Source organism: Cricetulus griseus, chromosome 6 (genome assembly GCF_003668045.3).
Source record: "Cricetulus griseus strain 17A/GY chromosome 6, alternate assembly CriGri-PICRH-1.0, whole genome shotgun sequence".
In the NCBI taxonomy this organism is placed as follows: domain Eukaryota; kingdom Metazoa; phylum Chordata; class Mammalia; order Rodentia; family Cricetidae; genus Cricetulus; species Cricetulus griseus.
In genome coordinates this window covers 22,716,356-22,782,795 of record NC_048599.1, presented here as the reverse complement: position 1 = coordinate 22,782,795, position 66,440 = coordinate 22,716,356, and the positions used below count along the sequence as shown (strand labels likewise).

Below are 66,440 nucleotides of genomic sequence, written 5' to 3'. Positions count from 1 at the left end.
AGGAATCCAAAATCCAGTACTGTCTTCTGGCCCTTTAGGTACCAACATACCCATGGCATACAAACATACAAATACACATAAATAAAAACAAACTCAGCCCAGAATAGTGACACATACTTTTGACTCCAGCTCTGGAGGGGCAGAGGCAGGTGATTTTGTGAATTCAAGGCCAGCTCAGTCTATATAGTGAGACCCTCCATCAAAATAATAAATAAAATCTAGAAATATCAGAGAGGCACGCAACAGAGTTACAGGGAAACTCTTCAGCACAAAGTACCTTAAATGACCGTTTATTCAGATGCAAATCTGTAAGACATCTCTACCTGGGATGCTGAGAAAGCAGTCATTAGCCAGCAAGTCAAGAGTGACTAGTGTAAGCATAGGCTTGCCCTCTACCAAAAAAAAAACGACAGATGTCTGTGGTGCATCCTGCCATTCTATGCAAACAAACAAACAAACAAACAAACAAAAAAACCGGCTCTGCCGTCAAGGTGACTTACTACTAGGACCCAGTTTCCTGTGCTCTGTAAAACACAAAAGCAGGCACTGCAGGAAGCCATAAAATGCAACCAGTGAGGTTGTTCCCTGTCTGCCAATGTTCAATGTGGTATGACCTAGCATTCTTTTTCATTTATTTGTTTTTATTATTGTTGGCTGTTTGGTTTTGGTTTTTTGAGACAGGGTTTCTCTGTGTAGCTTTGGAGCCTGTCCTGGAACTCACTCTGTAGATCAGGCTGGCCTCAAACTCACGAAGATCTGCCTGCCTCTGCCTCCCAAGTGCTGGGATTAAAGGCGTGTGCCACAACTGACCAGTCTTTTATTATTATATATATTTTTTTATTCTACTGATGTGTTTCAAATAAGGTCTCATGGTTCCCAGGCTGGCCTTGAACTCACGTAGCTGGGAATGACATTGAACTTCTCATATTCCTGCCTCTATCTCCAAAGTGCTAAGATTACAAGCACGGGTCACTATACCTTGTTATTTGGTTCTGTGAATCAATCCCAGGACTTCATGTGTGCCAGGCAAGCACTCACACCAACTGCTCTGCTTCCTTAGCCCTGTCTTTTCTCCCTAGTACTGGGGATGGAACAATAGGCCTCTCATTCACGAGACAAATTATCTGTCAGGACAGCCTTAGGAGGAAACAGAATTGTTATTCCCACTTCCTGGATGGGAAGGGAAGGTCAAGCTAGCTCTTCAGGATCCACCAGAGTTTAGGTACAGCCTGGGGCAAGGATTTAGGATGGGGCTCTATTACTAACCGGCTGAAGCCTTCCCTGAGCCTGCTGGAAGACTCAATCAACACTCATGGGCTTTTTATTTCCTTCCGGACACCCTAACTTCAAATACTCTGCTTCCACAAATAATCCAGATGGTCAAGAAATGCTATTACTTCACCTAACCACAGCAGACAGGCAAAGAAACGCCTGCATGTGGGCTGTGGAGGAAGATAGCTTGAGCATACAAGTTCCAAACTGGCTTTCTGAAAACTAATAAAAACACAAACATGAAAACAAAAACAAACAAAAAAAACCACACACAAAAAACCCACATGGATAGCCAGAGGGTTCTTTCTCAACCTGCTGCCACCATCATCTGGCTTAAGTTATTCCCCAGGCCCTCCTTAAATTACCAAGGATTTGGCCAAAGAGGACACTAGAGCCTGAACCTCAAAGGAATAGAAAATAGTGAAAGACTCTGTGGGGGACAGACAGCAACTTTGCTCCAGGGAAGCAGGACCAGGTGAAGGAGGAGGTGCAGAGCCAAGTGCAGGTGACAGCATGCTAAGGACCTTCAGACCAAGACAATCCCCCAAAAGGTGGGGCACCAGGAAGCCCAGCCTGGGGCGGAGAAGGTAGAGGGGGGGAAGGCCTCCTAGTTCCTGCAGAACACAAATTTCTCTCTCTCCCAAGACCAGTGCTAGCAAAGTGTGGTAAGGATAGGACCTGAGGGGACACTGAGAGCAAGCAGCCCACAAATGACAAGAGAATGGGTCTCCTGAACAGGAGAGGGGTGGCCCAGAGTACAGAACTGAATTTTAGGATCCAGGTCAGGAGGGTACCTGTTAGGAAGGTAGGGGGGGTCTATTATGGCTAAGAGTGAAGGGGTTGGGGTTACCTAAGGACACACCCCAGAGGCTGGGCTGGCAGAGTGAACAGGAGCTTGGCCCTGAAAGCCAGTCTCGGTTTATTCCATTTATTTGTGTTTTGTGTGTGCATGTGTTGGGGTCATGAGGCACCTGTGAAGGTCAGAGAACAATTTAAGAAAGTCAGTTCTTGGGGTTGGAGAGATGGGTCAGCAGTTAAGAGTACTGGCTGCTCTTCAAAGGTCTTGAGTTCAATTCCCAGCAACCACTTGGTGGCTCAGAACCATCTGTAATGAGATCTGGCGCCCCCTTCCTGCCTGCAGGCATACATGCAGGCAGAACACTATACATAGGAAGGAAGGAGGAGAGGGAGGGAGGGAGGGAGGGAGGGAGGGAGGAAGGAGGGAAGGAAAGAGGAGGTAAGTTCTTTCCACCATGTGGGTCCTAGGATCAAGTTGTCAGGCTTGCTCAAAGTCATCCTCACCCACTCAGCTGTCTCACTGACCCCCAGTCTACCATCTTTGACACTATTTAGAGACATCACGACGAAAGGGTCAATACCTCAAGAAGAAAATAGAAGTTTAAAAATTGTGTGATGGCACATGTATTTAATACCAGTACTTAGGAGGTAGAAGTAGGTGGATGTCTGAGTTCCAGGCCAGACAGGCTACATAGTGAGATCTTGTTTCACAAAACGAGCAATTTACACTGCGCTATAGTGTGTTCCAGGCCAGTTTGAGCAATTTAGTAAGACCCTGTCTGAAAATTCAAAAAAGCTGGGGTTGGAGCTGAGTTGTTTGTCAAGAATGCAAGAAGGCCTGTATTCAATCTCTAGTACCTCATAAATAAAGCCAGGCATGGCGGCAAACATTTATAATCCTAGCTCTTGGGAGGTGGAAACAAGGAGGATCAGAAATTCAAAGTCATCCCCAACTACAGAGTGAGTTCTAGGCTAGCATAGGAATAGCTATGGTAGCTCATACCTGTAATCCCAAGACTTGGAGGCAGAGGCGAGAGGAATGCCTCAAGTTCGAGGCCAGCAGGGCCTAAATGGCAAGTTCCAGGTCAGCCAGGTCCACACAGTATAATTTTGGCTGAAAAAAAAAATCAAATAATGATAATAAATAGAACCATCTTTAAAGTAAATAAATATAGGAACAGGACTGTGTTGCATAGGTGTAATCCCAGCACTCAAAGGAGACACAACTTTAAGCTAGCCTACTTTGCATAGTGAGCTCCAGCCATGGCTACACAGCGAAATCCTGTTTGAAGAAAACAATTAAATTGGGGTGTTTTTCTCTTGTTCTTTTGAAGCAGGGCTTCATGCAGCCAGACTGCCCTTGTGCTGTCTTGCTGTGGGGGGTGAGGATGACCTTGAACATCTGATCCTCCTGCTTCCCAAGGCTTGAACCTCTATGCCAGAGTTTCTGGGTTTTGTTGTTGTCTGAGGCCTGTGTGTGTGAGGTGCCCTCAGCCCCAAAATTTAATTAAAGACAGGGAATCTAGTACAAATGTGACTACTCAGATCCTATGTATATATTCAGTAATGGTATATGCTTTTAATCCCTGCACTCAGGAGGTTGATGCAGAAGAACCCTGAGTGGATGCCAACCAGGGTTACAGGAAAGGTACTGTCTAAAAAACAAAGGAAACAGGCTGACAGACATCTACCGCAAAATCTAGTAAAACAAGTATCATCATTGTTCCTGAGACAGTATCTTTTACAGCTTTGCTGGCCTCCAAAGTCCCAGCCTCCTGAGTCTGCCTCTGGGAGCTGAGATTACAGGTGCACACCATACCCAGCTCATTGTACCATCGAAACACATCTATACATCCCCCCCCCCTTTAAAAAGATTTATTATGTATGCAGTGTTCTGCCTGCATGATAGAAGAGGGGGCCAGATCTCATTACAGATGACTGTGAGCAACCATGTGGTTGCTGGGAATTGAACTCAGGAACTCTGGAAGAGCAGCCAGTGCTTTTAATCTTTTAACCTCTGACCCATGTCTCTAGCCACTTCTTTTCCCTTCTTTTGGGGGGCATATATTTCCATATTCTCATTCTCTCTCTGCCCTCCTTTTCCCTCCCCCCTTTCGCTGACAATGCTAGAGACCAAACCAAAAGCCTCGGCCGGGCGTTGGTGGCACACACCTTCAATCCCAGCACTCGAGAGGCAGAGGCAGGTGGATCTCTGTGAGTTCGAGGCCGGCCTGGTCTCTCCAGAGCGAGTGCCAGGATAGGCTCCAAAGCTACACAGAGAAACCCTGTCTCGATAAACCAAAAAACAAAACAAAACAAAGGCCTCATGCACTAGACACACATTCTATAGACCAGGCTGCCCTCAATGATGTGTCACCATGTTGATCAAGGGACTGGAAGGCCTGGGCTGAAGCACTACCTCCTGAGTAGCTTGGATGACAGACACACACAGACATGATGCCCAACTGGACATACTTTTAATGACATCTTATGATGATGATTTTATAAGATCTTGTTATATTCAGACATTGAAGATAATTCCATCTTTCTTCTACCATTTGTAACCAATGTTCCTAGCAGAAGAAAACTTTTGCTTATTAGAAATTATCATGTAAAAACTGAAGTCCTAGGGCTTGGGAAAATGGCTCAGTAGAAGAGAGAGCACTGGCTGCTTTTGCTGAGGACCAGGGTTTGATTCCCAGCACCTACAAGAAAGCTCATACAGAACTAATTTGTTTTTGGTTGGGTCCTAGCTCTGGCTGTCCTGGAAATCACTCTATCTTTAATCCCAGCACTCGGGAGGCAGAGGCAGGTGGATCTCTGTGAGTTCGAGGCCAGCCTGGTCTCCAGAGCGAGTGCCAGGATAGGCTCCAAAGCTACACAGAGAAACCCTGCCTCAAAAAAAAAAAAAAAAAAAAAAAAAAAAAAAAAAAAACTCCCAATAAGCACACAAAGCAAAACAAACAAACAAAAAAACCTACCAAGATTCTTACTGCACACTGTAACCCAGATTAAATGGGGGAGGGAACAAAGGATCAGTTGCTACAATAAGTCATTAAGACACACAATGAAAGCTGGGTGGTGGTGACTTACTCCTTCAATCCTAGCACAGACAGAGGCAGGCAGATCTTTGTGAATTTAAGGCCAGTTTGGTCTTTGTAGCAAGTACCAGAACAGGCTCCAAAGCTACAGAGAAACCTGGTCTTGAAAAACAGAACAAAACAAAGTGTCTGGGGGTGGGGTTAATGGTACAGCAAATGTTTTCTTTTTTTTTAAAAGATTTTATTTATTTATTATGTATACAGTCTTCTGCCTGCATGCCAGCAGAGGGCACCGGATCTCATTCAAGGTGGTTGTGAGCCACCATGTGGTTGCTGGGAATTGAACTCAGGACCTCTGGAAGAACAGTCAGTGCTCTTAACCGCTGAGCCATCTCTCCAGCCCCAGAAAATGTTTTATAGTGTGCAAGGCCCTACCTTCTATCACCAGCACCACCAAAAAAAGAGAATAAATAAGAAATAAGAAAATCAGGAGCTATGACATGGTCTGCAATAGCAGCACGTGGGAGGTATATAGGCAGGAGGATCAGGAGTTTAAAGGTCATCCTTCACTACATGGCAAGTTCAAGGCCAGCCTGGACTGTGCTAGACACTGTCTCAAAAACAACACCCACTTACCCCCAAAAAGAGAAAAGAAAACTTAATGCCACAGGGCTAGAGCCATAGCCCAGCAGTTGAGGAGAACATGCTGGTCTCTCAAAGGACCTGAGTTCCATTTCCAGCACCTACACCCGGCTGGCTGCCTGTAACTCCAGCTCTGGGGAAATCAGAATGCCTTTTCTGGCCTCTATGGTCATTGCACTTACATGCACTGTCAGGGTCAGCTGACCTGTCGAATGTGCCTGAAAAGGGGAGTGAAGATTAAGACAGACAAAAAACAGAAGATAGAGTCGGGAGGGCTCTCAGTGAGCCTTGCAGCAGTCCCAATTTTATTTCTCACAGCCCTTTTATATCCAAAGCACAAAGGGGAGGACAGAAGACTCCATTACTGTATACAATGAACAAGCAAGTGTAATTACCTCCTACATTTTCAAAACATCTAGTAACCACTCCCTAAGTCAAACATCCTGCTATTTGGTATCAATTAGCCATGCCTTTGGCCAAGAATCCTTTGATTTGGCCTTGAGGAGCAAGAATAAGTTTGAACTCCTGACCATAAGTCAAGATGGGATAGAGTCACTGTGGGGTCCCACAAATTCTCCCTTTTTAATGCCCTATTAATCTCCCTGCTTCCGCCCCAGGAAGATGACTGTGCCTGTCTTAGGTTGTCTTTTTCAACCTTCCAGACTTACCCGTCATTGGTACACACATTCCATCATGGGTGCCCTGTCTTAGGTTGACCGGAGGCAAAAAGATCTTACCCGTCTCTGACTACCAGCCTCTGTTTACAAAGGGTTAAGGGAGAGTGCATAGCTTGATGCTATGTACATCGGAGCCAACTTTCCATCAAGAGCTCACAAGCAATCTTGACAATCATAGGCAAGCAAAGAATGCCTAGAAATACACATGTTCCCATGGCTGCAATACCTCCTAATAAAGGAGTAAAGGATGGCCAAGAAAAAATGACCTTTTAAAATTGGTCCAGGATGTCTTCAGCAGTTTTAACGGCACTAAAACCCAAATTTGCTTTTTCAATCACATCAAATCTAAGAACACATTAGCATGACAAATTCTTCTCAGATGGACTCTAACCTTTCCCCATCCAGTAACAAGTTCACTGTGAACAGAAGAGGTTATAAGCATTGACAGGTTAATACCATAATCCCAGTATGATTATTAATGATGGACACACAATTGGTTAAATTACAGTTCTCATAACTTCGATCAAAGGACAACAAAATGTTTTTGTGGTGGGTGAGGTATGAGTAACTCTGTAATTCTGAATCTTTTCTTTCCCTCTCCTAAAATCCAATGCATTGCTGCTACCAACTTCCAAAACCGTATTAGAGCTTCTCCAGTCCCAAGAACTGAATGCCAGCAGCAAAACCTTCCTTCCACTCTTCCTCATCAGTTTGGGGGCCTCTCCAGTGCCTCCAGTTTGGTTTCCCGAACAGTCTAGCGCATATTTCTGAATTCCAGTGATACTACACTGCAAAGGGGCTTTAGCCACACATCGCCTCCATAAATAGTGTTCGATTGCTCCAAGTCTCTTTCCCACAGAGGGGAAATTTCAGAGGCACCTGCTCTCCAGGCATTCATTTCAACAGGAGATGAACACCATACTGGCAAAGGTGACTTCCATGTCCCAAGGTATAGTGTGGATAAAACGGCAAAACACTCAGTCACAGATTCATTTTTGGAAAAACAGATAGGTGTTCCTCGGCTGGGTCCAGAATAATTCAAACTCACAAAGGTCTGGGAAATTTGTGCAGGTCTATCAAGAAGCCGGGAATCATAACCCATCACTATAATCTCCTCCCCTCCCAGGCTACAGGATGTGATGTCAGAGGATCAGGATGGATCACAGGGTCAGGAAATCTTGCTCCAACTCCTCTGGGGGAGGACCAGCAGCCACAGCACCATCAGGATTGGCTCTGCTCTGCTCCACACACCGCACCAAGCACTCAGGCAGCCACTGCACTTCATTTTCTTCCTGTGAAATGAACAAACAAACATGCCCTCGACCCCATATCAAAACAGGGTCTGGATCCTTCTGTAATCCAGTGCAATGATCTTTCCATTTCACTTGAGCAAAAGTTGCCTGAATGCCAGAATCTATCTGCAGCAGATTGCTCATGGGCATCCACATTCAAAAGATTTAAAATAAAGAGGGCATGATCAGGAAGAATGCTTCGAGGATTTACCCCTAAGGGAGCCACAGGCAAATACTGTGGGCAAACATCACATTGCTTAACAACCTGACAAGTAATTTCCCAGGTAAGGCCAAATCGTTTTCTTAAATTTCTGTTATTCTGGTGACTGTTGGAGACAGTTCTACCTGTGTTAACTTATCAGCTGACGCATTACTGTCAGCTAGAGAGGCAGGAAGAATGGATGAGCCCTAATATGACCCACAAAGCATGGTCACTTTTTTTATTTTTTGATAAATGGCTTCTTGAACTTCCTGAAACAGCATCCTAAGCGAACATTACTAGTTCCCATACGGGGAACAATCTCTATAATTTGAAGGGCTCTAAGAATATGACTATCAGTATACAAATTAAATGAACTGTTTATAAAAAGCTAGAAAAGCACAGCCACAGCTTGTAATTCTACTATCTGAGCTGAAGCTGGAGCTGTTTGTACTACATAACCTTTTCATAATAACATTAAGTAGCTCTTCCATTGGAGGAACCATTGGTAAAAACCAGCAGAGCATCTTTTATGGGATCTTTCATCACAAATTTAGGAAATATAAAGGAATGCACTTGGACAAATTGCAGCAATCAATCAGCTAGAAAATGATTATCAATTTGGCCCCCAAACTGAGCAAAATCAATTGCCCAAGAATCATATTTTGAAATACTAATCAACTTGTTGTTTAGTATAAGGAACATTGAAAACACTTGGTTCTTTAACAAAATATCGCCTAGATTTTATCCGGCTTTTCTGTACTAAACAAGCCAGTGCTTCATAATAAAGGTGTAACACTCGGGCTGGTTAACAGGTAGATGCAATCCAATAATGGCCCATTTAGCCATAACGCAGCTGTTGGAATATGTCATTTAGGAAGCACATAGGTTTCCCATGGTTTCATATAGTCAATGTAGCATCTGTAAGATACCTAGGGGAACTAGGATCACTATTCCCCTTAAGAATGTCACTTAGGGGCTCAGGATCTCCTGTAGACTTCAAACAGTGCTGTAGCCACTGAATATCCCCTAGTAGTTTCTGAAAATCATTTAAAGTTTGTAAGCCATCTTTCCTAAATTCCCAGTCCCAAATACTGGGACTTTCTTTGTACTTTCTCTGGGCAAGGCCCTGTGGAAGCTGTTTAGATGCTGCACCCAAAATTTCTTCATTTTCATGGACAAGCAAAATATTATCCATAGAATGAACAATACAAACCTGCAAAACTGGTCTCTAATATTTTGCATAGCTTGAGCCACAGATTTCTGGCACAATGTAGCACTAGGGGCCATACCCTGAGGCAAAACCTTCCAATGGTATCTCTTCATGGGCTCTTTGAAATTAACTGATGGAAAGCTAAATACAAATCTTTGAAAATCTTGGGGAGCTAAATGAATGGTATGAAAAGAATCCTTTAAATCTAAAATAAATAAATAAATAAATAAATAAATAAATGCATCCTTTAGTAGGGCTGCAGAAGGCAATCCATGCTGGAAAGCTCCCATTAGCTGCATGGTCCCATTAATTTTTCTCAAATCTTGTAATAATCTCCACTTCCCATATTTCTTTTTAATCAGGAATAGGAGAATTCCAGGGTACAACATGGCCACCATCCAGTTGTTCCCGTACTAACTGCTGGGCAGCTTGTATCTTTTTTTCTGTTGGGGGCCATTAATTCATCCACACAGGATCATCAGTTATAGGATCTGCATGAAGCACAGGCTACTCAATGGCCACTCTTAAAAATACCCTAATCCAGCTCTATTAGACCTTTCTTAAGGAAGCAAAGGTGATACTCAGCCATCATTGTTTCTTCCTAACCCCTGATCAGATAACAGTCCTCGTTGAAACATTTGTTTAGTAACAACTGCAATGGGGCTATACAAACACACTCCAATTTGGTTCATAACATTTGGACCCACAAATTTACAGGCAAGTGGGCAACAATGTATGGCCAAAACATTTCTTCATGGTCATCTTTTTAGGAAAGTTCATTACTACTTTGCTTAGGACTCTGAGTTTGACCAATCCCTTGCATCTCTGGCCACACTGAAAGCCACTGACTGGCAGTAATAACAGACACATTTGCACCAGTGTTCAGGAGGCCAGAAAAGCTCTTTCCATTTACAAACAAAGTGGGTTCGTGTGTGGTGGACCTATAACCAATAGGAATCAGATGAACCACTTTTGATTTCTCTTTTTCTTTTCTTTCTTTCTTTCTTTTTTTTTTTTCTTTTTTGAGACAGGGTTTCTCTGTGTAGCTTTGGAGCCTATCCTGGAACTTGCTCTATAGACCAGGCTGGCCTCAAACCCACAGAGATCTACCTGCCTCTGCATGAGCCACCAACACCCAGCCTCTTTTGATTTTTTTGTTTACACTTGGGGAAGTAAAATTAATCGTGCAAGTCTCTGGCCTGTCTTTACCACAGAAATTCCATTAGGTGAATGAGTCATAACCTTGATTTCTTTTATAATCATGTCAATCATTTGGGGAGTAACAGAGACGCCCTGCATGGTGGTTCTAGTCCCCAGCAATAAGCCTACAATACCTTCTGGCAAAGGCCCATACACATCAGTAGGGAGACCTTGCACCCCTATTTTAGGAGTTAAAACTGTGCAGATGGAAGAACTGAGGTACAATCCTAAACGGCCTGGGGTTGCTCTGCAGGTCCTAAATGGATTTCCTTGTGGAGGGAAGTACCCCACATCACTGTCTTGGGGACTGGGGTGGGCCCCTCTGCCTACTCCCCTGCAGTGGATTCCCCTGGGCACCCTTCTTTGATTTGCATTCATTAGCCCAATGCTTCCCTCTCTTGCATCTCGGGCACAATCCTGTCCCTTTTTGCCCCTATGCCTATTCCCTTACCAGGACACCACTTGACCTTGTGCCCCATCTTACCACACCCAAAGCAGCTTCCAGGAGGTCTAATACTTTTCCCTGGTGTCGGGCCTTGATTTCTTTGTTGGAAGAGAAAATCCTTAACTGTTTTTCCCTGTAATGCAGCAGCTATAGTTAACCCCTGAATATATGAGGGGGCAATTTCCCAGCAATGTTGAATATAATCAGAGATGCTGCCCTTCTTTCTAAAAGGTCTCAAAGCATCCTGACAGACAGTATTAGCATTCTCATAGGCTAGGTGCTTAACAAGCAAAAGCCTAGATTGTGTATCCCCAATTAACCTGCTTGCTGTCTGCATTAGCCTAGAGACAAAGTCTTGAAATAGCTCATCAGGTCCTTGCCTTATTTTTGATAAGTCCTCAGTGTGACTTCCAGAAGATGGAAGCTTGTACCAGGCCTTCTTGGCAGCTGCATTAACCTGAGCATACACTGCCACATCAAAATTTAACTGCTGATCAGTCTCCCAATAAATGCCTTCTCCAGCAAGCATATCAAAGTAATGGGGATTTGTTGGGCCCGATTTATTTCAGCTGTGGCTTGACATTGTCCCTCAAATTCAGTTTTCCACAACAGGTAATCCCATCCTGACAGGCACGCTTTGGCCATCTGTTTCCAATCCCCAGGGGGCAAGACTTCTACAGCCATGTCTTCTAGCAGAGCTTGTGTAAAGGGTGCAGTGGGCCCATACTGAGAGCATGCCATTTTTAATTACCTGAGCTGTTTAAATGGAATTGGCGAATGCACCCATACAATATTGCCCTGGGCATCTTGCTGCTCATTCATTGGGAATATTCGAAATCCTTGGACATCTTCCCCTCTGCTAGCTGCTTCTCTAATACTAGCTTGCAGGGGAGACAGATGACTAACCGTGAGTATTTGCCTTGCTCCTGGAGGCCTCTGCACCATAGGCCGGAGGGGGGGGGGGCGTCGAATCTAATCCAGCCACTACAGTAGGAAGAGGAGTGCCCTTCTGAGAAGAGGAGACTTGCAGAGTGTCCAATTTTTGTGAAAGGGAAACTACTGCATCTCTCAAGCCCTTCAGCTCCTCCTTAATCTCATCACAAGGTTTGTGCCTCTCAACATTCCTGGGCAGAAGCGGGGGAGGGGAGAACTCCTCATTATGGTACTCAGCAGCTTCTTCCTTGAGCTCAGCTTCATCAGCAGGATGGAACTGAGAACTGATCAACATCAGAGAGTAAACCCAAACCCTCCTGATAAACGCCCACAGACCAAGAGCATCCACTGGGACCTTCAACATGCTCGTCATGCTGTTGGATTTCCACTCCAATTCTACCCCATGTGTCTACATCCCAGGTCCCATGCCTGGAAAACCAAGGACACACCTGCTTTACAAACTGAAAATTTCTGTAGTTGTTCCTGCTCTATTTGAGCCCCTCTAGCTTTTAAAATATCTTCAAGCAAATGTATAAACAGCTGTCTACTATGGCTGCCCCATATTTACAACTTTACTCCAGAGCTACTCACTGCACTTCCACTGTGATAATGTCTGAGCGTTCCACCTGCGGCATCCTTCACGGACCTCCCTTTTTCAGGTTCCAAGTTCAGGCCCCCACCTGTCAGGATCGGCCGACCTGTCAGATAGTACCTGAAAAGGTGAGTGAGGATTAAGAGACAAAAAAACAGTAGAGTCAGAGCTCTCAGTGAATACTGCAGCAGCCCCAAATTTATTTCTTATAGCCCTTTTATACTCAAAGCAAAAGTGGAGGCAAGAGACTTCCTTGCCATGCATGGTTCAAGGAACAAACAAGTGTAACCACCCCCCTTAATTCTCAAAACATCCAGCAACCACGCCTTTGGCCAAATATCCTGTTATTTGGCCTTGACGAGCAATAACATGCTTAAACTCTCTGACCTTAAGTCAAGATGGAATGGAGTCACTGCATGCTCCCACAAAAACATACCACCCACTTCTCTTCTGGTCTCTTTGGCCTGCTTGGCAGAAGCAAGATGAGGAAAAGAACACCATCCTCTGGAAGGTGTCACAATAAGACACACATGTGCCACCACTGCCATGTGCAAGGGAAAGTATAACCGGAGCACCCAGCCTACGAGGTGACATGCTATCCAGATTGAGGTACCTAAAAACTGTCTCACTTAAACCCAAGAAGGCAGCTGTTGCAGCATCCAGTTCATCTGGAGGATTTCAACAGTCAGTCATAAAATGAATGCTCTGATTTCAAAACAAAAACCCATACCACCCTTTCCCAAATCCTTTAAAGACACTTGGGTCAGCAGTGTCCTTACAATGAAAAGGTCACTGGGTTCGTGGGGTCAATCTGTCACCACTATTGACATTCAATTACTTTCCAACCCTCTAGTGTCTATGTTCATGTCCTTTGGATAAGGACACTCCTTGGGTTATCCCATGAAATGTGGTTTAAGATAAAGAAGGCCAGACAATGGTGGTGCATGTTTTTAATCCAAAAACATGGGAGGCAGAGACAGGTGGCTCTGAGTTCAAAGCAGCCTGGTCTACAGAGCCAGTTCCAGGACAGGCTCCGAAGCTTGAAAAACAAAACAAACAAAAACAGATAAAGGAGGGGAGGATAATTAAAGACAAACTAATAGCCAGGTTTGGTGATGCACAACTTTAAACCCAGCACTTGTGAGGCAGAGGCAGGCAGACTCTGGGTTTTGAGGCCAGCCTGGTGGTTCTAGGACAGCCAGAGCTGTGTAGAGAAATCCTGTCTAAAAACAAACAACAAACCCTCATAAACAAAAAGAAAAAAACCTATCAAGATTCTTACTGCACACTGTACCCAGATTAAATGCCAAGGGCAATAAAGGACTAGTTGCTATAATAAGCCATTAAGAAAGACAATGAGGGCTGGAGAGATGGCTCAGAGGTTAAGAGCACTGGATGCTCCTCCAGAGGTCCTGAGTTCAATTCCCAGCACCCACATGCTGGCTCACAACCATCTATAATGAAATTTGGTGCCCTTTTCTGGAGTGCAGGCATACATGCAGACAGAACACTGTATACATTAAACACTCTCTCTCTCTCTCTCTCTCTGTATGTGGGGGTAGGGCTAATGGTCCAGCAAATGTTTTACAGTGTGCAAGGCCCTCCCTTCTATCACCAGTACCACCAAAAAAGAGTATAAGTAAGAAATAACAACAAAATCAGGAGCTGTGACATGGTCTACAATAGCAGCACGTGGGAGGTATATAGGCAGGAGGATCAGGAGTTTAAGATCATCCTTCGCTACATGGCAAGTTCAAGGCCAGCCTGGACTGTGCTAGACACTGTCTCAAAAACAACACCCACTTATCCCCAAAAAAGAGAAAAGAAAACTTAATTAATTGTCCCTGACTCAAGAGCCTATTCCTACTTGTTGACTTCTATATCATGCTGGAGGTGTTGGACCCCAGGTGTTGACAGATACAAAAGTAGAATGCCACAGGGCTAGAGCCATAGCCCAGCAGTTGAGGAGAACATGCTGCTCTCTCAAAGGACCCGAGTTCCATTTCCAGCACCCACATCCGGTTGGCTGCCTGTAACTCCAGCTCTGGGGAAATCAGAATGCCATTTCTGGCCTCCATGGTCATTGCACTCATTTGTTGTACAAACCCACACTCCAACACACACATATACAAATATTTTAAATAACAAATAAATATTATCATGATGGCAGACATCTTTAATCCCAGCACTTGGAAGGCAGAGGTAGGTGTATCTTGAGAGGTGGAGGCCAGCCTGGTCTACACAGTGTATTTTAGACAGTCAAGAGATAAATAGTGAGACCCTGTCTCAAAATAAAGAAATACAACTGTTTTCTCTAAATCCTCTGTTAAGGTTTATTTATTTTTGTGTGCATACGTATTTTGTCTGCATGTGTATCTGTTACCATGTGCCTGCAGTGCCCTCGGAGGCCAGAAGTAGGTACCTCTGTCCTCTAAGCCATCACAACATCCCCTTAGTCCCCTTCAATGCTCACTCTACCAGAGCTACACCTTGACCAGGAAAACTGTTTCACCCTAAATTAAATGCACACTATTCTACTACAGTACTTAATCTGCTTCTGAGAGCCAGAGGACATCAAGCGAGGAGGCTGCAGTACAGCACCCCCACCAGTTACCCACACTCCTGCAACACTTCCAAGTTAACATAGAATAATACAAGCCCACTGAAATATGCTTTGAGGTAAACTGTCTGCACATAAAGAAATCTTTTTATAAAGTCTAAGTTGACCAAGGAATAGCTGACTCTAGGAAGTCATTCCAGACACCTTTTTAGTAATATTCCTTGCCTGCTAAACCAGACTAAATGAACCCCCAATTTTGCCTAGATAGGGGATTAATGGGCACTCGCGCGCACACACACACACACACTCTCTTTCAGAAATACATAAGCCTTAGATGGCAGAATGCCAAGGAAGGAATTGACCTCTAGGCTTACCATGCACAGACATTTTCTTTTTGTATAATTGTGTGTGTGTGTAAACATATGTCGGTAAGAGGACAGCGTGCAAGAACTGTCCTTTCCTTGTACCACGTGGATCAACGGCCTTGGAAGCAAGTGCCTTTACCCACCGAGACCTCTCATCAGTATTTACTCTCTCCTTATTTTTGGAGACGGGGTCTTACTGTGTAGTCCTGGCTGGCCTTGAGTTCACAGAGACCAGCCTGTCTCTGCATCCTAAGTGCTGGGAGCTTTTTAAACAGATGAACAACATGGAAGTTACAGAATGACACTCACCATGGAGGCCCATCTGTGACACCATGATAACCACCCCAGCTCTCCTATGAGGACAGACATTCACAACAGGCTTTAACGCTGGATAGTTTTGACTCATCATTGTATTGGGGTAGCCATTGATTAATGGCTCTCCAGGATGAAGCATTCAGCCTGACAAAGCAGGCTCAAAAATTAAATGGGGGCTAGGTGTATCAGTTCATAATTTTAATCCCAGCAGTCAGGAAGAGCAGAGACACATGGATCTTTGTGCATTAAAAGCCATTTTAGGACAGACGGTGGTGGCACACGCCTTTAATCCTAGCACTTGGGAGGCAGAGGCAGAAGCAGGTGGATCTCTGTGAGTTTGAAGCCAGCCTGGTCTACAGATTGAGTGCCAGAACAGGCTCCAAAACTACACAGAGAAACCTTGTCTCGAAAAACAATAAACAAAACAAAAACCAACCAACCAAACAAACAAACAGAAAAGAAGGAGAAGGAGGAGGAGGAGAAGAAGAGAAGGAAGGATGGATGGATAGATAGATAGATAGATAGATAGATAGATAGATAGATTAAGCAGGGGTAAGATGGCTCAGTGGGTAAGGGCCTTGCCACTGAGCCTGACAAAGTTGAGTTCGATCTCCAGAGCCCTGGGGATTATCTTCTGACCTCCTCATGCATAGACCCATATTAAACACATGCAAAAAAAAAAATTTTTTTTTTTTTAAATTAAATAAGGGCTTGCATGTGGCTTGATGGGAGAAGACTGGCTTACATGCAGGACCTGGATTCTATCTCCCAGCACCAGAGGCAGAAGCAGGGAAAATAGGTAAATAGGTAAAGATCCCACAACTAAGTGAAAGCTAACCCACATGTGCCTTTAAGAAGCAGTGGAACTCCACATGAGATGAAGACAAGAACCTTGGCGCCTGAGCCACAAATCTCAATCCTGAACACAGGCCTGCTGTGGCTGCTCCTCCATCCACACACCTGGCCACCCACCTCTTCCTAAGCCTCCAGAAATGGCCAGGATCCTGCCTCCTTCACGTGAAGCCTGATTGCCTGCCTGTCCTGGTCCCTTTCCTTCTCCCATAACAAGGGCAGCAGCCAGTGACTCCCTACTTTCCAATCAAACAGATTCCTATGGCAGTTACTTGCACCTGTGACCACCAAGCACCCTTGACAGGAGCAGGATGAGAGCAGAGTCCTCCGTCCCCGTCGTCATCCTCCCCCCCCCCCCCAGCTTCTCTGCCCTGCATTTCTCTAGTACGGAGCAAGGAATACCACAGGATGAAGCAGCTCCCACTTCCCGTCTCAGGTCTCACTCCAGATTCCTCCCCAGAGGTCAGGACCCCAAGATCATTGTCAAGAACATCTCTCCTTCCAGGGTGCAGCTTCTTTGTTTTTGTTCTGGAGACAGGATCTCACACTCTAAGCAGTGGTTCTCAAGCTGTGGGTCTCGACCCCTTTGGGGTTGCATATCAGATATTTATATTGAAAGACCCCTGCCCCTTAGCCCTTTCTTTCTCAAGTTTGTCTCCTCTTCCTCCTGTCGGCGGCTTCCCCGATCCCCACCCCCGGCGGCCTTCCCCCGCCACCCGCGGCATGCCGCATGCCCTGCCCGGCCCGGCCCGAGAACAAGCACCAGGTGGGCCGGCACGAGGGCGAGCACGAGAACAAACACCAAGTGAGCCGGCCTGGAGTCCTGCCCCTGAGCCCCCGCCCGAAGAGAAACACTCCATCCCAAGGTCTCCGCCCCCAAGGTCAGCCATCAGGAAGCAGAGGGGGGGAATTGAGTCTGCTGAACCAGACACCAGACACCAGACCTTGAGAATATGCTGATCTGGAATGGCTCTGTGTCTCATTTGAACCATCCAATAGAAATGATTCTGTATTTCGCCTCATTTGAAAGACTCTATGTTTCACCTCATTTGAATAACTCTGTACTTTGCCTCATTTGAATAACCCTGTATAGCGCCTCATATACATTGACCAATGGGAATAGCTCTGTACAATGCCTCATTAGAATTATCCAATAGAATCCCTGCTCCTAGCTTGCGCCTTTTTCCCTATATAAGGACCCCTTTCCCTTGGCTCGGGGCGCTTGGCCTCACAGAAGCTAAGTCGCCCGGGTACCCGTATCTCCAATAAAGCCTCTTGCGGTTTTGCATCCAAGCTCGTGGTCTCGCTGATTCCTGGGTGCGGGTCTCCTTCTATGAAAGTACCTCTTCGGGGGGTCTTTCAATATTATGATTCATAACAATAGCAAAACTGGGGCTGGAGGGATGGCTCAGAGGTTAAGAGCACTGGCTGCTCTTCCAGGGGTCCTGAGTTCAATTCCCAGCAACCACATGGTGGCTCACAACCATCTGTAATGAGATCTGGTGCCCTCTTCCGGCATGCAGGCAAATATGCAGACAGAACACTGTATATGCAATAAAAATAAGTAAATAAAAAAATTTTTAAATAAAAAAAAATAGCAAAATTACAATTATGAAGTATCCATGAGTATGGATGGGGGTCACCACAACATGAGGAACTGTATTGAAGGGTCTCAGTAAGGTTGAGAACCATGGCCCTATAGCTGAGGCTGACCTTGAACTCATGATTCTTGGGCCTTTACCTCTATCTAGAGCGCTGGGATTACTAACATACTTCACCACACTGGCCTCAGAGACTGTCAAGGAAACTTCCATGTCGATGGCTTCTTTTTTGGTTGTTGTTTTTGTTTTATGGAAGTACTGGGTATTGAACCTAGCTAGGGCTTTACTCATGCTAGGCAAGAGCCCTACCACTTAGCCCCAGCCCTAGATACAGTCCATTATTTATTTTTTCTTTCCTCCTTTGAGACAAGGTCTCACTATGTAGCTGTGGCTGGCCTACAACTCACAGAGATCCACTTGCCTCAGCCTCCAAGTGCTACAATGAAAGATGTATGCTACCACAACCAGTACAGTTTCTTAATAAGTAAGAAAAGGAAAGGGTTTCTTGCCACAGTATTATATGTTTGTATCCACACACTATACACATGGTGCTAGGGTTCAAATTCACATTTGTTGAAGAGTACATGTGACCAAACTAGATGAGAGAGCCAGGTGTGGCAGGGCCCACTTCTAGTTCTGGAACCCAAGCAGCTGAAGGTGAAGAACTTAAACCCAAGGATTCCAGACTAGACAGGACAACATAGCAAGGCTACCCATTTCATCAATAATAATAATAATAAGAGAGAAAGTAATTGTAACTTACCATCAGACATGGCAGTTCATGTACACAGTGCTGTTTGTGAGTCTGAAGCAGAATATCATTGAGCTTGGGAGTTTGAGGCCAGCCTGGAAACAGCAAGATTTTGTCACAAACCAAAACACCAGTTGGAAAAAGGTTTTCTCGCCAGAATTATCAAGTCTGGCCAAAGCCCCTTCTAGGCACAACACCTACAGCTGAAAACAAGTCCACAGCAGCCCTTTCTAGCTTAGAGCACAACGATTTACACCATGGTATTTTTCAGTTGTTGCCAGTAACCATCAGATCCCAGGAAGGGCACCCGATGTTTGAATTTTCCAGAACAAACCGCTGTGAAGAATGATCTCAGGCAAGCTTTAGTTTCACAGTACAGCTACTTTAAAAATACTAACCCAGTGGAGTGTCTGGTGTAACGATGCACACATCTCACACATATTTACAGAAAAGACTGACCTGGTAACAGTCAAATTCACGTATATTTAAGCTCGGGAGTTTACATGAAATCCTGACAGAGAACCAGCCTCTCACCCCAGCTCAGTACCCTTCCACGAGGGCCAGGGAGACTTCAGAGCTGTCAACCAGTATTCACTTGGCTCTCCTGCAAGCCACGGGAAGGAACAGGTTGCTCCCTTCATCTCCCAACTGAGCAGACTGAGAAACACTGGCCTAGCAGGCTGCCACGAATAAAATCTCTGGAGAGTTCAGTGGGCTTGTGCCTGGCCGCCAGTGGCTCCTGCTCCAAAGAGAAGATATGGCTCTTTTACCTGCAACACACACCTAGCATGAGATCTAGCTCAGCAGCCAAGAACCTGGTCAAATCTCCAGGCTGCCCCTCCATTTTCCCTAGTGTGCCTCTTGCACACTGTTACTCTAGTGGCCAAGGCCCTGTTGGCTTTACCTTTCTTGCCCAAGACTCCCAAGATCTATGGGTGGAATACTACTTGGTAAGAAACTGCTGTAACCACTTCTGGGTCTTGGTTTCCCACTCAGTAAAAAGCAGGGTCTGGGTAATGTTAATGATATTTTAGATGGAAAGCAACATGGCCATTTGGTTTAAAGCATTTTCGGGCAAGTCTGGCTTCCATGAAGCCCAGGTACACCGTAGAGTCATTTGAGGGGGCTGGAGAGATGGCTCAGTAGTTAAGAGCACTGACTGCTCTTTCAGAGGACCTGGGTTCAATTCCCAGCACCCACATGGCAACTCATTACAACTGTCTGTAATTCCAGTTCCAGAGGGCCTGACACCCATGGCAAAGCACCAATGCATATAAAATAAAAGCTAATACATTAAAAAAAAAAAAGTCATTTGAGGGGGCTGGAGAGATGGCTCAGTAGTTAAGAGCACTGTCTGCTCTTCCAAAGGTACTGAGTTCAATTTACCCGCAACCACATGGTGGCTCACAACCATCTATAATGAGATCTGGTGCCCTCTTCTTCTGGCATACATGCAGCCAAAACTCTATATACATAATAAATAAAATCTCAAGTACATCAGAACAACAAGAAAAAGTTGTTGTTTTTTTTTAAGTCATTTGATCAGTATTCTGATTAGCTTAGGGCTTTCTGAGAGGAAAACTTAACTTTTGCTCTCAAAGTTTTTTGTGACTAAACTCAAAGGGAAAAAAAAAGTGCTGAGCTTGATATAGCAATGACAACTGTAGTCTCTGTCGCTTAGGTAGCTGAAGAAGCAGCCTAAGTCCGAGTACAGCCTGAGACCCCAGCTCAATGGTAAAATAATAAAACAATAACAGCATTAAAAACAAGAAAAACACTAAATACTGTTCCAATATTGGAGGCAAGGAAAACCTGAGGAAAAGAATACACAACACCAGCCTGGACCGCTGGAAGAGCGCAGGCTCACCCTCCTCCGTCTCCATCTAAGGCTACCCACCAAGAGAAAGGCTCGGGCACTATCATGAGACCCTTGTGGGCCATGTGGACCAAAGAAGTGCGCACACCTCCAAAGCGGCGCTCGCAGCCTGCCTCAGCCGCGCTCCTATACTCACCCGTAGGCGACCCTCGGGACTGACAAGATCACAGGTCCCTTAGCAGCTGCGAGTTAAGTCTCGGTAGCTACTAAGCCTCGGTTTCCCCATCCCCACGCCGGCGGGCACCCGAAGGAGGGAACGAACTTACGAAGGTCCTGGGACTGGCACGCTTGGTGCCCCGGGAGCGCCCAGCCCCCAGCGAGGCGCACACAGTAGGCGCTCCGGAAACGCTCTTCGAAAGGAGGAGAGGGCCACTTCCTGCCCCCGAGCTGACTCCGGGAGTCCCGGTCCCACCGCTCCGCCCCCGGCCCGGGCCATGTGGCATTCCTAAGGTGGGTGGGCGCAGAAAGGAGGGGCCGCGGGCCCGCCCCCTCCGGCGCGTGGGCGGGGCGAAGCCCCCCGGCTCCGCGGGCCCGCCCCCGGGGGGTGGGCGTAGCTGGCCACGCTCGGCGCAAAGTTTGTTTCTGCCTCGGGGCGGTGGGGGAGGGGGCGGCGGGCGCGATGGGAGGAGAGGGGATCTGACGTCAGGTCGCGAGGTGCTTTCCAGCCGCGAGCTGTCAGGCGGGTGTCAGACCCGGCAGGTACGAGGCGCGCTCCCCCGGCGCCCCCCGCCCCGGCCGGGCCGTCCCGCACCCCACCGAGGCCGCGTGGGCCGGAAAGCCGCCGGGGAAGGTGAGTGCGGGGCGGCCGGAGGGCTGGGGACGCGGGTTGGAGCGCGCGGACAACTTGGAAAGTTTCTTGGGGCGGCGGGGCGGGGGAGGGGGCGTCGTCCCGGCGCGTGCGACAGTGGGTGTGTGAGCCCGGGGGGTGTGTGTGAGTCCCGGCCGCTGGACTCTGGCGCGGGATGTCTCGGGGGGGGGCTCGCTCGGCATCCTTTTGGGGGGGGCGGCTCCCAAAGATCCCAGGCTGCTGGAGAGAGCGGCCGGTGCCCCGCAGCGGGGCGAGCGCGCGGGGAGCGGGTTTGTTTGCTTTCAAAAGTGCACGTTGCTAACCGCCGGCAGCCCCCCCCCCGCCCACGGCGGCCGAGCGGGTCCGGGGCCGCCGAGTGACAGCTGGAGGTGGGGGCCGCGGGCGGGCCCCGACGGGGAGGGCTGGGGAGCCCGCGCGAGTTCCCCTTTCCTTTGGAACAAAGGAAAGTCTGTCTCCGAGGCATCTGTCACTCCCGGGCGGGCCAAGGCTGTGGGGCGCGTGGGGCTGGCGGCGCGGAGAAAGTTTGTGCGCGCCGGGACCCCGGGGCCAGGCTAGGAGCCGCCGAGCCTCCTGCGGGGGCTGTGCGCGTCCCCGGTGCAGGGGGGGGCGACCAACATGGAGTCTGGGCGCAGAGCTGGGGTGGGGGGGCGGCGCGGAGGTTGGAGCCCAGCCCCCTCCCTTCCCCTCCCCCTCCGGGCCGAGTTCGGAGCACAAAGCCGAGCGCGCACGTTCCGGCGGCCCCGCGCCCCAAGAGTCAGCCTGCGCGGAGTACCGGGGAAGGGGCTGGGAACCAAACTTTTTCCTGCCCCAGAATGGACACGTGAGTTTTCTTTCTTGCAGAGTTTCTCCCCCCCCCCACCAGGTGGCGGGCCGGCAGGGGAGCTGTTGCACGCTTCGTGACTCGGGGCGGGGGGAAGGGGACGGGGTGGGGGATGAGGGTGCTCTGAGCGCCGACGGATTCGTCGGCGCCCCATGAGCCATGTGCTCCTCTGCGTCTGGGCCGTGGGGGAGGTTGCGCGCTTTGTGTGAACTGCTGAGAACTCCAGCCCCTGTGTGCGGCCTGGGGGAGAGTATCTGGAGCTGGGAGAGTTGTCAGAAAGTTCCTGTGGGAGTGGCTGCGGCAGATGGTGTGGTGGGAGTGTGTAGGAGATTGCATGAGGCGCAGTGACCAAGGGGTACAGCCAGTAACCCAGTTAGGGTGAAAGCTGATGGATGGCCAGTGTGATGACGTGCGTGCTCCTCGGTCGGAGAGATCGTGGGTGGGCAGGTCACTTGGAGTTCGTGGGTGGGCGGGTGCAGGAGTTGGCCTAGTCTCAAGAGTCGTTGTAGTCGTTGGTGCTAGGTATGGGGTGTAAACTGTGTGCGTTAGTAAAACTCGGCGAACTTGTGGGATGTGAGCAGTGGGTCGGGTCGGTTATTTGAGCACAGTTAAACTTTCATGGGGGGGGTGTATCGAGTTAATACTGGGATGCGGGTGTAGGAAACCTGCAGGCAAGCCTGGGTGCAGGGTCCAGAGGTGGAACAGTTCCCGCTGAGGGTTCCTCCTCTGGCCCCACACTGGGAACCCTGCAGACTGGGTTGTTGGCTGGCAGCCAGAGTGGAATTTGTAAAGATGATCTTCAGTAAACTTTCACCAACTGCCAGGGCTGCATCCCCGAGCTGGTAACCCAGCTGCCCTGGTGGCTAAAATGTCTGCCCTCAGAAAGCAGCCCACTTGTGATCCTTTGAGGAATAGTGGCAGCGCCCATTTCACCTCCAGGTGGCCTGGCTGAAGGTAGACCCTTCCCTCGAAAGTCTGGCTTAGCCAGCCCAGAGGTCTGGGCTCAGGCCCAAGTCGAGGAAACAAAACCTGGGAGATGCCAGAGTCTGTTGGCTAGGCCTGCTGGGGAGCTGTTAAAAGGCAGAGAAGGGAGGAGCCTGGAGATTCTGGCACAGCCTTGGCCTAGAACTTGTGTTTTTAAAATGTAAATTTCTTTTGCTTTTGTGAACAGGAACTTTGTCTGGTGGAGGAGCTGCTGATATGAGTTATCTAGGCAGAAACCTTCCTTCATTGACCAGGGAGGGAGGAGGGTGTTAAACTCAGAGAAAGGAGGCCACACAGCCCAGTGGATGTAAAAGCAGGGACCGGAGCCACACCTCATTGATCTGGATTCTGAAATTAAGTCTGGGTCCAGGTCAGAGGCCCAGCCACGGAGAGGGTCTAAGAACCATCATAGGAATGACTCACTCCACCACTACACAGGGGCTGGCTGCAGGACCTCATTGAACAGTTTCCAGATTTGACTCTGGGCCCAGGCAGGAAAAGCACCCGATACTAAATACTACTTTATAATGGATCTTAAGAGATGGAAATTTCTCTCTAAAAAGAAAATTTAGGTTTAAATTAAAAAAAGTTATGAGTGTTTTGCCTGCATGGATGTATGTGCACCTCAGAGGGCAGCAGAGGACATCTGATCCCCTGGAACTGGATTTATGGATGATTGGGAACTACCATGTTGGTGTGGGAAATGCAACACTGAGTAACAATTGTTCTTAACTGCTGAGCCATCTCTCCAGCCCCAGATTCACTTTTAAAATAAGGCGGCGGGGGTGGGGGTGGGTGCTGGAGAAATGGCTCAATGGTTTAAGAGCACTTGGTTTTGCAGAGAACCTGGATGCAGTTCCCAGTGTAGACATAGACTCAACTATCTCTAACTCCAATTCCAGAGGCTCCACCCTCTTCTGGCCTCCATGGGCACTGCATCTGTGGTGCCCAGACATACATTAGGCAGAACATTTACATACATAAAAGAAATAAAATCTTAGAAGAACAAGAAAATAATAGTACTTTGGTCAAAGAATATTCTATGTGTATAAAATTCTAAAATAAATAAATAACAAGCTAATGCCCTTCTGTCCCCCTCTAACTGCTGATCCATCCATGTTGTAGCAGGCATCAGAAAGTGTACTCTCTTTTATTTATTTTGTTTTATACATATGAGTGTTTGTAAATATATGTGTGTGTCACACACACACACACACACACACACACACACACACACACACCACATGGGGCACAAGAAGGCATTGAATCCTCTGGAACTGGAGTTACAGATGGTCGTGAGCTACCATGTGTTATATGCTAAATCTCAGGGGAACCTTGGTGAATTCCATGTTAGGTGAGGGTGACTGAGGAGGGCACAAACATGCCAGGCAGACAGCTTAAGTGAGAGGTTTTATTAGAAAGGGAAAGGGGGGAAGGAAAGAGAAAAAGGGTAAAGAGATATAGAGGACAGAACAGAGGAAGGAGACAGGATAAGTCCTGTCTACCCCAGGGGAACCTGGGGAAAGCAATAAAGAGAGAGTGGAAAGAACATAAGTGGGTGGGGTCTTTCTTTTAAAGGGGTCCTTTGAACCTGTGTACACACTGTGCAACCATGGAACCCTGGGCTGACCAGAGTACTGCCTAAGTGCATTATGCCAGGTGACAGTGGCAGGCCAGCATATTGCCTGAATCCTTACACCATGTGGGAGCTGAACCACTCGTCCTGAACCAGAGTAGCCAGTGCTCTTAACTGCTGAGCTATTTCTCCAGCCCCACTGTACTCCTTTTTATGGCCAAATAACTCATTTGTCCAGCCACCTGTTGAAGATCTCTTGATGGTTTCCAGCTTTTGGCTGCTGTGAGCATTTGTGCACAGCATCTGCATGGACCCATGTGTGCAGTTCAAATTCTGGGTCATGTAGTAAGTAACTCCCGGGTGCCTTAGGCAGCTTTGTTAGTCTGTTCCTCATGTATAAAAATGGTAAGTTTTTCCTTTATAGGAGCTTTCATAAGAGGTAATAGCTGGAAAACAGAATTCAAGCTGGGCATTGACACTGAGGAGGCAGAGGCAGGAGGATTGTGACTTAAGACCTGTCTGGGCTATGTAGTGAGACCCTGTCTCAGTAGAACTACAGTAGGAAGCTGTAGTTCTTTCTAGTCCTGTTCTGTTTTTTTAAAAAAGAGGTGCCACTCATGTTTGAGTAGTCCCTTCTCTGTTCCATGAATTGGTGGTATTAGGATTTATCCTTCTACTTGCTCAAGCTATGGTACTTTACAAGATTTCAAACTATGACTTCTTTTTGTGATGGTGGACTCATTAGGAGAAGAAGGAAAAGGGGACAGGCATGAAGTGGTAATGTTTTCCCTACCCCCTTTGTCACTTGCCCCAGGCTTCCTAGAGGTCCAGCCTAGCCCCCAGGCACCATGTCGGACAGCGATCTAGGTGAGGATGAAGGCCTTCTGTCACTGGCTGGCAAGAGGAAGCGCAGGGGGAACCTGCCCAAGGAGTCGGTGAAGATCCTCCGGGACTGGCTGTATCTGCACCGCTACAACGCCTACCCCTCAGAGCAGGAGAAGCTAAGTCTCTCAGGGCAGACCAACCTCTCAGTACTACAGGTAAGATGGGACCCAGCACCAGTCTGTCTCCAGCTCTGTCCCTGATCCCCTGCTGGGGTAAGAGAGAACACCTATTCCTGGCCCCAAGGGAAGACAGTAAAGTGGGGTCACTGCAGCTGGACTTGCGGTTTTGGAGCTTTTGAAGGGATAAGGAATTGTCACTGGTGTCATTGTTGACCTTGAAGGTGAGAAAGCACCGAGTAGCTGAGATTCTGTGCAGCCTGCCACATTGTTTGAACAGGATTTGATTGTAGGACGGCTGGGTTCTACAGTGGTTAAAGAATGAATTGAAGGGACTGAGGAGATGACCCAGGGTTAAGAGCACTTCCTGCTCTTCTGTGGATCAAGGTTTGGCTCTCTGCACCGTATCAGACAGAGCAGGGCCTTCTGTAACCCAGCCCCAGCAGATCAATCCAAGGACTTCTTGCCTCTTCAGGCTCACATATACCCAAAATAGTTTTTCCCCTTGATGTTAAAGAGGTTGACATAATAGTCCACACCTGGGACCCCAGGACTTAGAAGGAGGAGGAGGAGGAGGAGGAGGAGGAGGAGGAGGAGGAGGAGGAGGAGGAGGAGGAGGAGGAGGAGAACCAGTGCCCAGTGGAACTCTTGGGTGGAACAGATTTTGAACTGGGTATAAAAGAACCTTTGTAAACGACATACAGGGACACACTAGAGATGTTCATACTCAAAGTAGTGTCTCTTTTCAGTTGTCCTGTTGACCCGCAGAAGGCTTTGCTCTGTTTCCTTAATGCTGAACCGCCAGTGCTCAGGATCTAGTTTGGCTCTTACCTCCCTGTAGGAGACCATGCAAGAGACCCTCACCCTAGCACCAGGGACTCGTCCCTCTCGAGCTGGCTTCACACTTCCTTTCATTCCTTCATTCCGCTTGTCTCCTCTGTCATTTCATCTCCAACCCACACGCTGTCTCCCCTTCCATCACTCCTCTCTGAACTCGCCACTTCCCGAGCTTCCCACCTCTCGTTCCTCCTTCCATGGAAAGGCATAGTAAGTAGTCAGTCTGTAAAATTCCTGTGACCTAGCTCTGTACTCTAGGCAGTGGTTAGCCTAAGTCTTGTCCTGAGACAGAGTCTAGACTCTTTTTGTTGGTTTGGTTTGGTTTTTTTGTTTGTTTTCTCTGTGGCTTTGGAGGATGTCCTGGAACTGACCCTTGTAGACCAGGCTGGTCTTGAACTCACAGAGATCCACCTGCCTCTGCCTCCCAAGTGCTGGGATTAAAGGCATGTGCCACTACTGCCTGGCTCCAGAGTTTAGACTCCTCAAGAACTGGTTAGCATCCCACCCCCTTCACAAGAGGACTCTGGTCCTTGGCCAGGCTGCTGTTGTGCTGAGTCCCATTTCCTCGGCTGACAATAGGAAGAAGCTTGGAGAATTGTCAAGATTTCTAGCACCATTTGGGTGCTTGTCTTCTGCTCTCGTTCTTAATCCTCCAGGGGTTCATAGCCAGGGCGCCTGGCAGTGTGGAGCATTTCATATTTACTTCCTGGGTGCCCTCCATTGGGCCCAGCTCTTACTTCCAGGATACATTAAGGAGCCTCTAGTCTGGGGGGAGGGGCAGCGAGGTACAGATTGATGACTACTGGGACAAACACAGCGGAGACACAGGGTAATGCAGAGCCTGGGGCCTCCATCAGGACCCCCGGAAGGTAGCTTTGAGCATACATGCTCTAGAGTCACACTGGCAAAAATAAAAGGTCTAGAACTTGAGACCAGAACTGCCTAGACAGCCTTTGCCTTCAGTCACAGAGTTACACATCTGACCATGTCACACCTAGGCACCTCACTGTCCTCAGAGCACCCCAGCTTCCTCTCTAGTTCTTCCTGGGACTGGCGCTTGGTCATGAGCATCCGGGCACAGTCATGGCTGCACATCCCCATGGGCACCTCACACATATGTCAAACCACTTGTCATGGTCTGTTGTAATTGCTTCTTACCAGGGACACCAGTTCTCAAACCTCAGGAATATCCTGACCCCTTGTTTAAAAATTGGAGAAAAAAGTGGGGGCTGAGTGATAAGGCCTAGCTCACCAAAGGAGCTGGGTTCCCCAGCACTGCGTAAGAGTTCTTGTGGCCCTGCCTCCCCTCAAGATGTTAACTTCAGTCACTTTTATTACCATGTCATAAGTGTGTACAAGCATAAAACAGATAAAATGTCTAATTTTGCTCTTATATACAGCTATAAAACCAGTTTTTCAGAGCAGATAAATATAAAAGCATGAAACTTCACCTGACTTCACTAAAGGGGCCAGTGTATTTTGCCACCTGCTCTTGCTGTGTAGTTGGACATGATGGACCTACTTGTGATCAGAGTGGAAAAAAATCAAAACATCCTTGTAGAGATTAGTGGGTTCCCTAAGACCGGAGCTCCACTTACAGCATCTAAGTATAGGGCAGGGATCAGCCACTGGATCCCAGTGATGGCCACCTGTTTGGACTATACTGAGAGTTAGGGACCAGTGGAGACCATCAAGCAGTCCCTAAAGGATGCCTGTGCTCAATTCCACATCAGCCTCAGCAGTGCCCCTCTCTCAAGACTCAGTACCTGTGACAGCTCTTGGCCCTGCCCTTTCTCGGAGTCTCCTGAGAGCTCAAATCCCTTTATACGTTTCCCTTACTTATAATAGAAAATAAGGTTTGGTTTGGGTTTTTGAGGCAAGGTCTTGCTATGTAGCTTTGCCTGGCTTTGTCTCATAAGAGATCTAGCCGCTTCTGCCTCCTGGTGCTGGGCCTGAAGGTATGCACTAGCACGGCTTGAAATACAACTCCTTTTTTGTTCGTTGTTTTTGTTTGTTTGTTTATTGAGTGTTTTGTTTTTTGTTTGCTTTTTGGTTTTTCAAGACAGGGTTTCTCTGTATAGCCCTGCCTGCCCTGGGACACTCCATGTAGACCAGGCTGGCCTTGAACTCACAGAGAATCAAAGGCATGTGTCACCATGCCTGACAGGAATGCAACTTCTTGATCCCATGCTTTTCCTTGTCATCACTGTCACTCCAAGATTAAAGCCTTGGCTGGCTCCTGCCAGGCCAACTCCTATGGCCTGTTTAGCCGTAGGTTTCATCTCTGACCCACATTCCTGCTATGTACTGGAATTACCACATAACTTACTCTGAGCAGGGAACCCCAGCCTCCAAAGGAGTCGGGTGCTTCCACAGAACCTGGGCACCTGTACTGGCCCAGCATTAGGACATTTAGATGGCAGAGTCCCAAGGGAGTGGGGCACTGAGCCCTTAGTTTTGTTTGTTGTTATGGCTCCACTCGGGGTGTTTTTGATCAGTATCTGTCAGGAAAGGGCTCAGTAACTGCCACTGTGGATAATGAAATGGTGTGGAGATATTCAAGTAGAAAATGCCATAGCTCCCCAGTCACACATCCTTGTATTTACTTTCAAAATGTCCTTTGCTCTTAAGGAGGTTTCCAAGCTCTGCCACTGAACCACACTCCCTGACCCAAAGGAAGATTATTCAAATGAACTCACTACTGGCCTCAACAGGTATCTACTTCATGCCAAGCTGGTTTCTTCTCCCTGGGGCATCTCTTTTGATTGTCTCTTTTAACTTGCCCTGGAGACATGCATTAGCAAGTCAATGAGTCATGTAAGTAAATGGCTTGCTGTTTTTTGCCCGGAGCAAGGCAATTGGGAGACTAAAAGTCTAAAAGAAGATCTCTTGTGGAGGATTTTCACTGGTCCTTGTGACTGTCAAAGCTCAGGTTATTGGTTGGACTCATCTGGTTTCCTGTTTACTGGACTGCCTGGAGGGTTCTGAGTGAGTCCCTTAGCTTCATAACACCTGGGCTGCATGGGGAGGGCTCTGTGTGCTATAGGCAACCAGACAGGCTTCTCTTCAAGGCCCTCTCTTCATAGCCTTTCCTGAGCCCACCCACTGCCTAGCAGGCCCCCTGCTAAGGCCCTGGGGTAAGAGGAGCCTGTGAAGGCCAGGTGGGATGGGTGGCCTGTCCACATAGTGCAGGCAGTCACTGTATTTATGTCCTGTCTTCTCTAAGCTGGGGCTTCCACAGGCAGCTGTCCCCCCAAGGCCCTCCTGTGTATTTTTGAGCTTCTATGTGACATTTTTTTATTTGAGTAAAAGGACTGTTGACATTCACAAGAACAGGTTACACAAGGGGACAAACCACTGCTCCTGAGTCTAGATAACAGCTCTCCAGAGCCCTTGTTTGAAATATGTATTGCCAGATGGAGTGGTGGGCCACATCTCTGACCTCCCAGAGGGCTGCCACCAGTTCAGATCAGCCTGAGCTAGAGAGACTCTAAAAAAACAACACACCAAATGCACCTAGCATGGCGATGAATACCTTTAATCCCAGCACTCAGGAGTCAGGAGCAGGTAGCCCTCCCTTTCTTACAAGGTCAGCCAGGGCTACATAATGAGACATGAGATGGGGGGGGGTAGGCAGGGAGAAGGAGAGAGAGAGAGAGAGAGAGAGAGAGAGAGAGAGAGAGAGAGAGAGAGAGAGAGAGACTACTCCACCTCATTCTACCTGCCCCAAGTCCATAAAGCAGACAAAAAATAGCTATTTTAGCAGATTTTTTTAAGTCCCACCAAGGAGTAGGTGTGTAGCTCAGTGATGAGGCACTTTCCTAGTCTGCATGAAGCCCTAGGTTCTGAGTTCAGTCCCAGTACTGGGGTGGGGATGGTGGCAGAAATCTATGATAAAGGGTTGAGCATGTAGTTCAGCTGGTACAGCACTTGGCTAACAATCACAAGGTCCTGCTATGAGTGGGACAAGACAAAGCAATAACCACACCATCTGTGACGTAGGCAGGTGTCCTGGGGCTATGTGCCCACACAGCTGCCATTGGTACCCAGAAAGCCTTCCTGCTTTCTGCACAGCTACATCTTCCCAACTTTGCTAGACAAGTCACTAAAACAATCCCTGCGCCCCATTCCCACCACCTCACATCGTTGGGGAAGTAGAGGTGCATGGCTCCTGTTATAGATGGCTGAGGGAGGGAGGGAGTGTGTGGACAGGTGCTGCCCTTGGTGGGAGAAAGGGTCTTTGTTGTTTGGTTTTTTGAGACAGGGTTTTTCTGAGCTTTGGAGACTGTCACGGAACTAGCTCTTGTAGACCATGCTGGTCTCGAACTCACAGAGAGATCCTTCTGCCTCTGCCTCCCTAGTGCTGGGACTAAAAGCATGCGCCACCACCACCCAGCCAGAGAAAGGGTTTTAAGCTTACTCCCTGCTGCTTACTCCCTGGCAGGTCCAACCTGAGACCCAAGGGAATGTTACTGGACTCCTAGTGGTGGCCACCACTTCAGCCGTGGAGGTAGTCACAATCCCATGTCATACGTAGACTGGTGGAGGTTAATTGAGTGGGTCCATCTGGAGTTGAGGTTGTGAGCATTACTTAACTGTCCCTATGCCAGGCTAGCAAAGAGTGAGACTGATAGCCAAGAGATCAGGTAAATCCAGCTGTGCACTCCAAGGCAGTATGACTGGGCACACCCCTTCATCTCTGTACTCCCCCTCTATGACTTTGGGAACAGTGGCTACTACCTCTCAGGCTTGTGTGCACATTTAGCAGAACGTCCATGAAGTGCTGACCAGAAACTGATGTCAAAGGTGCTTTAAGCTGTTTCCTTCCTCCTTCTCACCTGTCAGCAGATCAGCCTTCCTTTTCTAAAGGACTCAGTCGGAATTCCAGCAACTGTCTGCCAGTGCCTGCTGGTGTCTATGTGTGTGCACGTGGTTACACTGGGGAAACCATTGAGGTGAAGAGGGGTAAAATTCTTCAGGGGCAGGCCCTCTTGAAGCTGGAGCATAGAGGGAAAGGAGAGCCACAGGTGCCTCTGTCAGCCTGCCAGGGTGCTTCTGTAGGAAGGCATAACTGAAGCTGCACCTACTGCGAATCAGTCTCCATCATGGGTATTTGTCTCTTTAGCTAGACATGGCAGTGATCCCATGGGAAGACGACCCAAGGAGACTTGCTCAAGAGACTACCAAGAAAGAAGCCTGGTAACAGTCAGGGATAGATACAGGTACAAGAGCCTGGGTCTCTGATCTCCTAGGCAGACATTAGGGAAGTTTGAAGCATTGCTGCAGCCTTCTCAGGAAATGAAGACTCCTGACCATTCTTTTCCCATGGCAACTGGTACTTAGTACAGAGTTACTGCTTAGTACTTAGTAAGAGTATCTGCTGATGAACCAACAGGGCAGCAGGACCTAGCATGTGAAACGTTAGTGAAACGACACCATGTTCCCAGCTCGTGAGATCATCAGCCGCCACCAAGAGCTCGGCATCCACCATACCCTCTTCCTTGTCCATTTTTTGTTGTTCTTGGATGCAGGGTTTTACTGTGGTGCTTACTCTGCCTAGGCTCCTGGGTAACTAGGACTGCACAAATAACACACATTCACAATCTGTCCTTTTGTTTGAGGCAGGGTCTTAAGTAGCCCAGGTGGACTTCAAACTTGAAACAAACTTCCTGCCTCAGCCTCCCAGTGTTGGAACTGCAGGTATGTACCATCACAGCTAGTAGCTTCATTGGCTCAATGACCCTTTAGCTTTTGCTGTTTTCTTGGTGCTGCTGTATGTAATTGGCCCTGGCCCTTAATTACACTTTCACACAGATCTGTTATCCCTATCTCTGATGTTTGATATTTATCTTTAATGAAGGAAGGGTTTGTTTTTATTGCTCACAGTTACAGAGGCCTGGTCCATGATGGCCTGCTCTTTGTTTCTGGGCTAGTTCTGAAGCAGTGGCATAGCAGCAGTGTGCTAGACAGTGGGGGAGCTGTTTCATGGCCAACAGGAAGTAGAGAGGGATCTTAGGTTTATATACTATTCCTTCCTGTTTCTGGACATGTACTGGTGGTCATTCACCTATCTGTTTACTACCATTGCACAATCAGATGGATGTTAGCACCTCAGGGCAGGGGACATAAGTGATAGAAGGCGGCTCCAATGTGCACCAAGGACTGGCCTGATACATAGTCGGCAAACAAGGAATATGAAGAAGATGCCCTGAAAGAAAGGGAAAGGTGGCTAGCTCTAACTCACCTGTTCTAGGGACTACAGCAAGCTGGGCTCTGGGTCTTGAGACAGCTGTAGAGAGAAGTGACTCTTTTATCCTGGCTCCTGCCTGGCTGAGCTTTAAGTCTGTTCACCGAGGAAACTGGAGACCGCCCAACGCATTTCATGGCTAGAAGAAAATCCAATGTGCTGTGCTGGGTAAGGGACTGCCGTTGGAGAAATCTGCACGGCAGACACACAAAGAAGCCTGCACCTTTATCCACCATTAGGCAAGAAAACGTATCAGAAAAAGGGGATGTGCTGTGTAGAAGGCATAGAATTCTGTGGAATTTCGGTTTAGTTTGGTTTTTTGACATCTTATCTGTGTAGTCCTGGCTGTCCTGGAACTCAGATCCGATACTTTTGTCTCCAGAGGGCTGGGACTAAAGGTTTGCTTGTATGTTTTGTTGTTATGTTTTACATGAGCAAGGCCGAAAAGCTGTTTCACATGCTGTTGTTATTTTAATCTTTACTCTTCTGGGGGCCCGCCACCCAGCTCCCAAATAAATTCTCTCTCTCTCTCTCTCTCTCTCTCTCTCTCTCTCTCTCTCTCTCTCTCTCTCCCCTCCCTCCCTCCCTTTCCTCCCTCCCTCTCTCCCCCCCCCTCTCTCTCTCTCTCTCCTCTCGCTCGCGCGCGCACACACACACACACACACACACACACACACACACACACACACACATAGCCTTATTACTTATAAATGACCTGCCTTAGCTTGGCTTGTTTCTAGCCAGCTTTTCTTAAATTATCCCATCTATCTTTTGCCTCTGGGCTTTTTCCTTTTTTTACTTCTGTAATCTTACTTTCACTCTTACTCTGTGGCTGGCTGGGTGGCTGGCCCTTAGTGTCATCTCCCTTTATCTTCCTCCTCCTCTTCCCAGATTTCTCCTATTTATTCTCTCTGCCTGCCAGCTCCACCTATCCTTTCTCCTCCCTCGCTCTTGGCGGTTCAGCTCTTTATTAGACCATCGGGTGTTTTAGACAGGCAAAGAATCTCAGCTTCATAGAGTTAAACAAATGCAGCATAAACAAAAGCAACACACCCTAAGATAATATTCCACAACGATACACTGACAGCAGAAGAGAGGAAGGAATGGTTTGGGGCTGAAAAGATAGATGAGCCAGGAGGGTATTAGTGCCTGGCTGGGGAATATGGACTCCGACTGGTGGCCGTCGGAGACAACCAACCTCTTTCCAGCTGGAATCACCAGCCATTGCACTTTACAGAATATTACACCTGGGAAGAGTCAGAAAGAGAACTGTGAAGCTGGAGGGTGGTTGGGTTTTGTTTTGTTTTTTTGTTTTGTTTTTTTGCTTTTCCAGGTAAGGTTTCTCTGGTATCCCTGGTTGTCCTGGAACTTCTGTAAACCATGTTGGCCCTTCAACTCAGCCTGTCCTGAGTGCTGGGATTAAAGGCATGTGCCACCGGCACACTGCTGAAGTTGGGGGTATTAAAGAGTCTTAGGCAAAAAACAAAACAAACAAAAAACCAAGAGTTTTAGGCTGGGTATCAGCTCAGTGATGATACATCACTTGCCTAACATGAACAAGACTGAGGGTGCTATTCCAGCACTACAAAAATAAATATATGGGCACATGGGGGACATTAGATCTTTTCCCCAGCCTACAGGCCCCTTGAGCTTTGCAGCATGTCTCGCCATACTGTGAAGAACTACATTCCTTAGGATCCTCATGATCCTAGAAACACTAGTCTTTCCTCCCCCTGATAGCCCCTTTGGCATCCCTGTGTCTGTCTAGCCTACAGCTGCTCTACAGGCCTAGGAATGAGTTACTCTTAGCATCATTCTTGCTAGACTCACCTACACCTAGTCTGGAAGCTAGTTTCCTAAACAGATCATTTTTTTTCTGTCACCTCCCTTAATGTAATCTGAACCACCATCCCATCTCTGTTTCCAGCCTGTTCTCTACAATAATAGGTCATTTCTTTGCTTAAAACCCTCCAGTGGGGCTAATAAGATTACTTGATGGTTAGCTGGGCATTGATGGCATACACTTTTAATCCCAGTGCTCCGGGAGGCAGAGGCAGGTGGATTTCTGTGAGTTCGAAGCTAGCCTGGCCTACAGAGCGAGTTCCAGAAAAGCCTCCAAAGCTACACAGAGAAAACCTGTCTTGGAAAAAAAAGGGGGGGGGCCACTTGAGGGGTCAATAAGATGGTCTGGCGGGCAAAGGTGCTACAAAGCCTGTCAATGCTAGGACCCACAAAGCCTGTCGGCCTGAAGTTCTATCTTTAGGATCCACAAGATGAAAAGAACCAACTCCCACCAATTATCCTCTAATCTCTACAGGCATACTTTCATATGCTCATGCATGTATGCACGCAAGTGTACACACACACACACACACACACACACACACACACACACACACAAAACAACTCAGTCGGGATGGTGGTGGTGCACAACTTTAATCCCATCAGATAGGACTCTTGAGTTCGAGGCTAGCCTCATCTACAGAGTGAGTTCCAGAACAGAGCTACATAGTGAGACTCCTCCTCAATACATACATACATACATACCAATAACTCCTATGACTCCCTTTGTCCATAGGAAAACTAAATCCTTACCATAAGAGGTGACTTCTAGAAACCACACTGAACCCAGCCACACATGCCTGCTTTTGACTTTTCATGGGTGCTCTGCTGCCACTACTACTCCTACCCATCTCCTGTTTCAACTGTTCTTCTTTTAGATTTCTTATTTTGAAATGGGGTCTATTTAGCTTTGACTTTTATGTAGAACAGGCTGGCCTTGAACTCATGGAGATGCCTCTGCCTCTTAAACCCTGAGATTAAAGGTGTTCCCTACCACACCCATCTGTTTTCTAGATTTCAACTGAAAAGCTATTTCCTCAAGTCCGCACCACCATTAGCTCCGTTCAACACCATTGTCTCTCTCCCTTCCGCTGGCCAGCATCTTGTCTGCTTGTTTGCTGCTGTTGTGTGTCTTGGCCTCTGGAACAGTGAGCACTGTGTAGCTTTGTGGCAGGATATTTGATCACACTGTAACACCTCAAGACTGTGTTGATAATAGTTAACCTTGAATCGGGGCGGAGCCAGCAACTCACTGACAAGAATTGATAGAGAATACAGAGAACCTCAGATATTGATAGAGCAGCACTGGAGGAAATAGGGAGGGACTTGGGAGATTCTCAGGCTTTTTGTTGAGCCCCTTTTTGGTCTGGGAAGTGTGGAGAGGTCAGCTGGTCACTCTTCCACTGTTTCTTTGATCTACCAGCATTTTACCCCAATATCCCAAATACCTAACTCCTGAGTCTATTGGTAATAGAACAACATAGTTGTTTTGGATGGACTTAACTGATAGTCTCTTAACACTTGTTTTAGATATGTAACTGGTTCATCAACGCCCGGCGTCGCCTTCTCCCTGACATGCTTCGGAAGGATGGCAAAGACCCCAATCAGTTCACCATCTCCCGTCGTGGGGGTAAGGCTTCCGATGTGGCTCTCCCCAGAGGCAGCAGCCCCTCCCTGCTGGCTGTGTCTGTTCCGGCCCCCACCAACGTGCTCTCTTTGTCTGTGTGCTCCATGCCGCTCCACTCGAGCCAAGGTGAAAAGCCAGTAGTCCCCTTCCCGCAGGTGGAGCTGGAATCCCCTAAGGCCCTGGTGACCCCTGGAAGCACACTCACTCTGCTGACTAGGGCTGAGGCTGGAAGCCCCACAGGTGGACTCTTCAATACACCGCCACCCACACCCCCAGAGCAGGACAAGGAAGACTTCAGTAGCTTCCAGTTGCTGGTGGAGGTGGCGCTGCAGAGAGCTGCTGAGATGGAGCTTCAGAAGCAGCAGAATCCAGCACCCCCGTTACTACACACTTCCCTCCCTCTGGTCTCGGAAAATGCCAAGTAGGCACCTGCTACCAGGCTGCTTGAGGCTCAGGCCAGCTGTCCCAGGTTCCTGGTTCACTTCTCCTTCACACAGAGGGTTATCTACGGATCACTGCCAAGCATCTGGATCATCTCTGTCCAGAGGTCCTCAGCAGAAAGACAGCAGCTGGTGTCACTGCACTGTTATGGGGGCTTGTACTCTGCTGACTACATTCCTTCAAACTTCCTCTCTGAGGAGACCAACGCACCAGAGCCAGGCATGGTGTTGCTGCTGCTTCTCCAGAGAGCCCTGGGACACCTGCACTCCAGCCTGCTTTCCTAGGCAGGCTCAGGAAACCTGCCAAGTTCAGACTTGAGCTAGGTCCAAGCTGCCCCTAAGCTGTGCCTCTTTTGGTCAAGCCAGGTGTGCACATTCCAACCTACTCAAAGGACAAAGGAAAAGACCCAGCAGACATCACAGAACCGACTCCAGTTGAATGTTTAGGTTTTTGCTAAATTGTTTTTCCTTTTGCTGTGGTTTGCATTGATGGCAGTAAGTAGCCCGGAAGCATGGGTGTGGGGAGAGAGCACCTTATACGATGGAGCTTTATAAACGGGGTGATCTACCACTGCATTGGGGATGATTGTATAAGGGACCAGCAGGATCTCTGCAGCCGTGCTGAATTCCACCTGGAAGTGGTTGTTTGAGTCTTGGTTTGGACTACTCTATTGTAAAAGAAGGAAAATACCTACAGGTGTTGGATTATTTGCACCAGACAGAAGGGGATAAAACCGAAGCCAAGTCCACCTGAACCAAACAGCCATTTAGACAGACAGCAGAGACAGATAAAAAAGCCAGAGACATACTGAGGTTTTTCTGTTGTTTTGTTTTTGTATTTTGGGATGGTTAAGCTAGACTGAAACAGTTTTTGTTTTCTCTTTTGGGTATCGTCTTCCCTGCACACACACACACACACCCTTTTTTTTTTTTCTTTTTTCTTTTTGTAGTCTGTTTGGATTCATTCATGTCAAAAGCACCAGCATCTCCTACTTTGGGAAAAGTGAGCCATCTGCTGGTCAGGAGGCCCTTCAAACATGCCACTGGTTCCACAGAGGTAGCTGGAACCTTCCTGAGGGCTAGTGCAGCTACAGATGGGCCCAGCACCTGGGAGCTGTGTCTGTTTCACCATCCTTCAAGTTGGAATTGTAAGGGCCTGCCTGCCTAAAATTTCCCCGGAAACAGATCACATGTGTTTTTAATCTCTCTCCTCCCCCCTCCCTTTTTTTTTACTTTGCTGTTTTGTTAGTTTTCAGCAACAGTTTACCCCATCTTTATATATCCTAAGAAACACTAATCCTAGGTTTTATTAACCAAAATATTTGTGTTCTGAATAACCAGATTTGAGGAGCTCTGACTGTAATTTCCTGACGTTTATTAGGTTGTGAACAGAGAAGGGGCTCCGGGGTGTTCACTGACTTGGAGTACCTGTCCCAGAGATACACCATTCTGGCCTTTCTTAGGGAGCCCCCTGCTACTCTTACAGGCTTCCCTACCTCTCCTAAGTGGCTTAGCCCCATCCCTTGCTGTGCAAGTGGGAACTGAGAGATTTGTTCTCTGTGGGGGGGGGGGTTGCTTTCCTAGGCTGGATCTCCTGCCTCCCTCCAGGGGATCTAGCATCCTCATTCCTTCCAGGTATTTCTGGGGAAGGATGAACATGGCAGCTTCATAGAGTTTGCTGATTGCCTATTTCTGCCCCAACTGTCTGTGATCCTAGATCCCAGGATTGCTGCAGGATACCTATGGTAGGGGGTGATACTGGGGTGGGTGGGAGTTTTCTCCCCCACAGTGCACTGAGCAGGGGAGGAGGGAGGGAGCCATGCTGCTGACATATTCTGGCATTCCCCCCTCCTGAAATAAAATGGGCCATCTGAGGGATGGGGCAGTCTCTGCCTTGTGTTGTTTATAAGAAATCTGGAGAAGCATGGTTGTCCCATTGAACAATATTTGAGCAGAAAACTACTGTAAATAACTGGTTTTTTTGTCTTTTGTCAAATAAAGTTGTTTGGTTTTATTTTTAAAGTCAAACTGAATTCTTGGTTGGACCCACTGTGCATTATTTTAAAAAGATTTATTTATTATATATACAGTGTTTTGTCAGTATGTTTGCTTGCATGCCAGAATAGGGCATCAGATCAGGTTATAGATAGTTGTGAGTCACCATGTGGTTGCTGAGAATTGAACTCAGGACCTCTAGAAGAGCAACCAGTGCTCTTAACCACTGAGCCATCTCTCCAGCCCCCTCACTGAAGTTTTTGTTGGTGTCCTGTCCCCATCCCAGTCTGTTTCCTTCCCCGCCCCCAGATGGGTTTCTCTGTGTAGCCCTTGCTGTACTAGAACTTGCTCAGTAGACCAGGATGGCCTCAAACTCAGGGATCCACCTGCCTCTGCCTCCGAAGTGCTGGAATTAAAGGCTGCACCTCCACCTCCTGGCCAGTCACTGCAGTTTTACTCTGCTTTGCCTCTTTTACTCTCCTTCTAGCCACCTAGGTTTGTGCAGACCTTTCCTGGTCCGTTTATGTAGCCTATTCAGCACTATCAACATTCCTTGTAAGCCTGACCAGTCACTTCTGGTCACGGACCAACATTGGGTTTGCTAAATGGTGAGTAGACTTGGGATTTGGCAGTTTGTTCCCCTGAGGCCTCGAGGAAAAGCATATTACAATTTGATAACTCACACAAGAATGCAGGTGTAAGATATGACCACTTCTGCTTCAGCCACAGCTGAAGTCAGGATGACTGCAACTTCTGTCAGCCTGTAAATTACCGGTTGTTTCCACTAGTTTTGGGTGCATTTTGTCACATCAAAATTAATTGTGGCATAAAGTATTTTTATACCAACAACAATAGTAAATAGCTCTGCTGTCTGTACACATACACAAGAGAGATGCCCATGCCCTGGATAAAGTAACTGAGTGAGGATTTAGATTATTTGCTTGAATTCAGCCAGTGTAGATATGGATTAGGATTTTAATTAAATCTTGCTTCAAGATCACTGAGAAATGTCCAGACCCAGTTCAAGTAGTGGTGAGTGGTTTACCACTGCCAAGTGTCCAGCTATCTTTAACAACAGTGTGGGCTAAGCACTTCTACAGCTGGATGGTGGTAGCGCAAGCCTGTAGTCCCAGCACTTGGGAGGCAGAGGTAGGCGGATCTCTGAGTTTGAGACCAGTCTGGTCTACAAGAGCTAGTTCCAGAACAGCCTCCAAAGCCACAGAAAAACCCTGTTTGGAAAAACAAACACAAAACAAAAAGGCACTTACACAATCAAATCAACTGGCTGGTTGGGTTTTTTAGCTCTCCCCCCCCCCTCCAATTTTTGTTTTTGCGGGGCAGTGGTGGCAAGCGCCTTTAATCCTAGCACTTGGGAGGACAGATGGACAGATCTCTGTGAGTTCAAGGCCACCCTGGTATATAGAGTAAGTTCTAGGACAGGCTCCGAAGCTACACAGAAAAACAGCCACAAATAGTTTTTTAAAGATTTATTTCATGTGCATAAGTGTTTCGCTTGTACATATGTTCCCCTGGAAATTAGAAGAGGGTGTTGGGTGCCCTAGAATTGTAATTACAGATGGTTTCCAGCCACCCGTGTGGGTTCTGGGGACCAAACTCAAGTTCTTGGCAAGAACGTGTGCTCCTGATTGCTGGGCCATATCCCCAGCCTTGGTCTTTTGTTTGTATGTGTGTTTTGTGATACTATCTCCTGTGTGAACACAGTCTATCCTTGAACTCCTGATGCTCCTGTAAACAAGGTTAAAGAACTGAAGTCCAATATTCATCATTACTCATTCACCAGGGCCTGTTAGTACCCCCAAACTAGATACTTAGGCACAAGAGGAAGAGATAAACCTCAAAAGAGATTTATTTGTTTTTGCTGGGCATAATACAGTTCTGGTACTATAGGAATAGAGGCAGGAAGATCGGTGATGCCGAGGCTAGCCTGGGCTACAAAGCAAGATGCTATGGCATCTGAAGAATAATATTCCCTTGTGGTTTGGATCTGAAATGTCCCCTGAAGGTCCTTCAGTCTGTTGCAACCTGATGGACTTTTGGGAAGGGTTTGTTTGTTTGTTTGTTTTCAGATCATGAAAGCTATAACTGATTAGCCGATGGATGGGTTTATAATTGAGTGGCACAGGGGAGTAGGAACTAAGGAGGGGAATAAGTAGGTCATTGAATGGGCCTGCCCTAGCAATGTATCACGTGGTCCCATCCAGAGTATAGGAAATACCTTTGCTCCACCTTAAACCTCTAGTCAAGCTTGAGCTAACATAAACCTTCATCCTTTAAATTACTTCTCAAGGAATTTGACCATGGTGATGGAAATATGACTAATACATCCTAAAAAGGAGAAGTGCTTAGAATGGCTCCACTTCATAAGGAGAAATGGCTTCTATAAATACTTTTAAAAGAAGTAAAACTAAAACTGTCTTCTGGGAGCTAGAGGTAATAGTCTAGTTGGTAGAGTACTTGCCTGGCATTCATAAAGTCCTGAGTTCAATCCCCAGCACTCACTCTGGCATCACAGTCCAGGCATGGCAGCTCATACCTGCAACCCCAGAACCCACACACCTAAGTCCTGTCATTAGAAGGTCCAGTCACACTCTATGCAACAGGCTGACCTCTATCTGTGTCATGGCCATGCTGTGTGGAACAAGGAGTAGGGACTTCCTTAGATGACTAATCTTATATGGTTTCAACAGCTCCAGTTTGTCTTCTTTTTTTTTTTTTTTTTTTGGTTTTTCAAGACAGGATAGCTTTGGAGCCTGTCCTAGAACTCACTCTGTAGATCAGGCTGACCTCCAACTCACAGAGATCCTCCTGCCTCTGCTGGCACCACCACCACCCTGGCCCTCTTTTGTGGAGGAGGAGGTATACAAGCTCTGTCTGCATGTACACCTGCAGGCCAGAGGAGGGCATAGATCCCACTATAGATGGCTAGGAGCCATCATGTGGTTGCTGGGAATTGAACCCGGAACCTCTGGAAGAGCAGCCAGTGCTCTTCACCGCTGAGCCATCTCTCCAGCCCCCAGAACTTTTGTAGGGTTGTGACAATCAAAATTTCAGCCTGACCTGGCTGAGTGTGTAAAGGGACTGGCTGCAAAACCACCCGAGTTCAGTTCCTAGGACCTGAATTACAAAAAGAACTGACTCTGTTTGCTCTCATATGTACTGGGGCACACATGTTCACATATACACCCCTAATTTTAAAAGTTCAAGATCATCTTAAGCTATATAGTCAGTCAAGTTGGAGGTTACTTGAGATATGTAAGGTCCTGTCTCAAAAAAAGAAAGCAACCAAAACATGAGAAACTGTTGATAGCACTCGAATTGACATGCAAGTATGACTGATGCCTCTTCCTGAAGTTGAGTATATGACCACTCCTTGTCTTAGAACAGCCTCATTTGGGAAGGACACCTATTCTATTTTGTTTTTAAATCTCACTATGTAGCTTAGGCTAGCCTCAAACTCAGGGTCCTTCTACCTCAGCCTCCCAAGACACTATATCAGTTTTTTAGTATTTGTTGGGAAAAACCAGATAGACAGACAGATAGGCAGGCAGACACACAAGTCCTCAACAATCTATAATAACCTGAAGGTCATCTTCCTGGGATTGTCACTTTAATCACTATCCTCCCATCCACTGGGCTCCACATCATAGATTGAGCCAAAACTGTGTGAACTATACAAGTACACCTTCCTTCCCTGTCTTCGTCCACTACATAACATAGGCAGTCACTTTTCCCACAGTATGTCACGTTTCTGTGATCCATCAGTGTACATATGAGGCCAGCTGTACAACCTTGCTGTAAGCAGCTGTCAGAGACACAGGAGATCAGTGAGAAGGAAATAGTCTTAACAGTTGAGACCATGTGTTTGACATGCTTTTAAAAACCCTACAACTCACAAAGACAAATTGTACCCTACTTCCAAATCTGTCTCCCACCTCCAAACCTGACTTCATCAGGTTCTTTTCCATCTTAGACCTCACAAGACATTTATTTTAACCAGATGGATGTCCTGGGATTCAGCCAGATTCCTCACTTCCTAAGATAAGAAAGCCTTGAGAGAATTCAGAAAGGGAACCAGTCAGTCTCACACATTAGTCACACACCTTCTAGGCTAGGGCTTACCAGGGCTGCCAGTTAGACTTCGTCCAAAAACCTGAAGCATAGATCAGGTTTCCAGCATCTTACTTCACCTCTCATTTGCTGGTCATCTTGACCTTCACGGCAGGATCCCAGATCCTTCCAACCACAGACCTTCAAAAATGTCCCTGATTCCTACATAAAAATACAATCTGATAAACATAAGAATTAAAATTGAACTTCACAATCTATAATACAAAGAGTTTGTCGATTTTTTCCTTCCTGTAAAAGCTATTTTATAGGAGTTTAGGGTTGGATGTGATGGTGAAATTCTGTAATACTTGGATTGGGGATTTGCAGGCAGGAGGATCAAGAGTTCAAGGATGTCCTCAGCTACAATGAATTTGAAGTCTGGACTACATGAAACTTTGTCTCAATAGACAGAGATAGATAAGATAGATAGATAGATAGATAGATAGATAGATAGATAGATAGGCTGGGAATGTGGCTCTGTTGGAAGAGACTATGCAGGAAGTCCTGGGTTTGAGTCCTATCCCTGCATAAAACTAACCAGGTACGATGGTGAATACATGTATTCCTGGCATTTGGAATATAGAGGCAAGAGGATCAGAAATACAAGGTCACCCTTGGCCACAGAACAAGTTCAAGGCCAGCCTGGGCTACATAAGACCCTGCCTCATTAAAAAAAAAAAAAAAAAAAAAAAGGTTAGTCTGTGTTCAAAGATGATGCAATCTGTTAAGTAGGAAACCCTACAGAGTGCCTTGGAGCTTGTTCAATAAAAGTACTTGCCCTTTGGTCATACATGGTAGAAGGAGAGAACTCTGAAATACATACCCAAATAAATATATATTAAAATTTTTAATTTAATTCTTACTTTTTAATTTATTTTTTTTGGATTTGGTTTTTTGAGACAGGGTTTCTCTGTGTAGTCCTGACTGTCCTGGAACTTGCTCTGTAGACCAGGCTGGCCTGGAACTGAGAGATCCACCTGCCTCTGCCTCCAGAGTGCTGAAATTCAAGGCACATACCACCACAGCATGGCTAGTTTAAATTTTTTAAAACTGCCTTTAATCCCAGCACTCACTAGAGTGAGTGCCAGGACAGCCTCCAAAGCCACAGGGAAACCCTGTCTCGAAAAACCAAAAAAGGAAAAAAAAAAAAAAAAGAAGAAGAAGAAGAAGAAGAAGAAGAAGAAGAAGAAGAAGAAGAAGAAGAAGAAGAAGACAAGAAAGAGATAAAAATTTGAAGAGTACAGGCTGCACCACATGCTACTGCTCACAGCCAAACCTCAACTCAATTCCAAGGGAATCTGGCGCCCTCTTCTGGCTTCCCTGGGCACGGAGTAAAATGTGCTACAGATACACGCACATCATACACATCAAAAAATAAAAATAAACAAAAATCTTTTGAAGAAATGGACATGAAAATAGGAGCGGTCCTTTTTGGGAGGAGGGGAATAGGTTCAGAGGGAGTGGGGTTGGGATGAGGGAGAGTAATTAGACAGTGAAAATAATCAAGATACATCATATAGATGAATAAAGTCATTTCCAAAAAAACTACAAAGTTACAGAACAGGCCTGTGCTCCCATATAGACCAACTTGTTCACTGTATTTTGAGACAGAGAAGGGTGTGTTTCTATGTTGCCCAGTTTAGCCTATGGCACTGGCATAAAAACTGACATATTGACCAACAAAGTAGAATAGAGAACCCTGAATTAGCCTTCACTTGTATAAAGATACATTATTCTCAATAAGGGTGTGAGGCCAGTGTGGAAAAGACTAGGATCTAGACAGTTGTTTCAATAAATGGAATGGAAAAGAATGGAATTGGAGCTTTAACCCATGCACAGAAATTAACTCAAAATAGAGTGGGAAGTTGTAGGTCTGTTAGAGGGCTTGCTTAGAGAGAGGAGAGACAAAGAAAAAGAGCGAGAGAAGGAGGGGGAGGAAAGGGAGGGAGAGAGAGAAAAGCCTGGGACTGGAGATTCATAACTAACACTAGGGAAGTTGAGACAAAAGGATTCCTGTGTAGTAGGCTAGCCTATGAAACTCTCAGGGGAAAAAATAGAAGAAATCCTCATGAAACAGAAGACTTGGATGTGACACCAAAGATACTGGCAGCAGAAGAAAAGCTGAATAACTTTGAAATTGTTCATTTGTGCTCCCAATTACCTGGGAGACTGAAGCAGCCGGACCCCTTGGGCCTACAAGTTTGGGGCTAAACTGGGCAACATAGAAACACACCCTTCTCTGTCTCAAAATACAGTGAACAAGTTGGTCTATATGGGAGCACAGGCCTGTAATCCCAGAACCTAAGAGGTAAAAGCAGAAGGATCAAAACAAGTCCAAGGTTATCTCGGTCTACGTATCAGGACCTTGTCTCAAACAAAACCAAAGAAAAACCATTTACTAAATAAATGACATTATCAACAGCATAAACTCACAGAACAGTTAAGCATGCAAATATGAAAAATTTTGCATAATGAAAAAAGACAACAAATAAACCAAAAAACAGGCAAACAAAGACAGATGAGGTCAGTGTGCAGGTGGGAAAATGCTCAGCATTCCTGACCACTACAAAGATGTGCATCAAAACTACAGTGAGCTGCTCTGCTGCTGCAAGCCTGGGACCCCTTCACTTAGGAGGCTGACGAAGGAGGCTACCTTAGCTACAGAGAGAGTTCAAGATATAGCTGGGCGTAGTGGCCACATCTTTGACCCCAGGACTCTAGAGGCAGAGGTAGGTAGATCTCTGAGTTCAGGCCAGCCTGCTCTACAGAGTGAGTTCCAGGATAGCCAGAGCTACACAGAGAAACATGGTCTTGAGAAAAAACAACAACAAAAACAAACAAAAACCAGGAAACAAACAAGAATTCAAGACCAACCAGGAATACAAAGTGTGGTTCTGCTTCAAGAAAGGTCCTGGAAGCCAGGGATGCTATACCAAACATTTAACACAGGATTTGGGAGTCAAAGGCAGGTGAATTCTATGCCAGCCTGGTTTACAGAGTGAGTCCCAGGCCAGCCAGAGCTACACAGTGAGATCCTCTCTCATGTTTTAAAAGAGGGATGGGGCAGAATTAGAAAATGCCCACTATGAAAATTTGGACAAGCTTGCTAGTAGAATCTGTTGGACACCTGAAGTGAAGACCCAACTGTAGGAGAATGTAATAGATACAAAAAATGAGGCAGACAGTCTCTTTATATAGTTCTGGTTGTCCTGAACAGACTATGTAGACCAGGCTGGCCACAAACTCATAGAGATCCACCTGCCTCTGCTTCCAAATACTGGGATTAAAGGCGTGTGCCACTTAAAAAACAGTTGAATCTCACTCTGTAGCTGGGGCTAGTCTTGAACCCCTGATCCTCCTGCCTGCACCTTCCAGTAATCAACATGGCACATCTGCACATGCATGCACACACTCACACAAACACACACACACATAAGTAAACTTGGGGAAGGTATGAGACAGGGTTTCATTATGTAGTCCTAGCTATCTTGGAACTCACTGTGTAGACCAGACTGACCTTGAACTTACAGAAATTCACCTGCTTCTGCCATCTGAGAGCTGGAATTAAAGTCATGGACCAGAATACCTAGAAAAATAAACTTTTAAGAGTACACACAGCAGCCGGGCGTTGGTGGCACACGGCTTTAATCCCAGCACTCGGGAGGCAGAGGCAGGAGGATCTCTGTGAGTTCGAGGCCAGCCTGATCTCCAGAGTGACTGCCAGGATAGGCTCCAAAGCTACACAGAGAAACCCTGTCTCGAAAAACCGGAAAAAAAAAAAAAAGAGTACACACAGCATAAAATAAATAATAAATAAATGTTTAAAAAAAATGCAGAAAGGGTTGGAGAAATGGCTCAGCGTTAAGAGCAGTAGCTGGTCTTCCAGAGGTTCTGAATTCAATTCCCAGCAACCACATGGTGGCTCACAACCATCTGTAATGGGATCTGATTCCCTCTTGTGGTGTGCCTGAAGACAGGTCACTCATATACATAAAATAAATGTTAAAAAACAAAAAGTATGCACAGGCTGGGCATGGCGAGACATGCTTTCCTTATCAGTAGCCTGGGGAGTCAGAGGCAGGTGTATTTCTGAAAGTTTCAGGCTAGCCTGGTCTACCTAGCAAATTTCAGACCAGCCAAGGACTACTACTCACTACTAGTGAGATTCCTATCTAACACACATATACACACACAGAAAGGGGACTGGAGAGATGGCACAGTGCTTAAGAATTCTTGGAGGGGGCTGGAGAGAGGACTCAGAGGTTAAGAGCACTGACTGCTCTTCCAGAGGTCCTGAGTTCAATTCCCAGCAACCACATGGTGGCTCACAACCATCCGTTATGAGAGCTGGTGCCATCTTCTGGTGTGCAGATATCCATGAAAGCAGAATGTTGTATACATAATTAATAAATAAAATCTTAAAAAAAAAAGAATTCCTGGAGGTTCAATTCCCAGCACCCACATGGCAGCTCACAACTGTCTGTAACCCAGTTCTAGGAGATATGTCACCCTCTTCTGGGCACCAGGCACACAAAGAGGTGCACAGACATACAATGAAGGCAAAACACCCATACTAGGGAGTGAAATTAATTATTTAAAAAGGGGGTGGGTGGGTGATGGTGGTGCACACCTTTAATCTCAGCACTTGGGAGGCAGAGGTAGGCAGATCTTTGTGTAGACCAGGACAGCCTGGTCTACAGAGTGAATTCCAGGACAGCCATGGCTACACAGAGAAACCCTGTCTAGATAAATTAAAAAAAAAAAGCAAGTAAAAAAAAACATGGATTTAGAGCCAAATAATCCAGATAATAGTCAGTGAATCCAAGCAAATTACTTTGCCTCTGTAAACTCACTGCATATAAGTGATGTTCCTTTATCTACTGACTTAGCATAACACACTGTATGGCACCACCTGGAGGGTGGGGATTGTTTTTGTTCATTTGTTTGAGGCATAATTTCTCACTTTGTATGCCATGCTAGCCTTGCTAGGCAACCCAGGTTAGCTGTGACACAGGACCTTACGATGTAGCCAGGCCAGCCTAAAACTCCAACCTGGGCTGGAACAGCCAACAGGCACCGCCACGGCATGGGATGCCCCAGAATTTGTACCTCTGTACAAGCTCGCAGATGGTGCAGCTGCTTCTGGCTGTCCAAAACTCTGAAATACTAACAACACACAGTGAGGACGCAATAAATACCTTGACATCTACTATTCTATTTCCCCTGGCGAAGTTCTCCATTGGTTCCAACTTGTCTTATCCTTAGAAAAGATTTTTTCTCTTGGGATCTGAGCCTCACGTTTGTCTGAAGAGAATGCTGAGCAAGCTGAGTCGTTAAGTTATACAGGGGGAAAAATGTTTTTTTTCTTTTGAGACAGGATCTGCTATGTAGCCCAGGTTGACGTGGCTTGGGACTCACCATTCTCCAGACAGTAGATAGACTTGAGCCATCGCCAGGCGAGGTGACTTTACTTCTTCCATAGTCATGGCGAGGGATGACTTAACATGGTGAACAAAGTCGTGAATACTTGCAGGTTTAGGACAAAATGCAGACGCTAACTCCAGCGGGGCAGTCTGGAACTCCGGGGGACCAAGGACCTGGCTCTGGAGGCGAGCAAGGCCACTTCTACTTGTCGCTCAAGGGGACCAACACACACACACACACACACACACACACACACACACACACACACACACACACACACACACACACACACACACACACACACACACACACACACACACACACACACACACACACACACACACACACACACACACACACACACACCAGCAGCAGTAGCAGCAGCAGTGTCAGCAGCGTCAAATCTTGGCTTTCCTCAGAGCGACTGTTCCTCAGTCTCCACAGCGCCTCCTCGAGCTCAGGTCGCCTCCGCGCTGCACTTGTCCCTTCTCGCTCACCCTACCTAGCGCCTGATCGAAGCTCTCCGTCACTTCCGCTCAGCGGCGGGCCATTGCGCCGAGGCGTCGCCGAGCTCTCGGGCCGACTGTTGCGTGGCTGCCGATTGGCTGCGTGCATGTGACGTCGAGGACCCGCCCCTCCCTCCGCGGCGCCTGCTCGGTGGAGCTGGGGAGCCGGCGGCTTGGCCGGGCGAGAGCCTGCTCGGCGTGCCTCGGGACCTCATTGCCTAGGCTGCGGTCCCCGCCGCCGCCGCGCCGCGCGCCGAGACCGCCACCCAAGACTCCTACTCCTTTTGGCTCGGCCCGCGCGCCTCAGGCCCCGGCTCGGGCGGCGCGACGGGGAGGATGAGCGGCGGGCGGCGCGGAAGGAGGAGCCGCCTCAGCCTCCAGCTGGCCAACGGGGCCCTCAAGGGTCCGTGTGAGCAAGGCGGCTGCGGAGCGACGCGGCCTGGACACAAGGTGAGGGAGGCCGGCGAGGGCGAGAGTGCAGCCAGAGGACCGCCCGGGTGTCCCCGCCCCGCCCGCCCGCCCCCGCCCGCCGTGGGAGCAGGGAGAGGGTGGCGAGGGTGCCGGCGCGCAGGGGCGAGCGCGGCCTGGCCGCCCCGCCGCCCGCCGCCTGACGGAAAGGGAAGCCACCTGGGCTCGCGAAGGCGGCGAGTGCGGGCCGGAGCGAGCCGAGCTCCCGACATCCCCACCGTTTACTCCGCGGGATCCCGAGTAGTTAGAGCTTCTGAAGACCGCGCGCGTGCCGTGGGGCGGAATCCCCGAAGTGGGTTTGGTTTGCGCATTGGGAAGGCTGGTATTGCCTTTGCTCGATTAGATCCAAAGAACGAGATGCCCCACGAGCTTAAGATTCGAGAGACGGGTCTGAGACCCCCCTTAGGACAGTGTGTGTGAGGCAGAAATGTCGACAGACGTGGGTAAGAAAAAGTGGTTGGGAACTTCAAGAGGCGCTCGCTGGTCACCTTCAGAGGATCTAAGCGTGGACGCCTCCCACCTTTGCTCCGTCTGTGATCTCAAAGACTGTCACCCTGCAGATTCCAGATAATTTGAAAAGAATGTTATATTTGGAATCCTTCCTTTGTTCGGACTCCTGAAGTTTAGCTTTTCTTCTTTCCTTTAGTTCCGAATGGGGGGATGGGAAGCACTTCCTGAAGGTGCCCTTGGCCTGCCCCCAGCCCTGCCCAGCTCTTGCAAAACCTGCAGTGTCTTTGTGATCTGCTGTGTCATTTTTTATTTTCTTCTCTGGTCCAAGGACGGGTTTGGAGTCCAGAGCAATTCACAAACCACTAGTGTACATGCCCAAAGCACTTCTCACTTCCCACACCACCATACTTTCCTTCCCTGGTGGCTTTCTCAGAAGACACTGTACAAAGAGAGAGGGTGGGTTTTGAGGTTAATAGTTCCCCCTCACACCCCTCGGGACTGTCTAGGGCTTAACCTGTTTAGCTAAGGGTTGCCTATGGCCAGGAGCACAGTGCCCACAGTCACTTCATTCAAGAACTCAAGGTTTCTCTAATCACCTTATGTCTAAATACATTGTTTTCCACCACACTAGTAGGAATGATGACATAAGAACCACATATGGGGCTAGAGAGATGGCTCAGCCATTTAGAGTATTACTTACTTTTGCAGAAGACCTGAGTTTGATGCCCAGCACCCACAAGGTGGTTGGTTCATAATGATCTGTAACACCAGTTCCAGGGAATCCATCGACCTCCTTCTCCATCCACATCCTCCATCCAACATCCATGGGCAGCAGGCGCATGTGTATGTAGTACACATGCATACATTCAGGCAGAACATCATACATACAAAATAAAATGAACAAACCAAAGAACCACCACCAACTAAGCTGGATGCAGTGGTACGCATCTTTAGTCCAGCACTCTACAGCCTAGACCTGGTTTACATAGTACATTCCAGGCCAACCAAGGCTACATAGTGAGAATGTCTTGCGGGAGGGAAAAAATAAAAAGAAATCTTAATAAGCTTTTGTTTCTTCACCTGTAACTGTCCTGTGGCAGCCACTCCAGATAATGTATACATTGTGTCTCTTTTATAGGATGAATTTTTAGATGTGATCTACTGGTTCCGACAGATTATTGCTGTGGTCTTGGGTGTCATTTGGGGCATTGTGCCCTTGCGAGGCTTCTTGGGAATAGCAGGGTAAGTCTTGAGTATCTCACATTCCTGTAGTTTTGTCTGAGGCAGGATATCTCTCTCGAGCTTAGCAGTCATGGTAGTTCTCCTGCCTCAGCCTAGTAAGTGCTGGGATTAGAAGCAAGCAACTATGCTCAGGATCCTGATAGCTATTTTTTATTTTCTTTAAAAAAAAAAAATTCTTTTTAGGGACAGGGTCCCTACATGAGCCCAGGTTGCCTCTTGAACTCCTGATCCTCTTGCTCCTACTTCCCAAGTGCTGTTGATCTGATTACCCAAGTGAAGAACTCAGCATTAGCACTCATAGGCCTGGTGCAATGTTCCTTAGCTCTCAGGTCTAGGAGCATCTCATGTCGGGCTGCTGTCCTGAAGACTGGGCCAGTCTAGTCATTCATGGGTCTAATGTGACGCCTTGCAAGTGGTTATCATATTACTTGTTGGCAACAAGTATTCTGTGGTTTTTTTGAAACAGGATTTCTCTGTGTAGCCTTGGCTGTCCTGGAATTCACTCAGGCTGGCCTCCAACTCAGAGATCCTCTTGCCCCTGCCTTCCGAGCCCTGTGATTAAAGGTGTGCACCACCACTGCCTGAAGCAGCAAGTATTCTTAATTATGCCCTGACCTTGGTACCTGTGGAAGTTTAGGAAGTAGAGTTGCTTTGTAGTTGATGGTCATCTTTTTATGCTTTGTATTTTGCTAATGTGCCAGCTCTTGATTTTGGCAGGAGTTATTTTCAGGTCCCTACATTTTAAAAGCACTACCCCAAGAGGCTTAACCTTGCACATTTTACTTCACTCGTGGCCAATGGCAACATCCTTGACACCTGCTCATACATGGTTTAGTTTATCAAGTTACTGAAATCAAGCCTGTGCCCATGAAACTGCATTTAAAGGGCAGTTAGGGCAATTCCTCCTAAGCGGGAACTGTGAGCAAGCGCTTCTGGAAGTGAGAAGGCTTGGCCTTGTCTTTTCACACAGGAATACAAGTGAGCATTCCTTTGTCTCGCCCTCCCCCATGGAAAGCCATGCTGGTTGTTTAAGAGCTAATGGGACATCTTACTAGTTCCTTTAGGGAGTGAGGAGTATGTTTCAGAAAAAGATTTGGGTAACTTCTTGGATAGTAGTAACCCAAAAGAAATGGATAGTAGTCCCTCCTGTTGACAGATCTATTTCAAGACCCTCAGTGGATACCCACAGCCAATTATTATCTCTAATAATATTTAAATTATAAATGAGCTGGGCATGATGGTGCATACCTGTAATCTTTCTGCCTGGGAAGCTGAGATGGGTTCTCTATCTCAGCTAGAGTTAGACCATGTTAGTTCCTGGCAAGTCTGCAAGGGATATGGAATAAGACTGTCTCAAAAAAGCATTTTAGGTGGTGGTGACACATGCCTTTAATCCCAGCACTCAGGAGGCAGAGGCAGGCAGATCTCTATGAGTTCGAGGCCTGCTGGATCTATAAAGCAAGTTCCAGGACAACCAAGGCTATACAGAAAAGCCCTGTCTCAAAAAATAAACAAACAAAAAAAATTTAGTTACAAATTAAGCATTGTTAATCAACAACAGCAATTAAATAACTATCAATGTGCTGTGATAAAATTACATGGTCCTTTCCTGTGTCTCAAAATATGTAATTGTTTTATACTAGTCCTGCTAGTTATGATATATTTGAAGAAAGCACTTTGTGGCTTTATGGTGTATCCAGATTGCTAGCATCACTATTCTCTAAAATTTGAGACTATTACTATGTAAAGCCAGGGTTGTTTGAACACAGCACTGATACTGTTACAGTTCTGATCAAGTCACTACCATTAACTAACAGGGAATATTTACACCGTAAGGGTGCTGGATGGAGGAATGGTACAATTAAATAGGGCAGCATAAGATTTTACATACTGCCTGAAGCAGCCTATAGTTGAAATTATGCATTTTATTTACATGACACATGTTTCTGGAACTTCCCATTTTGTTCATGTTGATGGTAGATAACTAGAGACAGTTTCCCTGTGTAACAGCCCTGGCTATCCTGGAACTTGCTTTGTAGACCTCTTTGTAGCTGGCCTCGAACTTTGGCCTCGAGGTTTGACTGACTCTGCCTTCCCAGTGCTGGGATTAAAGCGTGCACCACCACCACCCGGCTTGCTGTGTATGATTTTAACAGAGTGGATGAGGATGATGAGACTATCAGACCTAGGGTTCCTAGAGCTCTTCCTAGGTAGGATGAGGTGTAAAGATAGAATGCTAGTCATCTCGCTGGGCGGTGGTGGCACTGGCCTTTAGTCCCAGCACTCAGGAGGCTGAGGCAGGGGGATCTTTGTGAGTTCAAGACCAACCTGGTCTATAAGAGCGAGTACCAAGACAGCCTCCAAAGCCACAGAGATACCCTGTCTCGAGAAAATTGGGGCGGGGGAGCCTTCATAAACAGACTTTTAATCCCAGCACTCAGGAGGCAGAGGCAGATGGATCCCTGTGAGTTCCAGGTCAGCCAAGAAGAGCTAAGGCTACAGAGAGAAACCCTGTCTTGAAAAACACAAAACAAAAACCACACACACAAAAACCCACTTCCTAGAAAACTCTGCATTCTGAGTTACCTAGGTCTGCTCCTTCGAAGCTGTATAATCTTGGGCTTACCTAAGATCAGTAAAATGAGGACAGGGGAGTGACTGACTGGTGAGTTAAATGGGATGCTGTAAATTGCTAAATGTAGACTTCTGTTCATCAGGCATTCCATGAGTCAGTTCACTGCTATTAGTTCCGTGGTTAGATTTATAAAAAGTGGTAAAATGTGGCTGAGAGAACAAGAAACTGAGTGCACTTTGGACGGGCTCACCCAGTGTGTGGTGCCACTATTCCAAAGTTGCCTGTTTCTGGATTCAGTCCACACTGTCACCACAGCCAGTTTATTCACTCTGGACAAACTCTACCTTCTTTTGGGTTGGCACTTTTCCCCTCATGTTGGAAAGACCAAGAACTTTGATTTTTGTTGTTTATTTTTCCTTAACCCTTCTCCAACTTCCCTTGCTTTGGGTGTGACTTCCTGGTGCTCATTTCTAGTGAATTTCCCTCCTCTCTCCAGTAACTGTTTAGCTGCCCTCTAACCAAGTCCCATCTTGTTTTATTTCATTTTGTTGTGGCCATCAGTTACAGTAGAACTTCTCTTGTGTCCTTATTTGTAATTTGCCCAAGAACTGCATGGCAGCTCTTCTGTCTACTGAGGTTCTGCATTGAAGACCCACCTCTGAGTCTCTCAGCTCAGCATACATCTTTGATATGTGCTCAGTTAATGCTTCACTTTTAAACTGGTGTTGTCACTTGTATGTATGAATTACATGCATTTATTTTGTGAGTAGGAAGCAGGACTCCCATATAGAAGTGAGAGGGCAACTCGAGGAGTTCTCTCCACCACCTGGCTTCGGTGATTGAACTCAGATCGGCAGGCTTGGCCCTTAGCCACGGAACCATCTCACTCTATCACCCAGGCTGACTTTGGACTCCTGCATACACTCCCTCCCAAATACCACAATGGCCTTGAACCCTTAATCTTATTTCTCACTCAGATGCTGGGTTGATAGGCACATGCCAAGCAATTACCGTGTGGCTAGCCTGGCCTGTAGTTGGGACTCCGCCTTTTTCATGTTCTTTTGTCGCCCCAGTCCACCACATTCATTTGCTGACATCTTTGCTGTGTAACTCTCTTCCTCGTTTATATAACGTATTGATAGGAATCCTGAAGTTTAGTCAGTGTGAGACTCTTCTAGTCCTTTCTTGATCCTGCCTCTAACCTCATCAAACATTAGATTTAATATGGCCTTTTTTTCTGTGTCTTATTATTTCTGGAAGTAAGTGCCTCTCTTTGTCATCCCCACCTCCTCACTCCACGGTCCTACTCCATGTTGGCTTATTGTCAGTGCAGTTGGTTTGGTTTGATTTTTCCGGTTTGTTTTTTTAAAACCTGAGACAGAGTTTCTCTGTAACAACCCTGGCTGTCCTGGAACTCACTTTGTAGGCCAGGCTGGTCTCAAGCTCCCCAAATCTACTTGCACTGCTACTACCCAGCATTTTTAAAAAATATATATGGATGTTTTGTCTGCATGTACATTCATCTTCCCAAGCTGGCCTTGAACTTCTAGCAATCCTTCTTGCCTCAGCCTCCTAAGTGCTGGATTACAGACATGAGTGACCATGTCCGGCATTAGCTTCCCAGTATCATTACGGCTCCCATCATTGGTTTCCAGCTAGAGCCAGTAAGTCAGCCTGTCCAAAATAAAGGTCCTTTTGGGAAGAGCAGGTGGCCAGGTTTGGCCAACTCCCAAGGTTCCTGGCAAGAGATAAGGATGTAGCTAAAACTTAGTCAAGAACCAACTTTCCTAGCCGGGCATTGGTGGCGCACGCCTTTAATCCCAGCACTCGGGAGTCAGAGACAGGCGGTTTTCTGGGAGTTCAAGGCCAGCCTGGTCTACAGAGTGAGTGCCAGAGAAACAAAAAAAGAACCGTGTTTCCTTGAAATCCCAAGAACTCCCAGGCCATTGGGTTTAGAAAGCCTCTGGCACCAGTTACCTCTGTGACATGCTCATCCCCAAGATATATTTTCTCCTTTTTTTTTTTTTCTTTCTTTCTTTTTGGCCTGTTTGAGGTGGCATTATAGCCATTCTAATTTATTTATTTATTGGTTTTTCAGGACAGGGTTTCTCTGTGTAGCTTTGGAGCCTATCCTGGCACTCGATCTGGAGACCAGGCTGGCCTCGAACTCACAGAGATCCACCTGCCTCTGCCTCCCAAGTGCTGGGATTAAAGGCGTGCGCCACCAACACCTGGCATTGTAATTTTTTCAAGGAGGCTGAAATTGAGTGTGCTTCACATTGAAGTAGGCTGGGTGTAGTGGTTGTGTGACTTTAATCCTACTATTCAGGAGATAAAGGCAGATGAATCTCTCCTGTGAGCTGGTCTACATGTGGAGTTCCAGGCCTGCCAAGGCTACATAGTGAGACCCTATCTCAAAACACCAAAATAAAAAGTAGATTAAAGAATTGGGGGCAGTGCTGGGAATGGATCCCAAAGCCTTGTGTGTGGCAGACAAGTGCTCTGCCATTGAGACCCCTGCCTCATGCTTTACATTTTTATTGCATGCTTTTCACCAAAAGTAGTAGTTCTTCCTTAAATCTCCAACTTAGTCAGGTGGGCAGCTCCACTGAAGGTCTAAACATTTTTGTGTATTTCATTCATCCCTCCCACCATAATCACCGTCCCTCTGGAGAAACTTACACAAAGCTCGTAACAACGAAGTAAACAAATTGAGCTGTTTTCCTAAGCTTGGAGCTTCTCTCTCCAGGTTATCCCCTGCCTGGATGGAGAGACAGCAATACACATAAGCAACGAATAAACTGGTTAAGCAGGGGCAGTGGTGGCACACGCCTTTAATCCCAGCACTTAGGAAGCTAAGGCAGGAAGATCTCTGAGTTCTGGACTACAGAGTTCCAGGACTGCTAAGGTCCTGGAACACAGAGAAACCCTGTCTTGAAAAACGGGGAGTGGGAGGCAGGGTGAGGGGAGGAGAATGAGAATGAACTGGAATCAGTGCCCTGAACAGGGCTGGGAGAGCTTGCAGCACAAAGCTTAGGGTTTGTGTTTGGTGCTTATCCCCCTCCAGATTCTGCCTGATCAATGCAGGAGTCCTATATCTCTACTTCAGCAACTACCTACAAATTGACGAGGAAGAGTATGGTGGCACGTGGGAGCTCACCAAAGAAGGGTTCATGACATCATTTGCCTTGTTCATGGTATGTGCAGCTGGTGGTTTTACAGCGGCCTCCATTTTCTAAGATGTCAGCCACTCGGAGCATACTTGCTGACTTATGCTATGTTGTTGAGCTCTGTTCTTTTCAGTAGCCCCTTGAGCAGGTCCTCCAAAAGATGTGGTCTGGGGTGCTGTACGTTTGTGTAAATCCAGGGCCCATCATCAGCTACATATTAGAAACTGGGAAGTATTTGTGGAGCTGGGTGTGATCATTCAGAACTGTGATAGCAGCAAGGTGGATTATAAATTTGAATTCAGATTGGACTACATCAAGAAACCTTGTCCCCAAAAGGAAAAACCAAAAATGTAGATAGGAATGATGTGAATATTTTATATACATATATCTAATAGGAAAAAGTAAACCACTCACATGGCTGTCATCTGAAGTGTAAAATGTTTTATATCTAAACAGAAAAACATACTTTCTGTGGTATTGCAGTATAGGTGAACCTTAAAAACATGCTAAGTGAAAGAATCCAGACATAAAAGGCTACATGATTCCACTTAGTGAAATGTCCAGAATATACAGGGCTATAGAGACAAAGTAGGTTAGTAGTTGCCAGTAGCTGAGGGGAGGTAGAAATGGGAAATGATAAATGACCATGGGAACAGGCCTTCTCTTTGGTGTGATGTTTTGGGATTGATGATACTTTATGAATATCCTAAAAGCCTCAGATTTGGGCAATGCTATTTTCATTGGGGAGGGAGGGGTTGTGTTGATCCAGGTGACAACATGAACATTGCTTGTGTCTCCCCTAGGTCATTTGGATCATCTTTTATACTGCCATCCACTATGACTGATGGCGTTTGCTACCATCTCTTCTGTCCAATCCAAAGGACCCTTTTATTACAGCACAGATACATGCTTGTTGGGGCACTCCTGCCACGTGGTACTGAGAAGACCCATGTCTCTTGGACTTAGAATCATCATGTTGGGCATTGGTGTTTTCTGCAAGGGTTGTGAAACTTTTCAAAGAACCATCTACCTTTGGGGAAATAGTTGTGAATTTGTTTATCACAGACCATTTTTTCTTGGACACCATCATGTAATGGCTGTTTGCCAAGTGGAGCTGCTGTCTAATCTTACGCACCTCTGTAACAGCTGTTTGCCAAGTGGAGCTGCTGTCTAATCTAATGGCCTCTGGATCCGGATGAAACATGAAATTGTCTTCCTTAGTTCTCCGTCAGGTGCACAGTTTTTAAACTATCATTGGCATCTCAAGTCTTCTGAAAACACCATGTGCGTGAGCCATTGCACAGTACGGGCAGCCATCTAATAAGTTTCCACTGTAGAGTGTTTTCGGATACTTGAATAAACAAGTCTAACTGAAAGTGTTGGCATGCCTGGTAAACTAAAGCCTCTCTTACACACCTGTACCCTCGGAACCTAGTAGGAGTGTCAGGCACAGTACCACCACCACCCCGCTCCCATAGCAGCTTCGGCTAGGCCTCTTTCTCTTTTGGGCTGTCAGAGAAATGAGGAGCTGGAGTAGGTGATGGTTAGTGCCTTGGTGTTAACATTGCAGAGAGGGTAGAGGGTCTACTGTTTGATGTCCTGGCCCAGCACTGAGATAGGTGACATAAACAGTGCATTTTGTGTTTGGCCACCAGATGGCAAGACTGGGTGGGGTATGACTGGGCTGTGTTTGGGTTGACGCTAAGTGAAGTAGAGATCTGAGAGCTGGGCTGTTGAAAGGGAAACTTGATATGAGGGATCATGGGAAGATCTAGATTGTTGGTCTTGCTGTACTTTGGATGAGGTGGAGGCTGCTGTGGTAACCCATCAAGTGCTCTGCTTTCTGAGCCATCCTACCATCTGAAATGTGTTTGCATTCTTGTTCAGTCTTGTAAATTTCCCTAGTATTTTTTCTCTCCATGCTAGTGGTGATCTCTGCCTCAGTAGGGCTGATGGGCAGTCACAATGGGGGATGGGACACAGCAATCCTACTGGACATCCCTCTCAGGAACTGACTTGCCAAACCTCAGAAGTAATTTATGCCCCTGCTTTGAACTGCGTTGCACATGGACTAGGAGTTGAAGGCCTTGGGAGGAGATAAATGACTTCTTACAGTCTAGAGAGTAAGGGGCAGAAGGTCCAGGTGGAACCCTGGATGTGCCTGCCTCCCAGCCCAACCCTGTCTGCGTTCACACATTCACAGCCTTGCCTCTAAGGTGCTGCATCGGGTTCAGCTGAGTTGGAGTCTTAGGTGACGCGGCCTCGGTACCCTTTCGCTTTCTGCTTGGACTAGGCATCATCCAAGGAGTTATCCTCAGTCAGGCTGATGTAGGAACTGAGAGATTCTCGGAGCCCCTCACTGAGAAGAGATGCCTGCCCACTGGCAGGTGCTTCCAAAAACAGCATGCTGTGGATGGGGAAAGTGGGTAAGGGAGTCACTTCTGTGCTTGCCTTGCCACACAGTTGACTACCCTTAGAACAGCACTGTTATTCCTGCTGACAAACTTGGGCTCCTCACTTCTCAACTGATCTGACTTCCATCTTGACTTCCCTACCCAGGACTCTGTTCACCCACCCACTCCATCCTCTCAGCCTAGCTGCCCTGAGGGCCGTGCTCTCCTTTTCCCTGATACTACCTTGTCCTCACCAGTAGTCAAACCTGGATGTAACACCCCAGTCTGGGTTGCGAGTCCATGTTTGGTTCTTCCTTCATGTTTCCAGGACTCCCTTTACCTGTCCAGCTCTTTCCAGTTGAGTGATGCCGCCTGCACAGTCACGGGTAGAGGTATATCTTTGCCAGGTAGTGGGCCAAGCTTCTGCAGGACACAGGGCTCCTTGAGGACACAGCAGATGTCATCCGCCAGCTCTACGGAAGAGACACAAACCCTTGATGTGATCCTTTACCTGGCAGTTTTCTGTGCTTTGCACTTTGGGGACATGGTCACTAAAATATAATAGGAAGTGAAGTCCCAAGCTATCAGTCTCACACAGGCTGAGACATAGTAAAAGTTCAGCTGGGGCTAAGTTATGTAGCTCTGTGTAAATTTGAGAAGAAAAGCAAGCTGGGTGGTCAGCCTGTGGCCCAATCATCTACTGTGGAGACCCACTTTGTAGAAATCCTTAGTCAACTTTCTAAGAGGTCCATCCCATCCCCACCCCACCCCCACCACGCCTTTTTTTTAACTTTCTTCATTATTGGCTTTGTTTTTAGACAGGGTTTCTCTATATCCCTCATTGTTACTGAAACTCACTCTGTCGACCAAGCTGGCCTTGAACTCAGAGATCTGCTTACCTCTGCCTCCCAAGTGCTGGGATTAAAGGTGTGAGGTTTTCCTTGTCTCCTTGACACTGTCTTGGTTACAGGGTAGGCACCAGAAATGCTAAAGATTGTAATGCACCCAGGAACAGTACAATCTGGTTCCTGTGAAGACTGTAGGGAACTTTGATTTGGAACCACCACCATAGTGGTAAGATTTGGCCAAGCTCACAGTTGGCCTCTATCTAGTTAGTTCTTTGTCAGCATGGGATGGAGACAGCTCTCATCCACACCTTAGCACAGTGACTGCATAAGGACAGATAGAGGATGTGCCTCTTCTGTCTAGATAGCCCCAGCAGGTCAAGGTTCTAAGGGTACAACTGGCTACCCTCCTAGGCCCTCCATCTAGTCTACTGTGGAAGCAAAAGAAAAAGAAAAAGCTATACCAGAGTAATGGTCCACCAGGGCCTGCAGTGAGGGGAAGGTGAGGCGTGGTGAGATGTATAGCCAGCCATTGTCAAGGCGCTGTATCCTGTAGTGTCTGATCCGGTCCCAAGATGAAGGGCGGCTGAGCCGGATGGACAGGGAATAGCAGCCTGAGGAGGAAAGGGTCCAGGGATAGATGTGAGGCCCTGCTGGAGGCCTAGCCTAACCTTCAGGGAGGTGTTGGGTCAAGGCAGGAAAGATCATTGGCTGTAATAGATAGAATTCTATGGTCCTTAGGATGGGTGAGGTGGGAGTGAGCATATTGGCTGTATAGATAAACACTCAGGTGGCAGAAGGGTTGAGGTGTGAAAATGTGTCAGTAGATGTCAGCATGGCCATAGAGAGAAAGCCACTTTGGAAACAGTTTGGCATTAACAGTTGAGTTATTCCTTCAAACCCAGCAGTCCCATCTCATAAATGAGAAGAACAGCAGTGCTTTCAATAGACACTACATTCACAAACAGCCCATTTGAGCTCAATAGTACAATAAAGTGTGGAGGGTGGCCTAGGGTCCCATTCCCTCACCAAAGTACAATGGTGCCTTGTAGAATGCAATGCTAATTATGTAGCAGAGAGTTCAAATACATACCTGTAATCAGCACATGGAAGGTGAATAGAGGCAGGAGGATAGAGTTAAGGCCCTCTTTGGTTATATGTTGAGTTTGAGGCCAACCTCAGTTGTGTGAGACCTCAAAAAAACTAAAGACTGAGCAGCAAAATGTCACAGAGTGTACATTTGATACTACTATTTAAAGTTCAGAAACAGCCACGGGTGTTGCACGGGGACACAAGGTTTTGAAGAGGCAGTTGCTCAAAGCCAGCCTGGTCTGTGTAATGAGTTCCAGGCTAACCAGGACTACATAGTAAGACTGCCTCAAAAATAAAAACTAAGGCCAATCCTAAGGAACTGCTGCACTCTGCCAGTTCAAGACATGTTTTATAATGCAGGCTGCCTGGGTTTCAGTCTCAAACAGCCCCATTCTGTAGTACCCCTGCCACCCACACCTACACCCACCACCTGGCCACACAGGTCTTTTGTTTTTGTTTTTTTTTTTTTAAACCGGTGAAGGGGGCTAATGATTACCCTGATCTCAGAAGCTGTGAGCATTCAGGCGGAGAACCATGTTTGGCATGCAGCAAGCTCCCAGTATTTTCTGTACTCGGGTCCTGTGTCCCTGCTGTTCCTTTGTAGTAGTTTAAATAGGAATGCCCCCCTATAGGCTCGTATATTTGAATGATTGGTTATTAGGGAGTGGCACTATTAGGTTTTACCTTGTTAGGGTAGGTGTGGTCTTGTGGAACAAGTGTGTCACTGGGGTGGGCTTTGGGATTTTAAATGCTCAAGCCACACCTAGAGTCTCTCTTCCTGCTGCCTGCCAATCCAGTTGTAGAACTCTCAGCCACCTCTCCAGCACCATATCTGCCTGTATGCAGCCATGCTTCCCATCATGACAATAATGGACTAAACCTCTGAACCTGAAAGCCAGCCCCAATTATGTGCTTTCCTTTATAAGAGTTGCCATGGTTTTGGTGTCTCAGTACTAGAAACCCTAAGACATCCTTTGTGCAGAACATCCTTTACCTGCAAGATGCACACCTTTGTTTAAAGGATGCCTGAGGGATGGTTCTGATTTATTCTCCTGCCATCTTCCATCTTCATAGACAGCATCCATCCATCCATCACTAAGCCCCACACTCTGGAGTCATTGACTGCTTCCTCTCATGCTGTCTTGATTTGGATCTGAAATGCCTTCACAAAGCCCTGTAGTGAAGGCATGGCTACAGTGTGGCAGTATTCAGAGGTGGGCCTTTGGGAGGTGATGGGATCTTTTTTTTAATATTTATTTATTTATTTATTTATTTATTTTTTCGGGACAGGGTTTCTCTGTGTAGCTTTGGAGCCTATCTTGGCACTCGCTCTGGAGACCAGGCTGGCCTCAAACTCACAGAGATCCTCCTGCCTCTGCCTCCCGAGTGCTGGGATTAAAGGCGTGAGCCACCAAGGCCCCGAGAGGTGATGGGATCATGAGGGGCTCAGCCTTTCCCAGGAAGCTTTTCTGCTCCCTGACTGCCACAAAGCGTGTAGCTTTCTCCACATTCTTTCACCATGAAGCAAATTACCTTGCCACAAGCCTAAAAGCAACTGGGCCAGGTGACTGTCAGCAGAAACCTCTGAAACCTTGATTTAAGATAAACTTTTTCCTCTGAGTCAGCAACAGAAAGTCCTACTGGAAGCCAGGTGGTGGTGGCGCACACCTTTAATCCCAGTACTCAGGAGGCAGAGACAGGTGGATCTCTGTGCGTTCAAGGCCAGCCTTATCCACAGAGAGAGTTCCAGGACAGGCTCCAAAGCAATACAGAGAAACCCTGTCTCGAAAAAAACAACAAAAAAAAGCCCTATTGGCTATGTTTGGAGCACACCTAGAATCTGACCACATCCCAACCAGGCAGAGCTTGTGGCTGTTTTCCGTGTGGCTTCCCACTTCCAGTTTGTCACACAGCAGTAGGTCACTCCTCTTTGGAGCCCTCGAAATCACATTGATACAGTCCTTATCACCTTTGAAAGGCTCTGCCGACTCCAACCTCTCCTTGGACCTGCTCTAGCCCCACTGGCTCTAGAGTAAGAAGCCCTTCCTCATGGCCCTTACCTCACAGACACACGCTCATCTCTAGTTTAATGTGCAGGGCACTCTTACATATTTGTTCGCTGTCTACTTTGCCATCGAGACAGGCTGGGATCTTGCTTTTCATACCCTGGATCTTGGGTGTGCTATCGGTTAATTGGCTGTTTTTTTTGTTTGTTTGTTTGTTTGTTTGGACAGAGACTCACCATGTAGCTGAATCTGGCTGTAAACTTTGATCCCCCTTCCTCAGCCTCCCAGTGCTAAAATTATAGTAAGCCATTTGAAGACTTACTCCAGACCCTTGCTGAAGGTATACACAGGCCCAGCTGTGTGAAGTGCTTAGGCGCACAGGCCCAGATGTCTGAATGGTCTGAATGGGTATGAGGGAGCGGGTAGTGTGGGAGGCAAATTTGGGCCTGCTTTTGGCAGTCTGGTATTAAACATGGCCCTCTCCTTCCTGTCGGGGAGGCACTTTACTCCAGCTCCCTATCCTGTCTACCCAGGCAGACTCATTTCTCCCACAAACATGGGCTGAGCACCTACTACGCTGGCAGACATAGGTGTAAGGGATGGTAGATACAAGCAACTGCCAGCCCATCTCACAGGGGTTGTCCTTGATGGTCCTCACTGGACAATGAGCTCCATTGTTCTCACAGAGCTTTTACAAGAAGCCAGTTCACTGCAGCGACAAGGGAGGACTGTTCAAGATGGTGTGGGAGTTTTGAAATGCAACAAACAGTCTGGGGAGGTGATAGTGGTTCAGACCATGAAGGATGAGTGTATATTTGGGGGGGGGGGCTTTCCAGGCTGTGGAACTATGTATCAGGAAGTAGAGTGGAAAAAAAAAAAAAAGTGAGGCATGGTCTCAGAATAGCTGGTAGGCAGTGGAGCTAGAGGACACAGAGGGCCTAGAGGACCTCCCAGACCAAAGGCAGCAAAGGTGGTCCTGGACTCTAGAATGCTCTAGCAGGCCTAAGCATTCACGCCCAGAACTTCTGGGGTTGGGCATTCCAGTGGTGCCGGGAGAAGTAAGGATACCATCGGGATCTACCTGGGAAAATACCTGGCAGACCCTGCCTGCACTTCTTCCACTGAGGCCACCTAGGAGCCAATGGCCTAAGAGATGCTGAGCCCTGGGCCCTTCAACCTTCAGCCAGAGACTGGGAGCCACAGTGTGGAAAGTGTGGCTCGACCACCTCTGGGGAAGTGTCGCCCACCCGAGAGCGGGCAGAGCTGAGTCCCTGGGTGGAAGGGCCACATCTTGTTCACTCATCTCCCTTACTGAACCCAACACAAAGGGATAGATAGGCTCCAAAGCTACACAGAGAAACCCTGTCTCAAAAAACAAACAAAAAAATTCAGTGACCCAGGCTGAGCGGTGGGTGAACGCCTTTAATCTCAGCACTCGGGAGGCAGAGGCAGGCGGATCTCTGTGAGTTCGAGACCAGCCTGGTCTACAAGTGCTAGTTCCAGGACAGCCTCCAAAAGTCACAGAGAAACCCTGTCTCGAAAAAAACAACAACAACAAAAAAATTCAGTCACCCAAGATATACTTAAGTGTCTGAAGCAAGTCTGACCCCCAGTCCCCTGACTGCAGCACACACTGGGGTTTCTTGCTCTACTTCACTACGAACATACCCTCTCCAATGAATGTCTCACCCCAGGGCATTCTTCCAGACCTTAGGACACAGTCCTCTCCAGTTAAATCAGAAGCTCAAGCTTGGTGTGCAGGCATCCTTGTTAGAGGCTTCTCCCAGGTGACTCCAGTGTACAGCTAATGTCTACTTCTCTAAGCCAGCTCCTCAGTGTAATTGAGAATTGTCTAGAGAGGGAGGCATATTTCTGACCTCCACCCCCAATAGCCCTGGCCTCAGATTTAGCATGCTGGTGTGGGGTAGCTGCCCTGCAGGCAATTCTGTTGCTTCCCTGAAACCCATGGGTCTATAAGCAATGAACTAAAGTGATCTCTTTGCCCAGGCTACAAAGAGTATGCCCTTCAGCTTCTTGTCCAAAGGAAGCCTTGAGGAGAGGCTGTAGTCATGCCTAGGAGACACACATTCTACAAGGTCAGCATGGGACGTTTTTTGTTGTTTTGTGTGTGTAAGCTAACAAGTCCAGGGACCCTCCTGTCCTGCATCCCCAGTACTGAAATCACAGGCATACACCACCGTGCCAGACTTTTTACATGGGTGCTGGAGCTTGAACTCAGGACCTCACAATTGTTTGTAAACACTTTCTGAGGCATCTCCCAGCCCCTCTGCCTTTTGTTATTTTATTTTGTGCCTGAGGGCCTTACTCTGTACCTCTGGCTAGCCTGGAACTCACTACTAGCCCAGGTTGGTCTTGAACTCCTAGGTGATCCTTTTGCCTTTCCTTTTGAGTGTTGGAATTAGTGCACCACCACTCCCAGCTTCATTGAGGTGGCCTCATGCAGAACACCTATGCTTTGAACTCTATGCAGCTGAAAGTAACTGAATGCTTGCTCCTCTGGGCTCTGTCTCACAAGTGCTGGGGTTACTGGCACACACTGCAGTGCTCTAAACTTAGGGTCTTCTGTTTCTGACGAGAGTTGCTTCTGATTGACCCCTACTAGGTGCTGACAACAGGGACACTGGTCCCAGAATTCCTGTGGATCCTTCCAGGTCCTTGAAGAGCTTCAAAAATCTCTCTTGGCTTTTCCATGAATTTCCCCTGTACATATTCCTTCTTAATCAAGAGAGCAGAATAATGGCACCAGGGGTGGTCACTGTACTCTTAGGACTGCACTGGGCCTGGGGTGGGTTGACTAAGCACTGAGTACGATCTGTGGCTTTTCTAGTTCACCAGTGGTAGGTCTGCAGGGCTCCTGTCGAAGTCGCCACCACCAAGGTTTCCTGTTTGTAGCTGCTGCACTGGAACCAGCTGTCCCACCGCCACCGCAGCCAGCCAATGGGTGTTCATGAGGGTGAGGGGGTGATGTTTCTTGGAAATTAGCAAGAGGGGCTGGGGGAAGGTTGGTCGAGGAAGCTCCTGAGGGAAGTGCATGCAGGGTGGGGGTATACAGCAAGGACCCTGACAGCCCACCCAGTAAGCTCAGTCAGGCAGACACAGGAGGCCTGTCTGCACTCCAGTATCTCCTCCCTAGACTCACTAGAAAACTGTTATTTTTGACCCTTGAGGTCTTTCTTTTTTTGGTTGTTTTGTTTTGTTTTTCGAGACAGGGTTTCTCTGTGTAGCTTTGGAGCCTTTCCTGGCACTCACTCTGGAGACCCGGCTGGCCTCGAACTCAAAGAGATCCGCCTGCCTCTGCCTCCCGACTGCTGGGATTAAA

General features: G+C 47.2%; 4 protein-coding genes across 7 annotated transcripts in view; 2 read left to right on the top strand and 2 right to left on the bottom strand.

Annotated features, from left to right (window-relative positions):
• Nucleotides 1-6,014: 6,014 nt before the first annotated feature.
• LOC118239109 (translation initiation factor IF-2-like) lies at nucleotides 6,015-21,614 on the bottom strand. Its single transcript, XM_035447027.1, has 5 exons — nucleotides 21,381-21,614; nucleotides 20,891-21,260; nucleotides 18,761-18,843; nucleotides 12,304-12,424; nucleotides 6,015-7,722 (listed from the first exon to the last, which is right to left on the bottom strand). Exons 1-4 carry the CDS (start codon nucleotides 21,612-21,614, stop codon nucleotides 12,368-12,370), a joined length of 744 nt encoding a protein of 247 aa, XP_035302918.1. The 3' UTR covers nucleotides 6,015-7,722; nucleotides 12,304-12,367.
• Tgif2 (TGFB induced factor homeobox 2) lies at nucleotides 20,962-37,614 on the top strand. 4 transcript variants are annotated; one of them, XM_027421296.2, is made up of 3 exons: nucleotides 20,962-21,074; nucleotides 25,627-25,852; nucleotides 36,270-37,614. In XM_027421296.2, exons 2-3 carry the CDS (start codon nucleotides 25,661-25,663, stop codon nucleotides 36,789-36,791), a joined length of 714 nt encoding a protein of 237 aa, XP_027277097.1. In that variant the 5' UTR covers nucleotides 20,962-21,074; nucleotides 25,627-25,660; the 3' UTR covers nucleotides 36,792-37,614. The 4 variants fall into 4 exon arrangements, with proteins under 4 accessions (XP_027277097.1, XP_027277095.1, XP_027277098.1 ...); XM_027421294.2 differs by lacking the exon at nucleotides 20,962-21,074 and adding an exon at nucleotides 21,225-21,414; XM_027421297.2 differs by lacking the exon at nucleotides 20,962-21,074 and adding an exon at nucleotides 21,300-21,323.
• An 11,375-nt stretch (nucleotides 37,615-48,989) lies between these two features.
• Nucleotides 48,990-58,140, top strand: LOC100763162 (respirasome Complex Assembly Factor 1). The gene is given in 6 exon segments (XM_027421298.2): nucleotides 48,990-49,210; nucleotides 49,213-49,309; nucleotides 50,211-50,218; nucleotides 50,916-51,019; nucleotides 56,662-56,791; nucleotides 57,568-58,140. Coding segments are annotated over 6 exon segments (396 nt in total). The 5' UTR covers nucleotides 48,990-49,195; the 3' UTR covers nucleotides 57,610-58,140.
• Nucleotides 58,141-58,166: 26 nt separating this feature from the next.
• Sla2 (Src like adaptor 2) overlaps nucleotides 58,167-66,440 on the bottom strand; it is a 13,529-nt gene continuing 5,255 nt past the window's right edge. Inside the window, 3 exon segments of the mRNA XM_035446817.1 lie at nucleotides 58,167-59,171; nucleotides 59,489-59,630; nucleotides 60,467-60,616. Coding sequence (XP_035302708.1) covers nucleotides 59,054-59,171; nucleotides 59,489-59,630; nucleotides 60,467-60,616 — 410 coding nt within the window. The 3' untranslated portion in view covers nucleotides 58,167-59,053.

Coding starts and splice junctions, on each gene's coding strand:
- LOC118239109 (XM_035447027.1), bottom strand. CDS start 21,614: ATGCCGAGCGAGCCCCCCCCCGAGACATCCCGCGCCAGAGTCCAGCGG. Junction 21,261..21,380: donor TTCCGGCCCACGCGGCCTCG/GTGGGGTGCGGG, acceptor ACCTGACGTCAG/ATCCCCTCTCCTCCCATCGC. Junction 12,425..18,760: donor ATGAACTGCCATGTCTGATG/GTAAGTTACAAT, acceptor TCACCTTTTCAG/GTACTATCTGACAGGTCGGC.
- Tgif2 (XM_027421296.2), top strand. CDS start 25,661: ATGTCGGACAGCGATCTAGGTGAGGATGAAGGCCTTCTGTCACTGGCT. Junction 25,853..36,269: donor CCAACCTCTCAGTACTACAG/GTAAGATGGGAC, acceptor CACTTGTTTTAG/ATATGTAACTGGTTCATCAA.